This window comes from Pseudocercospora fijiensis, assembly GCF_000340215.1.
Source record: "Pseudocercospora fijiensis CIRAD86 unplaced genomic scaffold MYCFIscaffold_8, whole genome shotgun sequence".
Classification (NCBI taxonomy): domain Eukaryota; kingdom Fungi; phylum Ascomycota; class Dothideomycetes; order Mycosphaerellales; family Mycosphaerellaceae; genus Pseudocercospora; species Pseudocercospora fijiensis.
The window spans coordinates 1,177,350-1,247,277 of NW_006921539.1; the positions used below are offsets into that span (position 1 = coordinate 1,177,350).

Genomic DNA, 69,928 nt, shown 5'->3' on the forward strand with positions numbered 1-69,928 from the left:
ATTGTACTTCGAAGGTCTGTGACACCAGGCGCTCGTTCGGCCGAGGTTGACTTCGTCCGGCTTTGAAACTCTAATACATCTTCAGCCGCGGACCAAAGATAGATCAACCAGCTTCGTCTTTCGCAGGTCAAACACCGTCTGCCAAAGATGGAGACCGCCGCTGAAGTCTGTGATCTCAGGTGCTATAAGTATCCAAATTCTGCAAAACCGATGTCCAAATCAAATTCAGCAACACGAGCGCGCCTTCAATCGCAATGGAGGCGAAGCGATCGGATTGGGGATTGGACTTGCTCCACGAAGTGCGATCTTGGATCTATATCCTAGCTCTCCTAGGGACAATCGTATACTATTGGAGAAGCAGATCTGCCATATTCCCTGTCGTCAATAAATACAGCTGGGACTTCACACGACGGAAAGCACATGCAGCATACATGCAAGATGCTCGAGGACTTATTGCACGAGGCCTGCGTGAGAAGAAAGGACCCATCACTCTCGACACACCTTCTGGGCCTCGAATCGTTCTTCCTTCATCCTTGACAGACTTCGTCAAGAACAACAAAGATCTCAACCACCAGGAACTCGTCTATCACGACTTCTTCGGCAACTATCCCGGATTCGAAGCGAACGCCGTCATGCACAATCCCGATAACGTGGTGATCGATACTATTCGCAAGAAGCTTTCGAACAACGCACGTTTGATTCCGATCATGAGCGAACATATCGGAGAGGGACTGGCAGGTATTTGGGGCGATGCAGAAAGCTGGCACGCTCTTGATTGGGTACCTGATACCATGAAACTTGTGTCGAGAGCTGCCTCTTGTGCATTCGCGGGAGAACATCTTGCTCGGGACGCAGAGTGGCAAAGGCTGACACAGACATATGCTACGAATTTCTTCTCTGCTGCCTTTGAGCTTAAGCGATGGCCACACTGGACAAGGCCGACTCTGCATTGGTTTCTGCCGGGAGCGACGGAATGTCGGAAATTGGTGAAGGATGTCAGCATTGCTACTCAGGCCGAGATCGATCGGAGACGAAAGGAGAAGGACGCTGGCGCAGAAACTGATTATCCCGATGCAATCATCTGGGCTCAAGAGATCGCTGGTGATAAAAAGATCAATCATGGTGCCATCCAACTCGCATTCGCAATGGGTGCTCTATTCACAACATCGGAAGCTTTGCGAGGGGTGTTGATCGATCTCTGCGAGCACCAAGAGCTCATCGAGCCGCTTCGTAAGGAGGTCCGTGAAGCACTATCGACGTCCGGTGTAACACTCGCGGCGCTCGCAAAGATGAACTTGATTGATAGCGTAATGAAGGAGTCCCAGCGACTGGGCCCTCCATCAATCGTCGGACTCGAACGCCAGGCGACAAAAGACGTCTATATGCCAGATGGCACCCGGCTTCCCCGAGGCACAATCCTTGCAGTTGATTCTTCAGACATGTGGAACCCGAGCATAAATCCCGATCCAGATGTGTACGATGGCTACAGATATTACAGGAAGAGAGAAGGCGGCGACAACCAGACATGCTTCGTTTCATCTACGCGAGAGCACAATGTATTTGGTATGGGCAAGCACATCTGTCCTGGGCGATTCCTTGCAGCAGTTGAGATCAAGCTGTGTTTGGCGCATATTTTGCTGAAGTATGATATTCGCCTGCAGAGAGGATGCGAACCCGAGACTATCAAGAATGGACTCTTTCAAATGGTAGATCCGGCGGCGAAGGTGGAGATTCGGAGGACGAGTGGTGGTGAAGCGAAGCTTTTATAATTTTTTTTAGAGATATCAGCGCAGCGGAATAATGCAGCGGTTTGCAGTATCGGCCTGAGTGTGCACCTGAGAGATTGAATGATGAGGTCTTCCAGTCATCCCCGTTTCGTCAAAACCCTGGAGGCCCTTGTAGCTGTGTCCTGGTGTATGCACTGGATCAATTGTAGAGGTCTCATAGATTCGCAGAGTCTTCAGCTAGATTTCTAAGACTTGTCGGTTTGCAAGAACTTCACATGGACAAAATCCACTGCTCTAATTCAAAGCCGCAAATAATGTGAAATCAAACCTCGACACGCGGTCGCTTGGCTAGCCAACAACATATTTCACAGACTAGCAATAGACACTCTTCACTCGCAATGGAGAGCGCTGCTTCGGACAACTGGCCCTCGGAGGGAGACCTGATCATTGCCACCACCGACTCGATCTGCCGCTACTGCCAGCGAAATGGCAAGAAGAAAGAATACACCGCAGGCTATCGACTTCGCGAGCATATACAGAGGGCCCACGCGCAACCCCAAGGCGACTACCCAAACGTCATGGTAGAGTCAAAGATGGTAGGAACGCGACGGAACCGAGCGTGAAGCGACGGCGACTCAACCGGCACTAGAAGAGCAAGCACCTGAAGCGAGAACCGACACCATCAATGAATCCACTATTGGCGGAGTGCACGATTACCTCGACCAACAGCCTCGCCGTCCAGTCTGGGCGCCGCCACCTCCTCCCTCGAATCGTGTATTCGCTCCTCTGTCCTCTGACACATCGCCAGACATTACATGCGCGTGCGGAAAGGTCCACATGTGGCCTGATTGCGGTACTCTCCTCCCCTGCGATTAGGAGCGCATTCGTCGATACTACCTCGCCGATACCTTCGCCTCGACAGTATACGAAGGCGCCAAGAGCTTGGAGAAGCATATGAAAGCGGAGCATCTAGGACTTGGACTTAGTAACAAGTACGAAAAGGTAGCTTAGGAGGAGCCGGAGAAGACTGAGGAGGAGCTGAAGGCGCTGTATAAGGAGTATAAGCGGGCGACGGCAGGGTTGATGGGACTGCCTTAGCCGTAAACGACTCAGGCCTGGCGATGAATCGAAGGTGTTGACGTCGCGAACCGTGTTTCCTATGTCGTAAGAACAATTGGAGCGTCCAATATGTGAATTTTGTCGACCGCTCACATGAACCATACATCACTCTTCTCTGGCGAGATGGCGAAGGTCCTGATGTCGCGAACCGATTCACCTATGTTGCAGGAAGAGTCGGAGCGTCTAATAGATTAGTCTCTATCGGCTGGCTATATACCCTAGTAGCAGCTCTGCTTTTACGCGGCAGCGCTGTTTACTATATCGACTCTACTATATCTAATACGATTAATTAGCCTATAAGTGTCTTCTATAAGCAGTTCGGGGAACTTAAATATATATTAGAACAGCTCGGATTTCGTACCGGCAGGCCTATAGATATTAAATACTAAATATTTAGTATTTAGAGACTTAGAGTGTATGCCTAGGTGTTAGGGTCTATTACGTGCCTAATACCTAAGGCTGCAACTACTGCACTCTATCTTCGGACTTCTATATAGATTAGTCCTTCTTCTAATACATTAGTTACATTAAGTAGTTATAAGCCCCCTACGTTTCTAATGCACATAACACGTTTACTACGTATTCTAATAGTTACTCCGACAGCTGCGTAGCTAGCGCTCGTTACTAAAAATTGCGCTAATACTATTATCGTCGCCGCCGCCCTCGAGGGTTCTAGCAAGTGCTAGTCCGACTCGAGTTATTAGTATTAGCTGTCCGCTATACTAAAACATAGGCGCGCCTATCGGCCGCCCCTTAAGACAAGTCTATAGTCTTATTTCTATATCGCCGTCGCTGTCCGCAATAGCTCCCCCTATAACTTCTAACGCTTATATAAGCAATATTCCTAAGCTAAAGAACAAGGAGAATTATCTAGCATAGGCCTACGCCGCTAAGGGTGCCCTTAAAGGCATATAGGTATAGCGCTATATCTAGGGGACCCGCCTAAAGCCTAAAGTTAAGCTATTATCTACTAAAACATAGGAGCAATTTAAAGACCGATAAGATAAATAGGAGGCAAAGGACTAGTTAGCGCGTACGTAGATATTCGCTAACTGTATATCGGAGATCTAGTAGTCGTTACTTAGACTCGATACCTCTAAGGTAGTATAGGATTATCTATATAAGAAGTACACTAGTAAAGGTAGGTCTACTAAATTTATGCTCTTCTAGGACTATATTACCCTTCGCTACGATAGCAAGGACGTCGAGAAGTTCTATAACGAATATAAGAAGAAGCTCGGTGCCTTAAAGGACACTAAATTAGCTATTAGCTAATATTAGGCTATTTATATGTTTATTATACAGATCTCTCTATTCTACGAGGCTTTTGCGTAGATGCGCTATAAGCAGATGCGCGCCTTAGAATATACTATTAATAATAGCACCCTTAACAACATTATTAGCGCGTTGCTTAATAAGAATATAGCTTAATTGAACTAGGCCTAGTATAATAGATTCTTTAGTCTTTAACGCTAACTATAATAGCAAGGTAGCAATAGCAATAGCAATAGTCGAGGTAACTCGAACCGTAGCGGTCGTAGTAGCCGCGGAAACAATAACAATACTAACGGTCGAGGCCGCGGTAGAAGTAACTAGAATGGTTATTAGTCTAACCGTAAGAAGTGCGCCTATTGTTAGGGATTATACCCTTCTAACCGCTGCTATACTAAGTACCCTTACCTAAAGGAGGAAGACCGACTGCGTCGTAAATAGCAGAAGGCTAAGAAGAAGGGGGTGCAGCAATAGTAGCAGCGTAGACTAACTGCTTAGCAGTAGCCGCTATCTAGTTAGAATAGTGCTTAGGGGCTATATACGGCTAATGCTACCCCGGGGGTGTTATTAGGCCTAAGCGACAATTACGCCTTTACCGCAAACACTATAGTTACTATTAGCGACTAGGTTTCTACGGCTCTTACTACTAGCACTCGTACTACTAATTAGGTTGTCGACTTAGGTACTAGTATATATATAGTTGACGACCCTTTATTGCTTATTAAATATAAAGGCTGTTACATTCCTATTCGGTTTAGTAGCAATACGAAGCACGCTACGATAGTTGGCATAGCTTAGACAGAGGTTGTTAATAAGCGTAGTATAAGCAACATAAAGTTATCTAATATACTATATATACCTAGTCTAGTAGCTAACCTTCTGTCTACTAAGAAGCTTGCCGATAAGGGTTGTTTCTATCGTAATAACAAGCGTATACTGTTTACGATAGTAGAGGGCAATAAGGTTACTATCGCTTAGATATACCGTAAGAATAGTCTCCCCTACCTCTATATACTAACCTCTAGTCTAGATAGTAAGGTAGTTGCCCTTTTGTTAAAGAAGGGGGTGCCTATAGGCACTATAGATAAATAGCATCTGCGATATAGCTATATTTATTACCGCAAGCTACTAAGAATAGAATCTAAGGGTCAAATCGTTATTACTAGTGCTAAGAAGGACTTCCGCAACTGCGTTGCCTGTCGCATAGCTATATTATATAAGGAATACAATCGGCTGCTACGCGTACGACTATCTACGATCTATTACATTGTCTGTGTTAATGTAGTTACTATTACTAATCCTAGTCTGTTGTAGGAGCGCTATTTCATACTATTTATATACGCTAAGTTAGGCTATCGATACGAATATACTAGCACGCTCAAGTTAGGGGCTGTAGTAGCTATTAAGGACTATCGTGTATATATCCGTATACAGACTAGTTACTTAATCCTAATCTACCGCCTCGATAGAGGGAGTAAATACGGCGGAAATTAGCTGTTAAATTAGGCTCGAGACGAGGGTATTATACTACAAGTTACTACACCTCATTCTTCAACTTAGAATAGCCTTGCTAAGGTTAGCAATTATATCGTATATACGACTACGAGAAAGATAATGCTGCAGGCTAACCTTCTAAAGTCTCTATAGCTATATGCTATTGCCTCCGCTATATAGGTCCTTAATATTACGCTAACCGCTAACGGAGGAAGCCTATACACTATTGTCGCTAAGGAGCTTAATTAGTTACGAACATAGCCGCGTCTTTAGCACCTTCGAGCGTATAGCTATACGTTAATTGCCTACGATTATAGTATTGCTCGTAGAAAGAAGATAGACAGCAGAGGTCTTGTTAGCAAGCTAGTTAGCTATACTAAGGGCTCTGTAGACTCTAGAAAGTACATAATCTACCTACCTAATTAACACAAGGTTATCGCTTCTAAGGATATTCAGTTTATTAAGTTAGATAGTAACCTTCTGCTTCTAAATAGCATAGATCTATACACTAATCCTAATAACCCTTCTAAGAGCGAGTTTATTAATATTAAGTCTATTATACCGGCTCTATTCAATTCTACAAGCAACGAGGCTCCGTTACTAGCCGACGCCGCTAGTATAGTCTAGTAGCTTCTAGCCTAGCAAGAAGAGCCTCCGGACGAACCTACTTAGCAAATGCCTAATAAGGTCGCTAGTCCGCTACCGCTCGATAACGACCTTCTAGACGTTTAACTACTAGCTTCAAGTAATAAAGATAGCTTTTAGTTAGCCGAGGAAGAGCTAGCATATAATCTAAACGCTAAGAAGGGCGAGCTAGGCTAGTTGCCTAAGTTTGAGCGACTAGCTGAAGCTGTTAGTAATCGTTCTACGCGTAAGATACGGAGCAACAAGTCGGCTCGTAACCTGTTACGTAGCTATCTAGCTAATTGTAGTATTAAGCGGTTAACTCGACGTATAATAGCTAATATGCCGATAGCCTATATAAAGGGCTTTATAGCTTCCTACTACGTTACTAAACAGTTAGATAGAGACACTATTCCTATTCCGAAGAGCTATAAGGAGGCGACTTAGTCGCTATACTAGCTATAATAGAAGGAGGCCTATAAGGCTGAATATAAGTTACTAATCGACAACTATATATAGGTATATATATCTCAGTTAGAGGTGCTAGAAGGTCGCAAGGTTGTTCGTAGCCGATAGGTGTTTACTATCAAGCGTAACGCTAATAGCAAGGTAAGTCGGTTTAAGGCTCGTTAGGTCGTCCGTAGCTTTATATAGGTTAAAGGACAGGATTATAACGAGACCTATACGGCTATTACTAAGCCTTATACGCTTCGAGCCTTATTTAGTCTAATTGTATACTATAACCTAGAGGCTAAGCAGTACGACATTCTAACTGCCTTCCTTAACGCGCTTATCGGGGATAAGTATAAGATCTACGTCGAGCAGCTATATAGCTTTAAAGACCGTAGTAGCAAGGGCATAGTTTGCCTGCTGCTAAAGGCCCTATATAGTCTAAAGCAGTTACTAATGCTGTAGTATAAAGAGCTTCGGAAGTACTTAAAGAGCCTAGACTTTATTCTAATAATGTCCGACGTCTGTATATTTAAGCACGTTAGCGGCTCGATTATTGTTATCTACGTCGATAATATAATTATTATCGCCTATAGCCTATTAGTACTAGAAGCTATTGCTTAGTTGCTAAAGGAGCGCTTTAATATGCGAGAACTAGGCGACCTTTACTACTATCTCGGTATGCGTATTATCCGCGACCGTAACAAGCGCACTATCTACGTCGTTTAGGACGCCTACTTAAATAAGCTCTACGAGAAGTATAGTATACGTAGCCGTATACGAGAAGTATAGTATGCGTAGCCGTATCGGACTAGCTACTCTAATAGCGCCTCGTTACGTTAAGACATCTATTTAACGCGCACCTAAAGGCTATACAGCTAGTGCCGCCTTTAAGACTTAGTATTAGGAGGGTATTAGTAAAGCCCTCTAGCTAGCAATAATTACTCGGCCGGATGCTTGCTACACTGCCGGCCTATTGTCGCGATTTATTTCTAACCCGACCGAGGAGCATTATACCGCACTTCTTTAGCTAATTAAGTACCTAGTTAGCACCCTTAGCCGTAGTATGCGCTTCTAAGGCAACCTAAACGAAGACGACCTTAAGTTCGCTAGTTACTATAACGCCTTATAGGCTAATAATCTAGTTACTCGTCGCTCTATAGGCGGCTTCTACTTTACTATCGTAGGCGGACCTCTATTATACAAGTCCGGCCGCTAGACGCTCGTTATACTATCGTCAACTAAGGCTAAGTATATTTAGCTTACTATAGGGGCTAAGGAAGCAGTTGCCTTAGCTCGCTCCTTAAAGGAAATTAGTTACAAGGGCTATATTCTTCTAGTTACGCTCTACGAGGACAATTAGTCCGCTATCGCTATTACTAAGTCTACTATTGATAGCCGCACGAAGTATATAGATGCTCGTATCTACTATATTCGAGAGAAGATTGCTAATAGTACTATTGTCGTCTAATAGGTTAGCATATATAATTAGATAGCCGATAGCTTTACTAAGCCGCTTAATAAGACTAAGCATAGCCGCTTTATTAAACAACTAAACCTAGTAGATTGCAAGGCCGCTATTAAGAGCGCTGCAAAGCTAGCTGCTAAATACTAAGAGGAAAGGGCCTTTGTTTGCTTTATCTATATAACCTAAGAGTAGTCTAGTTTGTTTACCTGTTTCTACTTACCTAATACCCCTTGTTTGCTTTGCTAACAGAATAGCTATTGTGTTGTTTATTTCATTCTATAGCGATATGTACGTGCTAAGAGGGTGACTTAGAGTATATGCCTAGGTGTTAGGGTCTATTACGTGCCTAATGCCTAAGGCTGCAACTGCTACACTCTATCTTCGGACTTCTACATAGATTAGTCCTTCTTCTAATATATCAGTTACATTAAGTTAGAGGGTGTATTTAGTGAATATAAATATAACTTTTCGTGTATTTAGGTAAATAGTTAGTATTTAGTCTTCCGCGAAGGTAGATAGATAGATTAATAGCTACCTCTACGTCGTTGTCGCTGTCTATTAATACTGTTGTTATAGATACTGTTATTATAGATACTACTTCTATAGATACTGCTTCTATAGATACTATAATAATAATACTATCGATATATTACTATAAGGCGCCTACTATATAGTACTATATATCTAATAAGTCTTCTATCTTATCTTTATTAATATTACTATTGTCTATTACTAGTAATATAATACTAGCCTTCTACTATTGTTTAGAAGGCTCTATTATACGTACTGTCTTACTATCTAGTTAGCTTCGGTCCTATAGAATAGTACGCCTTGCTATACTAAAGGTACGCTCGCTCTTAGCGGATATAGCGAAGGCAGATAAGATATCGATAGTAAGCCGCGATAATAAAGGCTACGCCTATCGCTAAGCTAGTTATAACTACTATTATAATAGACCTATTCGGACGTCGTTACTACTACTATCTTAGATAATAGGCAATAGGCACGGAGTAGCATAGACGAAGCTATTAAACTCGTCCTTAACCGTATCGATAACCTCCGCGGCTAATTGCTACGACTCGAAGCTAGTAAGGTCTATAACCGGCGACCGCTATAGTAGTAGTTAGTTTTGCTAAGGGCTCGTACCTATCCTTGTATTCTTGCTATAATGCCCTCGCTCTTGCTATTACTAGCTCTAACTAGTTAGTATTCTTTACTCTAGTCTAGCGCTTCTAAAGCTAGGTAAGTCGCTTTAAAGGGTATAGTAAGAGAGCCGCTACGTACGTACCGGATTCGTTAATAAGTTAGTAGTACTTATTAAATAGGTGCTAAGAGACAATAATAGACTTCGTAATAGCAGGTCTATACTTATATAGCTCGAGAGACTTCTCGTAATAGTTAACGAGGTATTCTATAGCTTCTTAGAAGCTATCTAGTATACAGTTATAGCTCTATAGGCGTATTGTAACCTCCTTAAATAGATATAGGAAGTTGCGAGCGTATTTAATTACTATCTAGTTAGCTATAGTTAGCTCTACGTCTTATAGTAAAGGCTCTCGTACGAATAGAAGGTCTAATATTAGCTTAGCTTTAATAGCCTCGTCTATAAGCAAGAGCTAGCTATTCTACCGAGTCTTACTAGGTATCTTTAGTACCGCTGCTATAGTAGCGGCTCTAGCTAAGAACTTGAATATAGCCTATATAATATCGTCTCGGAGGCAGAGTAACAGGTTATATAGCTTCTATATAGTCTCTTACTTAGCAAACGAGGCTATATTAATATTAAGCTATATAGAGACGGAGACATTGTCGTTACTAGTAGTAGCGGCATTGTAAGTAGCTATCTATTGCTTAATAAAGGTACGCTCGTTGTTCTTTGCCTTCTCGAAGGCTATCTTAGCCGACTTTTAAGACTCCGAGAAGCCGGCGTGTCTTCTCGTACTACTAAGTAATGCCTTCGGAGTGTAGAAAGCGCTTAATCTTACGCATTAACGTATTATTAGACGTAACGTTATCGCTTGTAATCCAACCGATATTGTTAACAATATTAAACTGCTTAAAGGCCTTAATAAGAAGCTATATAAGCTCGGCTCTAGTATAGTAGCGTATAATAACGATAGGAAGGTCGAGAAGTACTTATTATAGCTTACTATCTTTATCGACGAATTGGTAGTTAATAGCTTAATAGTACTTATAGCTATACTACGACTTCTAGGTATCTATATAGAGGTAAATATAGCTAATAGCTATAGAGAGGTATTTCACTACTTAATAGCGTATATAATAGAAGAGGCGGAAGACTCGCAAGCGGAGCGAAGTATATAACTATAGGAAGACTCGTAAAGCCTATAGATTAACGGCTAATATAATGTTATAGAAACTAGGTAAAACTAGCTTATTAAAGGCTATACTCTACTCGGAGGCGAAGGTAGCGAGAGCGTTACGATATTGCTATGTTTTAGCTACGTTACGTAGGATTAATAGTACGTATTCCTCTCGAGAAGATGCCTTAGTAAGTACTTAAATAGCTATACTATCGCGAATATCGGCTTGCTTCTATCTCGGCTCCTTGCCTTTATATTTACTAGTATACAAGCTATACCTTCTTATTAAATAATAGTCGGCATTGCTTATTATACTGTACTACAGACCTAAGTCTAGCTCGAAGGCTGTTTTATAGCAATCCTCGAATATATAGTACTATACCTTATATCTATAGTTATCTATATACTCTACCTCCTACGGATAAGGCTCTCTTATATATACTAGTATTTTAGGATCTGCCGCTTTCTATCTTATCTTCTTACTTCTAGGTACCGATAATAGCTTTAGTACTCGTAGTAAAGAAGGTGTCGATTGTTGTACAGATTTAGTCGACTGCGTATTAGTAGGGGGTGTCTCGACTAGTATCGGATTTAGAACCGCTTCGAGGTCGCTATCGCTTTTGTAGCTAGCGCTATCGCTACGCTTACGTTTTCGATGTAGGTCGTTTTCCCGTTACGAAGCCTAGCTGTTTAGCAAATTTTCTTGTGCTTTGTGTCTTAATTTGTATATAGTGCGGAGGTTAACTATAGCGGTGTTAGTAGTCGAGGTATAATTATTAGTATAGATTTGAAAAATTTAAGTTTACTAGAAATGTACGGCCGGAAAGGCCCGATCGCGGACCGCTCTCGGTTATACTATCCGGATACGATTATTAGGCTGCTTAAGCCTTATATAACGCTATAGGACCCTAGATAAGCAGTAATAGTGTATAAAGCAACTAATACCTTCTATATTCTGTCTTCTTTATTTGTAATACTACTACTAATACACTCCTTTACTATCGCTATTGCCGCTAAAGCGTTACGAGCGCGCTACGTAGCGAGCTCTTCCTTTAGCTTATATTCCTTACCGCTATATAGTATATATAGGTTACAACTATATAGGTCCGCGAATCTAAAGTGCCTCGCCTTCTCTTCTACCCTACGAATACGGTCGAGACATGCCTCGCAACGATAGTCCCTCGGATATACTAGTATATAGTTACTACTTTTCCGAATGTGCTCGTCGAAAGCCTCTACCTTCTTTAGATAAATATCGAGCTTAGTATTCTTCGCAATTATCCTATGTTCTATAGCCTTATATCTCTTCCTAATCTCCTAGCGTTGTTCTAGTAGCCGCTCTATTACCTTATGCTAAGTATCTATCTCGGCTCGCTATTCCTTAAGCTACTCTATTGCCTTCGACGTCTTCCTCGGATTCTTACGAAGCCTCTTCGCAATAGGCTCTTTAATTAGTAACGGTTTACGCTCGATAGTAGGCTTAGTCTTAATAATAGGCTTAGTTATTAGCGGCGGTAATATTAGCGGCGGCAATATTAGCGGTAGTAATATTAGCAGCGGCAATATTAGCGACGATATTAGCTTAGGTTTAGACTCCGAGTCTAATAGCTAATTACGAGTTAGTACTACTACTAGAATAACTAGTATTATTACCTATCTACCTCGATTACTTCTACGCGCTTTATATATATTATTATATAAAGAAAGAGCCTAAAATACCGTAAAATTGAAAATCTGTATAGGATCTATATACGCCGACGTATAGCCTGCCTAAATATAAATATACCTACTATTTAGTCTACCTATATTTAAGATTATATTTAATTGAATATAAATATATATTTAAACTGAATATTTACAATTTAATATCTATAGGCAGGCCTGCTTATTATAGCGGATCTGCGACCCTTTATATAACCTATAAGCCCGGAGTGTCTTCTATAAGTAATATATTAGAATCTCACGCATAAAGTAACAGCTCTACTTCTAACTTAGGAGCAGTGCTCGAAGGTTCGGATTACGCCTAAGAAGTCTGCTAGAGAGTTCTTTATATAGGAGGGTACTTTATATCTTACCGATAAGGCGAAAGAGGCGTCTAGTTAAAGGCGATCGTCTTAGCCAAACCCACCTCTATACAATCTCTTGTCTTAACGTCTACATCTAGCACTCTCTATCTTGACTTCGGCTATACTATAATTCTTACGTTTGCTGCTAAGCTCTCGGTCGGAGTAGTAGGATTTGCCGGTCGAGGAAGCTTCGAAGGCACATAGTATAAGGCCCTATACCGATAGTTTCGACACTTAGACTTATTAGGAGCTTATAAAAATTGCCTATTAGGCACCTTGCGTAGTAGGTTTCCGGCCGTTTAGTATATATAAGAAGCCGCGAATAGCGCCGTTTTAGCGCCGGAAAGTAAATAATATAGATAACGGTCTATATAAGGTTACGCAGGCAATTTGGTAGCGTTTTATAGTAGACTGCTTAGTAAGCAACCTCGGTGCCAAGAGGCAGCTAGGGTCGTAGACCTTACTATAATTAGTGCTATAGGTTAGATATCAATTGCTACGCTATACTATAGAAGAATACGACTCGGACGGCTTCTTAACTAACGAGGATATTGTCGCTATCTATAGTAGAATACTAGTAACAACCGCGGCTGTATTAGCCTCCGAAGTAGACTATAATCCACTAGATTTAGCGGTACGCCGAGACGGTGAGACTAAGCGTAAATACTAGCATAGACAGGCTCGTAACAATAGGCTATATAAAGCGCTACGAGAATATCTAAAGGACAAGGAGTAGTTACTAGAAACACACCCTAAAGCTAACTTCTAAGGTGACTTCCGCTTTACTAAGTAATAGGTGTTAGAATTAGCCGATTTGCTAGATATTAGGTCTATTGTATTGCCTTACCGCATACGTTGCGACCCTGTAACAATACTATATATTATATGTAGAAGGCTTAGCAATCCGGGTTATTAAAGGAACCTAAGCCAGACCTTTAGTCGTAGTAAGGGTTAGATTAGTCGTATATTTAATACCGCCTGCACTTAAATAGCAAGGAGGTAAAAGGAGCGATTAGTATAGGACTTCAACCGGCTAAGTAAAGAATACTTATAGCGGATAGCCGTTGCGGTAGCTAGACTAATTGATATAAAGGGTGTCTTTAGTTATATCGATAGCACCTTACGGAAGTGCTATAGGCCGACTTATAACTAGCGGCCGTTCTATAATAGACACAAGCACTTCTATAACCTTAAATATTAAGGCATTGTCCTTCCGGATAGCATAATATTGCTATATAGTCTAGCACCTAGCTCCTACGGTAATATAACGTTAATAATAGAGAGCAAATTTAACGAGATGTAAAAGTCGTATTTCGAGGTACCTAGATAGCTATAACGACCCTTCGAAGAACGGGTATTCTTATATAGTAACTAGGCATATAATGTGGTCGATAGCGTTATAGGAAGCTAGAAGACCGTAAATAGCGAGTTTCGTAATGCTAGCGAGGCTACGGCGGCTAAGGAAATAAGTGCTATACGGCAGTCGGTAGAATAGGGGTTTGCTAAGGTAGTTAATAACTTCGAGTTAATAAAGTACTTCTATAGCCTACGAGTCGAGTTAATGCCGGTCGGAGCTATATATTTAGTCGTAACACTGCTTACTAATTGCCTAACTTGTTATCGTAGAAACAAGATTAGCCGCCTATACAAAACTAGGCCGCCGAGTGTGTATAAGTACCTCGCTAATCTACCGCCGCTACTACTACCTCTAGTAGCTTAACTAGCCGACGGTAACCTTCTACGCTATAGTAGGGATTTTGGAGCGGGTTTCTATATAGGTAAAGAGGCGCTCGATAGCGGTATTTCGTTTAGATATAGTCGTACGGTCGTACTAGAGCATCAGACTAATAAGATTAAGGTTGTTAATATAACAGATATAGATTGAATAATAATAGAAGATAGTAGAACTATTGAAAACAGGTATACCCGTACTAGCGCGTAGTATACCGCAGATAATGCTATACGACCTTAAATACAATAATAACATTACTATTTTTCTAACCTATTACTAGCCCTATAATCTTTAGTATGCGGTGCGTTAAATAATCTAAAAAAGAACGAAAACGACCTATACGTTGTCGCGTAGTAAATCGCAGAAGATTGAAGCCCGCTTACTAAGCGAGTAAAGGTCGGCTTTCCGCCTCACTTCGAGCTATATACTACGATATACACTATATTTTACGCCGCCCTCTTAGCGATCGAAAGCGCGTTCTACGACCGAGTTTAAACCCTGCGATTTGTATAGAAAACAACGGTCTTAGCACTCTCGTACCGAACGAGACTACGATTTCGAAGAGGTAGCTATAAAAGAAGGATACCAACTAAGTAATTACAACATACGATAACAAGATAGACTATAGTTGCTTTACCCTAATACTAATACCGACCTAATATATTAAATTATCTACGAGAATATCTTATCGTCGAGGGTATTAAAGTCTACGAAGCCGTCGCTATCGTCGTCGTTGTCTATCGAGTCCGTTTAACTACCTATAACAATGTTATTAGAAGGAAGCTCTATTTAAGACAATAGTAACGGCCTTAACGGCAACGAAGCAGTTATCGTCGCCTATAGGGCTTAAATACTAGATTAGACAGCATTAAGTTAACGTACTATCTTTAATTTAACCTCTTTTACCGCCGCGCCTATTACGGCGCTTAAATCGCCTCCGGCGCTTACAAATCTAGCAGGACTTAGTGTATTCGGCGCCTCGCTAGCGGCGCTAATAATAGAGACACTTAAAGACTTAAATAGCGACCTAATTCTACGTCTTAAGCTACGGCCTTTAGCTAGTGTCCTTAGTATATTAAATATAGGCGATAGTACCTCTTTAAGTATAGCTCCTTAAGCCTGCGACCCTCTCTAAAGCCGTTTAAACTCGAAGTCTAAGCGACGACGCTTAGTAAGCTAAGTAGTGTTACTATCGGCCGTACTTAGCGTAGATAAGTCGATAACTTCTACTCTCTAGATAGGCGTTATTAGAGCTACCGCTAGAGCCGCCGCTAGAGCCGCCGCTAGAGCCGCCGCTAAAGCCGCCGCTAAAGCCGCCGCTAGAGTCTAGTTATTGCGCTAAGATAGCGTCGATAGCATAGCGTTACGTATGTTCTTAGCAGGGTAGTTAAATGCCCTTAATTCCTTAGTATTTAATACCTTCTTACGCTATACCTTATCTAGTCGAAACAGTGTCTCTATAGCCTAGTTAAGAAGCTAGTCTTAAAGAGTCTCTGCAACAACCACACCGGAAGCCGCTTCTAACGGTCTTCTAGTAACAACTCGGCGCTTAATTATAGCCCGATAAGCCCTTACTAGATTACCGAGTGTTAGCTTACCTGTCGGCTAACTAGTAAGAACAATAGCCTTAAAGCTGTTATTCCACTTACGCACCTTGCTAGTTACTCGTTTATAGGCTGTTATAGTACTAACCTTAGTAAGGGTAAGCTCGCCGTCCGAAGAGACATAGCTATTACTATTAACTCGGATATTGCTATGCTCCTTAGCGATAGAAGCGGCAATAATCTCGTCTTAAGAAGGTCTAGAGTTAACTAAGGTTTGGCTATTAGTTTAACTGTCGGATAGAGCGCTAATTAGTATAGCAACTAGCGCTAGAATTAGCGTAGAAACAGACGCCGTAACTAGCGTAGAAACTGGCTAGATTAGCGTAGAAACTAGCTAGATTAGCGTTGAAACTAGCTAGATTAGCGTTAAAACAGGCCCTTAAGATAGCGTAGAAACAGACTTAATTAGTATAGAAACAGGCCTATTAACTAGACTAGCTACTAAGTAATAAGTTAGACTGTATAGTGCTAGTTAACTATAATAGTTACGGAAGGTAGCAAGTAGTGTATATAGACCTAAGCGAGGGTATAAATCGCTCCGCGAGAAGTCGAAACCTAGATTAAGGAGGGCGGTAATACTAGGTAGGGTATGTATTAGGGTTACTAGAGCCGCTATAATACTTAGAAGGGCTAGTTTGCTAACAAACACGGTAGTCTAGGCATCTATAGTGCTCTTAGAAGCCTAATATATGCCTCTCTCGAAGTACGGACTAGTTCTAATTACAATTACTCTCTACCGAGGTCTCTATAGCTATTCCTATAACGGCTCTTAGAGTAATTATATATAGGCTACTAAACCTATATAACCCTTAGCAGCCGCCTAGCGACCTTTACCTACCTCTTGCTAGACTTACCGTCTTTATATACATATATAAGGAGTGTATAGTAGCTAGCAGGTAATAGCTACTATACTAGAAAACTAAATTTAATAGAAGGCGGAGATAGGGTTTAAGCGATTTAGCTAAGGATTTAGCACACTCCTTTACTTAACTACTAACGGCCTAGCGCAGGGTCTAATTAGCGTATTTTCCTTTATATAAGGGTGCACGGTTAACTGTACGAGCTCGTATAGTTACCTATGCTTTTATTTACTTAATCCTTTACGTACGGATAACTATACGGAGCCTATTCACATATTGAGGCGCTAAGGGGTGCTACTGCCGCGTGCACGGAGCGCAACTGCCCTTCTAAACCTACTGCGCAAGGTGCCTATTATTCTCACGAAGAATGATAATATGATACTTCCGGAGTGCTGCCCCGGAGAGTTTGGACGTGGCAGGCAATGAACAAGGTTCATTATTACCGAGGAAGTGGAGCTCCCTCCCTCCCACCTTGACCTCACCTCTTTCAACAAGCTTGTGTATACCAGTGTACAATACCAAAACGGCTTCAAAATCAGCCAACAGTCCCTCCAAGACATCAACAGCAAGGAATCAGACATCATGGCTACCCAACTCGGTCTCCGCCTCCCACTCGTCAAGGTAAGCAAACCAACCCAGCCCAAGAACCCAACCCCTATCCATCATCACTAATTCCATACCCCAATCTAGCCCGTCGTAGCCCTCGCAGGCTGGACATTCTTCATGGAAGCCTGGATGTACGCAACCCGCATCCCAGCGATAACAAAATACAACGTCAACGTCGACGATCCCACGCAATGCAGCCAGGACATGCAAACCAAAATCCCGCAATCGATCAAGAACATCGCCGACAATTTCAACCATTTGCACGAACAGCCACAAGTCTTTTACGCGGTTGCGCTTTCTTTGACTCTGCTGGGAGACAATCACCCGTATACTGAGTATGCGGCTTGGGGATATGTCGGGGTCAGGATTGTGCATAGTTTGTTTCAGAGCTTGGTTAATAGGATTATGACTCGTTTTCAGCTGTTTGCTACGAGTTCGCTGGTTCTTGCGGGTTTGACTGGGAGGGCTGCTCAGCTTGCTTTTTAGATGGGCTTGGGATGAGGGTGAGGAATGTGAGGTCAGAATGTCAGGGTTGATCACAGTGTATGTATGGAGATAGACAGGCTCAATGATTCTCTCCTCCGAGCGCGATGGTAACTTTGGGGGCTTACGGCCTGCCACGTGATGCATAGAACGCGATCCAGACTACTGAGCACTGAACGGAGAAGATCGTAGCAGCACGCATTCATCAGCAGGCTGTTTTTGCCTGACGCGAGTTTCACCTCAATATATTGGTGTTCATACATGAGAAATGCTATATTCCCATACTGGGCGAAGCTGTGGTCCCATTATCTTCAGTGCTGTGCCCGCGGCTTACGTATGGCCCACATTGACCTTGATGCCGAACTGTCCAACTCTTCTCTTTCCGCTGGCAAAGGCATAGTGTGTATGTGCCTTCTGGAACCCTCTCAGCATGTAACCTGGCTTCTTACTGTTCGCACCTCTTCTCGCCATCTTCTTCGCCGATCTGTTGGCCGTCAGACGCTTGGTTAAACGACCGGCCGCTTCAATCTGAATACTGCTGACTTGGCTCAAGCGCAGACTTTCAAGTATTGATGTTGCATTGTGCTTTGCAGCGTTCTGCATCGTGAAGTCGGTCCAATTGAAGCGCGTAGGCTGCCGCGTGAACTTCGCATTGTTGATCTCTTCAACTTGTTGCGCTGTGGGAAGCGCGACTCTCCACGTTGCGTCTCTAATGACGCGTCGAGGAGTGAATCGTCGGTCTTTCAGTCGCTGTGCCACAAATTGGGATAATATGTCTGCATCCAGGTGTGGCCGCTTGATTTCTACCAGCTGCAAGTCCACACGCTTGCCGTAAATTCGTTCGATAAGACTTGTGAGAGGCGCCTTGATTTCTGGGTCCAAAAGCAGATCTACCTGCCTTTCCCCATTCTTTCCCGATGTCTGATTCTCTCCATCTTTGGTTTGACCTGGTCTTGCCCTGAATCTGGCTCTAGCTTCCTCTGCCTCTTTCTCCGCCGCACCGCAATCCCATAAAAAGGCCCTCACTTGCACCCAGTCACCGTAGTCTTTGATCTTCGGCTTGGACACATAGACTTTGGCTGAACCTTTCCGTCTCAATGCTAGGGCCGTTCGTATTCGTCGTATGTCTTTGCCAGTATTATCGACTCTCTTCGCGGTAATGTAGTTTGCGATGAGCTTTTCCAAATTGGCTGTCGCCGACGCTATTGACTTTATGCCCTGCTTGTTGAATGTGTACATTGATGTCTGCCATTCCATCGCGCCTGTGACAGACTGGCCGATCTTGGTCTGAGGCTCCATGCGGCCTCGCCATAAAGGAGCATTGTCTTTCGTGAGCGCGGGGACCGAGGTTGATGCCAGTTGCCGCTGCCTTAGCACTTTCGCATGTGATGAGAGAGTCCCTCGCGGGACGGACATGACTCTGGGCGGCATCTTGCGAGATGCGACCACAATATGGTCGGTGGTCGACGGTGTTCAGGCGCTCTACTGTAGCTTCCAAGTCTCGCCGCGGGAATGCCAAGACTCGAGGCTGACCTCACCACTCTTCGCTCCAGGCAGCCTCCCTCCCTCACTCCACTGTATCAGGCATGCTGTTTTCCTCGTCACCTGAATTACCGAGAGCGTCTCAGCAGTACGCGTCTCATCACAACTGCCGCAGACTCATTTGCTGATGCCTCGAGGACACAAAAAGTCAGCCAACAAGTTAAGTAAATACTGAAGCAGCAGCCAGGTTCACCTTCGTGGTACTCTTCAACCAGGATAGATCATGCTTCAACAGCGACGTCCACAACCGCGAATCATAATTTTACTCTCTGGGGCATGATCAAATCGAACCCCATTTGAATCTAGTCGAGACACCTCATCGTACTGCCTCAGACATTTTAGTCTTGACGAGCTATGGACGAAACGCAACAATCGCTATCGTTTCTCGACTTGAATGACGATGTCCTTGCAGAGGTGTGCGAAGCAGTCGTTCAGCTGTCAAGATCGGATCCACCGTCTCGATTCACAGAGAACGGCAAGCCCACTCTCCTCCAGGCATTTTCAATGACGTGTCGACGACTGCGACGGATTGCGGCATCCCGCTTATTCTATGGCATCAAGATCGGGCCCCACGGGTGGGATCTAGTCCGAGTCGGTGACTCAATAGGTCCTCTTGGACTATGTCCCTATACCCGAGCATATACAAAGCGTCTGCACTTCGAGCTATTCCCCGAAAACTCACCAACCGGCAGAGACTGCCGTCTCCCCGCAAGAATCGCTGAAATTTTCATCAATCTCAGGAGACTCGAACGGCTCACATTCAGCGTGCCCGAATGTCAAAATACCAGCGCCAGATTTAAGAAGATATTTATGGGCAACAATCTTCAATTGCCAAGTGTGGAGTCCTTGCATCTCCCGAACGGCAGCCATTGGATTATCAATTGTTGTCCGAACCTGACTACCCTTCGGCTTGGGCCCACTGGTAAAGTGCTACTTGGAACGATCATTGAGGACAGCAGCCACATCCTAGTACATCTGCAACATTTCGAAATAGCCGCTCACTGGGACACTGAGCTTCTGAGACCCATCTTGAAAATTATGCCGAATCTGCGCACATTGGCGATGGCAAGAGGCGCTCTCCACTATCGGGAGAGTATTGAAGACATGGTGCCTGTTCTGGCACGTTTCTCAAAAATGAAGACACTTGTGCTTGCCAGTGTGGCCAATCTGAGAGTTGGTTTCAGCGTCCCATATGGCGGGGGAGCTTATAATGGGCACAGTCGAGTTGGTCCACTGGGCAAAGACATACCAGAAGAACGACTGAAAGCCATTCATTTTGTGGCAGATCTGGTCTTCACGGGATGTCCTGATCTACAAGAACTTTGGATTGGGGAGTTCTATAAAGCTATGCGCAGCAAGGCCAAAGAAGGCAACAATGCTCTGATTGAGATATCTGAGGCTAGGCGAGCATGGCCGCCGATAGGATGACATTCCAGAGCAGGATGCGGTATCATTCTTGGCTGCCGCCACGCGCTTCACGAACAAGAATAGCTCTGCTCAATCGATTTTTCATAGGGTAACAGCTACCTCCGCCTCTAGCGGAACGCTGTGAAGCGCCCCTGTCGAAGAGCGATGCCACCAACTCAACCAAAGTCAGTGGCATCATCGCGATGCACGTATGGTCCAATGATCGACCTTCTCTTAAGCAGCCCGGTAGATAGCCGGGACACGACAAACTTTCATAGAGTGAAGGCCGTTCATCCTGAAACTCAGCACTAAGTTGCACTCGTTTCTCTCTCTTCGGCACTCATGATACCTCAAAGCATTCCGACTAGCCCCAACATCCGCCAAACAAGGATTCACGCAAGCAATCACCGCAGTCTCACACTCCCTCTCTCCCTGCGACTCAAACACATGCTTCAGGACTTTCGTCAACATACTCCTTCTCACAGGAATGAAAGCCTTGCCCTCAGCTTTTCCCCGGATACAATCCTTCAAAGCCGACAAGCTCACATTAATCTCTTTCGTCTCCCGCATGCGTTCCGCACCATGTTCTGCAATATCTCTAGCGGCTTCCGAACCAGCGAGGTCGATGAGATAAAGAATGCCCCCGGATTATGGGATGCGAACGCGGAAGATACTGTGAGATCGGGATGAAGCATCACTTTTGAGCGTTGATGCTGTGCGACGGTATACTGCTGCTTCTGCGAGTAGAGCCAACATTTCCTCTTTCGAAGACACCGTATGTTCCGTCCCACCAGCCAGAACCGTATTTCCAAATTCATCCTCCAAAATAGAAAATCTCTTCTGTGCGTTCAGAAGATCATACGCGATATTCCCCGCCAAATCGAAAATCGTAATTCGAACTTCTTGCATCTTTTTGTCGAGCAAAGTTTTCGCCACGAGTTCCTGAATCTGACTGATCGTATACGTCTTTCCCGAACCAGTCTGGCCATAAGCAAAAAGTGTCCCGATCCCGCCATGTTCGGCAAATTTGACCAATGGTGCAACGACTTCAGTGTATATATCTATTCGGTGCTAGACGCCGATCCAAACGCTCTGTCGACCTCGTATTTATAAGACTAGACATTCAAGTCAGTCACATCGATCGCTATCACTCACATGCCCCGGCTTCTCAGCATACCTACCTTCAAAAACGGTCGCCTAGTAGGGTGATGGTACAAATCATGAACATCTAAAATTCGTGCCTCGTCTTCCAACAGTCGTGGAAAAATCGCGGAGGGGAATCCTGTGGCGAGCTCTTCCTCTAGCATTGGTCGAATTCTTACGACTGTTGAAACCTATGAATCAGAATTTGTCGTCGATGCAGGGGTCTGGGAAGTAATTGTGGCTTTTGCGGTGTGTCGGTTGAAATGTGCTGCTGGAGTTGTTGGATGGAAGGTGGTGACTAGATCTCGATATAGCGGGGCATTTTTTAGGTAGAACGCGTCCATTCTTGATAGCATAAGAGATGTTTCTGTCGTGTCTCTAGAATTAAAGTCAGACTTTTTTTCGGGCTGAGAAACTGCTGGGCGGGTTGCTATCAAGAGAAGACATACCTTATCACCGAAATCCTGATGCCTGAAATTGAGAATGATTGCCTGACCAACCACCCCCTGAGGATCTTTCGAACCCCTACAATTGAAGATGAAAAATTCTCGAAATTGAGAATCGCATGTGCGAGAATCTGAGTAAGATTTTGTAATGGCACTACCTATCTGTCTCCAGGTCCAGTCCCGCTGTAGCCCTTGAGATTCTCGCACGGTACATTGTTTCGCTCGATGAAGGAATTGTCCATCCTGTATCCCCAAGCGTTCAAAGTCGCAGATTGCGGATAGTATGGCGGTACGAGTTTGACTGTGCCTTTAACCGGTACAGGCGCAAATTTGCCTTGCGTGACACTAGTGTTGAAAAGACTTATGTAGTTGTCGCAAGCGCTGCCTTTGGAGCCGAAGCTCGGCTGGTTCGTGATATTGACGAATCTGGATTGGTATTAGACAAAAATTGCGTATGAGAGAACACAGGGAGTTACATACACATGCTGTGAGTAGGGAATCTTGGACACGGTCTGGAAGTGCGTGTCGAATTTCGGGCTTGATCCAAGCGCTCTGGTTCCAGGGGCTTTATAGACTGTCAAGTATGTCTTGTCCTTGCTTCCATCGCTTGCATAGGCATTGCAATTAGGATCGAAATTTCCCGGATATGTCTCTCCATACATGACACTGCCGGCGAGCGCAATGGCGTTTGTAGCGGTGATGAGCTGAGGCGCCGAATACACAAAGCTCGAGTAACCGTCATTGATCCGGTCTACAAATGGATATTTCAATGCCGCTCGCTGAAAGTCTGGGATCCTGATCAAAGCGCCCATTCCGACATCGTGATCTAGAAGTCCTTGGAAGACTGCTGGGTACATGTTCTTTGGGAATCCTGGAATCAGCTCTTCGTAGGCCTTGGTTAGGATGCCATACTGGGAAGGTATGACGCTTCTAGCGACGCTGTATGGTATCGGCACTATTGCTGTGGTGCCGTTGATTGTGCCTGTAACCTCGTTTGGGTACGTATTTCGGATTGGATTGGGCTGAGACTCGCTGATGCAGAGTATATTTAGATCACTGGTCTCAGCCGAGGCAAGGCTCGCCAAAAGCGCGATTGAGAGTAGTAGGAGATTCATATTGATTGAAGGAGAGTCGAGTTCGAAATGGTACAGCGTGAGGACTTACTTGCAAGCTTACGGCCTCTTGTGTGCTTCTGTCGTTGTACTGTGTTGTCCTAGTTTGGATGGCATTTGCAGCCGGCGTCGATTGACTTTCCTGGGGTGTTGCTGTCCCATCCGCGATTTTCAGCCACTTCTCTCATTGTACCATCCGCAGCTGAATTGGAGGCAAACAACGCTCGCTCGCGTGTAACTCCACAAAACCGGAGATGTGCTCGGCGCGAGCAGGATCTAGAGTGTGAGGGGAAGACCTTCGAGGCCTTCTACGATGTTTTCCACATGGATCTCTCTACCAATATCGGTTCGAACAGAAGTCGGAACCAGACGGACAGAGTATAATGCCGGCCGCGAGCGGCGTGAAAGCGGTCAGCCGCGTGCATTACCTCGATGGACGCTTCCGGGCTTCGAGAACATGGTTTTACGGCGTTGATGACTGTGCCTCATCCAATCAGGAGATGGGCGAAGAGAATCAGAATGTGTCGAAGACGACGGCGGGAGAAGAGCTGCGGTTAAATGCCTAGAATCGCACAGATGCTTGCTTTGGAGGGTTGTGGGGACATGTCATAGTGCAAGTGGCTGGCTCATGGGTACGGTGGGTGGTGGTGAAACCGTGAAAGGCTGTTCGTCTGTTCGTCTTGTGGTGACTAAGCAATCTGAAACATAAAATCAAGTAAGGCTTCTCATCATCGACAGTGATTGTCCCCCGAGGTCCCCGAGCTAGCGGCGGATCTTTCCGAGCGAATCATATTTCAGTCGCCACGCTTGCAAGCCGCAGTGTTATACAGAGCAGGATGAAGACGCATAAGCATATTGTGGGTCATATATGTACTTTCGAGTCGTAAGAGGAGTTGGAGATAGTGTGATTTGTATATTAGTGTTCCGGTGACTAAGCAATCAGAAATATAATTTTCCAAGACAGCTCATTGTCCCCCGAGGTCCCCGAGCTAGCGGCGGATCTGTCCGAGCGAATCATATTCCCGTCGCGTTGGCAACTGTGAAGCTCGCAATGCTCTCGAGACGTCTAAAATCACGAGAGAAATGTAACCTCCACTTGCCAGCCTACGCCATTGCTAGCCAGCCTTAATGCAGCTTGCACCAACACGACGTCCACGTTGCCTCACATCAACACCCGAGTGTTGTCATCTCACCATTGATGCTCTGCTTGTCGGCAACGAGATCAGAAAGATCACGGTCCATCGAGCAGACGGCGGAACACTGCAAACTATGGAGACTACTGCAGAGTGACGAAGGAAGATCTTCAATTAAAGAGCGTGACACCCTGCAATGGACGGCTTGCTATCATAAATCATATGCTATCTGTTTGCCCTTCCGGTGCATCAAAGGCGAAGGACGCAATCATGATCCACTCCAGCCTTCACTACGGAGAGCCAGCCACTACTGTCCGCACATAAAACATCGGTCCCCACTGGCCTGAACGATAGAGCCACGTCCATTAGAAGAGAACAGCAGCAATCATGAATGTGCACGACATTTCATTCGCCTTGCCTCCACCCCCGGGAGACGAGTCCGCCGTGCAGCTGAATATACGCCATAACGCTGCGACGAAGAGCGCTCCCTGGAAAACGATCACAATTGGAGAACTCGATAACTTGAAGAGCACGATCCAAGCTCATCTGGACACGTGCTCAACTTCGCCTACACGAACATTGCAGCTACAAGATGAAATTCTCGGGCCTGGGCCAGAGACCCTGGAAGGACTGGTCAGCATTATCGAGCAGAAAAGTGTGCTGGTTGGAGGACCGGTCAACTCACTTGACGTGATTGTATACGACCATGACCCGATGCCTGCACCGCTCCCAGATCCCCAGGGCCGACGGAAAGAGAAGAATTCCTGTTGTGCGATGATGTGAGCTGGACAAGGCGCATTTGAGACACACACCGAGTTGTTGACAATTTCTTCACGGCTGTGCAACAAAATCTACAGACAATAGGGATTGCTATAATAAGCCATCTGATGCTCTTGGGTCGTTGATCAAAGACATCCTCTGGAATCGAGTTCCTGCCAATTGTATCTGCACTATCCCGCGGAAGCTGTAATTATCTTTTCGGCCATCGTGACCAGGTTTTCAGCCATGACTTCGACTTCACCGAAAGCTTCAGTCACCGCTTCCTTCTCCCATGCGGAACACCAAGCCGCCTTGAACCTATTGCGAGGTCAGCACGATAGTTGTCAGCACGCATATTCGAGACACGTACCCACACTTCCGCGCCGCTGTGGTATCCCACATATGACAAGCCGCAAACCATTTCTCATCCGCATCCGGGAACTTCGATAACATGAACTCATACACTCCCAGCTGGGGCTTCGTCACTGCACCACCACGGATCTCCTCGCATGGAACGAAGCGATCATTGGGTATCTCAATGCCACCCTCCTCCAAATATTTCTGCACCCTCACCCGATCTCCGGATGTACATGCCCAGACTTCAAAGCCAGCTTGCCTCAACTTTTGCATGCATTCATGCACACCATTCCTCGCTCTAAGTCTCCCATAGCTGCTTGCAATGTATTCTGCATCTTCATCGGAGCAGAAGGCTTTAGGAGATTCTATGCCGGACATGGCCAGAAATCGATAAATGAAAGGCTTCAAAAGCTCCATAAACCTCCCAGAACGTCCCGATGCTCTGAGGAACATGCATTCTCGTTCGGTGTCGGCGAGCCATAGCATGCCTAGGAGACGTGGTGGAATACTATGACTTCTTAGTTTGTTGCCGAGTCGTTCCTCTAGAGCATCGAAAAAAGCATCGTAGCTGACGCAGGTACCGACAATGTCGAAGACTATGTGTTTCCTCTTTTCACTACCCATCATGTTTCCGATTTTTGCTGTCGATCTGAGCAGAGTTTCAGAGACGATCAGGTGATCGTTCCACAACAGGAGTGAAGACTAACATGGTAGTGGTAGTTCCATCAGAGTTGGCCGTCTTGCCCGAGGCCCGGGCCGATGGACGTTGCAAGCATGTATCTGGATGTGGTAGCGATCAATCTATATCGATAAGCATGCGTAGGCGAAGCCGAGAATGCAACGAAGCCTCTCGATATTGAAATGCCAAGTCTTTGTTCTTGATGAATCTACCGGTAGTTTGGCGAACACGGAACCACAATGCCACATCGAACACCGCCCTGTCAACTTCCTGTTTCTGGGGCGACCACTCCATTCTGGCGCACAGAATTGCACGAACTCGACAGTTTCAGATCGACAGAAGAGCTACCAGCTGAATGCGATATCGTAGTCATTGGTGCAGGGTACGCTGGGGTCTCGACGATCCATCATCTACTCAAGCAGGGCGGCACGGCTCCCCAGATCGTATTACTCGAAGCCAGACAAGCTTGTTCTGGAGCTTCAGGGCGCAATGGTGAAATTTCGGGTCATAGTCAGCTGTTGAGAAAGTTGCTAATGGTATGCAATAGGAGGACAAGTCAAACCTGACGTCTACTACAACATCCTTAAATACACCCACAAATACGGAGCAGAGCAAGCCGCCTCATTCGCGAAATTCGAAGCAAGAAATGTCCTAGCAGTCAATGAACTTGTCACGAAAGAGAAAATCGATTGTGATTTCGTGCTAACCAGAGCTTTGGACGTGTATCTCGATGACGAACATTCTAAAGCGACGAAAGAAGCTTTCGATGAACTTTCTACGATAGGTGTCGCGGATCTTGCTGATATTCAGTACACCCAAGGCGAAAAAGCTGAAAAGGTTTGTGATATTTACAAAACATGACTGCTGGGAATTTGCTTCCGGCTGACGATGACCAGATTTCTGGGGTCAAGGGAGTTAAGAGTTGCTATTCTTATACTGCAGGTCATATTTGGCCCTATAAGCTCGTGATGGAACTTCTCAGCAGAGCTGTCAAGAAAGGCGTGAATTTACAAACCCATAAACCCGCCACATCAGTCTCGGAGTCGGAAGAATGAGATTTTGGGGACGGAGTCGAAGCTGTAGGTTGTTTGTCAATACCTGAGCCGATCCGAATGAGGCATCACAAATGAAACTCTGCTTCTCAGCATTACCCACCCTTAGCAAAGGCGCGAAAGTTCCCGTTATAGGGGGACCCCAATGCGCAGGTGGATGGATCAAGTTCCCATACATTGCCATGTTGGTCGGAAGAATCTAATGCCGGAAGCGCCTTGGCCAAAAAAGGTCGCAGCACGCAATCACAAAGCCCAAGAACTTTTAATATCGTCTTGCTGTGCTGAATTTGATTTCGAGATGGCTCGTCCAGCGTCAAATCTTGGGCAAGTCCTTCGAAGGATGCTGTGGGTCTGGATCTCATGGCGGAGCACATGGAAACAGGCTCCCAAAGTCTCTTCTCTTCCTCCTCTTACAGAGGGACTTGCAAGCCACGTCGGTGTTCAAGCCTTCCTGTACGGCGAGCCTGAGCCGGCATGTTTCAGTGACTCCATAGGGTCCTGTCGTACCGCATCGAAGCAGGAACATCGCGCTATCCCGCTCTAAACAAGAGTGCATCGAGGCTCGATGTCAAGTGGCGTTCGCTACATGTTGATCTAGACGTGTTGGTAGAATGACTTCCATCGAGTCTACTGTCCTGTCTTTCCGTAACTCAGAGCATGCCTCTGGAGGCCGTATTCCTGGTGTCCTTACGCTCTTACAACGGATATGCCATGCTCAATCTCCTGACTCTTCACATGCTCTCAACCGATAGGGACCTCTAGGGTACGAAACTAGTCCGTTTAATAATCTTTCAGCCAACGTATAGCACTACGAATACAGCAATAACAACTGTGCATAGGCAGATTGGCGGCATCCTGGCCGGCGGCGTGGATGTGACGTGCCGAATGTCACGCTTCTATGCCACAAGCAGCGACCTGAAAAGCTTGCCATGTTTGGCAGAGGGCACTGCCAAGCTATCCGCAGCTGAATTGGAGGCAAACGCCGCTCACTCCGTGAGCAGTCCACACCCATCTGCAAAACTAGCCCTAGAACTAACACCTATCTGCAAAATGCCTACAGATCGTGTAGGTAGTCATTTTATATAGTTATCTTGGTATCTGCCCGATTCTAGGTTATTCTAACGGTGCTAGAGCGTTCTATAATTGTATATAGTAAGGGTGTTGTTATATAGTAGTATAAAGTCGCTTTTAGGTCGGCTTTATAGCCTACCGAGTCGACCCTTTACCCCCTATTTATAAGACAACTATATATCGTATGCATGTAATTTTTATATTATATAAAAGCCCGGAGTAAGTAGATTAAGACTATATATCGTATATATCTATATAGTGTTAATATAGCTAGTATTTAGTAGATACGTAGAAAGTCGGTATATGCGGCTTTAGCGGGCGTAGTAGGCATAAATCTACTACTTTCTACTTCCTATACTAACACGAGAGATTAGCTCGTTCTAGTAGTGTATCTATATATTAAGAAGCATTAAATAACGTAGTTATAAGGCCTATTAATTATTATCTAACACTTCCGGCAGCTCCGCATCCTCCTCGAGTAATAGATCTAGTACCTAACCTAACTCTATCTCCCCTTCTATCTCGTATAGCTACGACTAAGAGCTAAGACCTATAGACTGTGTATACAACACCTCATTGTCGCTATTAGACTCTTCTTTAACAAGGTCTTCGGCCGTACGTTACCTCTATATCTCCTTAGTAAGCAAGGTAAGGTCCTTTAGCCTTATTCTTAATAGAAATAAGGACCTATAGTGCTACGAGTCTAATAAGTCTTCCTTATTAGATAGCGCTTAGTCGTCTACTTCTATACTAATTAGCGAGTCGTTATTCTCGAAGAAGGACAACTACTAGCTATAGCGACAACTTCTATTAAAAGTAGCTTCTTCTATACTCTTATCCTTTGTAGATAACTAAGCCTAATTGCTATCTTCTAGCAATACTCGTTGGTCTAATAGCAACGTATCTACTAGTCTAAACCGAGCGGCCTTCTTCCGGCGTAGTAGCTTCGAAGGTATAGTAGTAGCGAAGTAAGGATATAGATTACTAATAGACTCGTTGCTACCTATTAAATTAGCTAATTTAAACACTTTCAATAGAGCCTTATCTTCTAAGTTATTAGGCAAATAGCGGCTAGCACTAGCGCTATATTTAACTAGCCTTAACTCGCGCCTCTTAGGTTAGAAGACCTTCTTAATCGGACCTTGTTTGCAACAACTAGTAAGCGGTCCGGTCTTATAGACACTACCTAGAAGCAACGGTAGAAATAGCTTAAGTAGTAACTATAAGGTACGCCTAAGAAGGGGCTTCTTCTTATCCTTATTGCGGCCTCTTCTAGTTACTATAGTGCCGATTGTCTTCCGCTAGCGCTTACAATAGACCTTCTACTACTTCCTTGTCTTCGCCGCCTTGCTATTAACCAACTTCTAAGCCTTCTTAATAGCTAACAACTCGCGGTAAGCTATCCGCGACTAGACCTTATAAGTATAGGCTATTCTAATCTTCTACTATTTGCCGGTATTAGCTTTCCGTACCTTGCGTGCCTTAGCAGCTATCTCTATCTCTAAGAGGTCGTAAAGGGCTTATACTCTAGTATTAGTATAGAATAGCACCGAAGACGTTATGCCTTCGAGAAGACCTTGTATTAGTAACGATAGCGGTCTATACCTGTTTAATCGCTCGTTAAGTACGTTAACCTGTCGCTTTATAGTGCGGATAGTTAAGGCTAGATTAAATAGGCTTATATCTACTAGAGGCGGCAAATCTAGTAGGTGTAAGACCTCGAACAGCTTGCCTATTTCGTAGGCCTCGCAGAGCCTGTCTAGGTCCTATACTAAGAGGTCCGCCTTCTCGTTAATTTTACGCTTTATATAGGCGACTATATACGTACCGTACTCGTCTCGGAGGAAGTCGAGCGCTCGTTAAGCGCTTATAGGGGCAATTCTAGTCTTCCGGAAGGCCGAGCGAATGTTGTCGCTTTTAAAGGTCTTCCGCCGGATAGTGTTAATAGCGTCTATAAACTAAGTTACCCTAAATTCGCCTATGCTAAGCCTAGTATATTATATTACTGCCTAGCGGTAGTAGTGCTTATACTAGTAGACCTAGAATAAGACTATATCTAGTAGCTATAGGAAGTGTAAGGTATATAGTAGAAGGGTAAAGATTAGAATGCGGTGTTTCCAAGCGAAGTTAATAAACTTAAAGAACTCGTAGCTTCTAAAGTTGTCTATTATTAGAAGCCGATATTAGCCTTTATTAGTAGGCCTTATTAACCTCTCGAAGTGCTTAATCTAGTAGAAGGCAAACTCGTCGTTTGTTAGGACTAAGAGGTTATACGTAATTAGTATGTAACTAGGCTCGAGTAAAGCTAGGGTCTTAATGCCTTAGGTAGGGCTTGGCGCTTAGCAGTAGGCTAACTTGCCTGCCTTCCTCCCTCTCTTTCTAGCTCCTTATCGAATACTACCTGTACCTACTACTACCCTATCTACCTACTAATATAACCCTTCTTATATAGTATTCGATCTACCCTTTAAGGGCAGTAGCTAGATAGTTCTTATTTCAAGCTTTTAGCGGTATAGCTACGAACAAGACTAATCTAACTATATTGCGCCCGAAGAACGGGACCTATACCGTATACGTACTATTCTATCGAAACAACCGTACTAATTATTAAGCAAGGCCTTCTATACGGCCTATTACACTAAGTTAAGCATACTAGACCGATATCTACTAATTCCGCTATATCCGTATCTTAGAGGCTAACAATATATTATTAGTGTTACCTCCTATTACAATAGCCGGCTTATTACGAAGCAACAACAACCGTGCTACCGCTAGCAGCGCTAGTAATAACAACGCTAGTAGCATAGTTCCCGCTAAAGTGCCTACTAAAGTGCCTCCTACTAAAGAGCCTACCGGAGAGCCTATTAAAGAAGAACCTACAATTCTAGGTAATAATCTAGAATTACCTGTTAACGACATTCTTAATAACATTGTCAATCGACGATATAGCTAGCTAGCCTTTAGCCCTTAACTAGTAGGGAGACTTTAAGAAGCTACTTAAAATAGACTTACTGCCCTACGTTAAGAACAATAGCTAAAGGATAATCTCCTCGAGATTCGCCGTCTATAGGAAGCCCTAACAACTAATACTAAGCCGATAGTAGGGCCTTCCTTACTACCCGTCCCTATCGAAAAGAAGGATGCTAAGCTTAAGGACTATACCGTATTTAACGGCTCTAGTCGCAAGCAATATAATAATTATATACGCGATTGTAAGCTTAACTAACGAAATGCGCCGAGGGCTCTTCTAGATAACTATTTACTAGTTGTCTACGCTATACAGTACATTAATAGCGATCTAAAGCGTACCTAGGATAACCATTTCGACTCCCTTACTAATCAGACCGCTATTTAGTAGCAAGACTATAAGACTATTATGCTAGACACCCTTAGAAACCCTATACTAAGGCAATAACACGCTTAGGACTAATACCTTCGAGCTAAACAAAAGACTAATTAATCGGCTCGCTTATTTAAGGCCTATTTAAAGACCCTCGAGGACGATTTGCTAGCTAAGACCGACTCTATCTAGATTTCCGAAATACGCCCTAAATTGCGATAGGAACTTATCCTCGAATTAGACCGTCGCCGTATATTCGAACAAGCTAACCTAATACGTATTCAATTCATAGTCGAAGTAGAAATAGCCGAACGAGCTGTTTAGCTTTAGCAACGACTAGAATTAAGGATCCGACTAGCTAGTACTAACCGTAGCAACCGTAGTAGCCGCGGAGGAAACTAAGGTTCCTACTAGGACAATAATGCTAATAATAGGAATAGTAACGATCGTAGAAGAGGCCGTAGCCGGCGGCTATATAGAGGAGGCCGTAATAGGGGCCGTAGAAGGGGCTCGTATCCCTATAGTACTAACCGCTTAACTAATAACAATAGCTACGGCAGTCTACTAACCGGGTTGAAGTGCTTTAATTGTAATAGCACTAGCTATCTACTAGGCTAATGCGACAAACCTAAGGACTAGGCCCGAATTGACCGTACTTCCGCTAAACACCGAAAGCACCTCTTAGCGGCTAACGCTACCCCTATAGGCTAACCTTCGAAAAAAGAGTAAGCGCCGCACTAACTATTAGCCTCGTGCGGCGTAAGACTATCGACATTGTGCTAGCTATAATACGCTCCTACCTTATATAGGATACGAAGGGCACTATCTATTAAACTAAGGTTATACTAGATCTAGGAAATTCAGTTAGTACCCTTATTAGCTATCGCCTAGCTAAGCAATTAGACCTTCGACAACTGCCGAAGACTAACCTACTAACCCTTGCTTAGTTTAATAACGCTCGGCACTTAACCTATAGGGCCTACTATATTCCTATAGCTCTAAAGGACGACCTCGGAAATAAACGCCTACTAGACTTTACTACCTACGCAGTAGATATAGACAACCTATATAGGGGAGCTACTATTGTTATTAGCAACCCTATTCTTAAGTACTACGCTATAGCTATAGACCTAGGCCTCTAGAAGTAGCGATTTAGAATCGCTAGGAAAGAGAACATTAAATACATCGATATTAGCGAGTACCCTAACGATATTAGGGTCCTATTTATTAGCAACCTAATACCTGCCTTAGCTAATCCGACTGCCGACCTGCTCGGTAGTAATAACGATAAACCTATGCTCCCTAATAATCCTAATTAGCTTGCTCGTATACTAGAGCCTATCCGAGAGACCTATATTAATGTGTTTAAATACTACCTAGCATCGACATTGCCTATATTCAAGGAGACGGATTATAAGATTAATATTATAGAGGGCAAGGAGGTTCCTTTTAGCCCCCTCTATAACCTTAGTAAGCGAGAGCTTGCTATATTGCGTAAGTACCTAGAGGAAAACCTAGCTAATAGTCGAATTCGGTATAGTAACAGCCCTGCTAGTAAAGGACGGAAACTAATACTACTACTACTACTTGTAGTAATAGTATAGGCTACCGAGGGTAATATAACCTATAGCAATATAGGCAGCTATATTTAGCAAGATAGGATAACGAGACTGTCGCTTAGGCTAATAACTAGAGCCCTGCAATATAGGCATTATAGAAGTGTGATATAAACAATGTACTATACGAGGTTGATAATCTGTCTACTCTATAGAAGGAGGCCTCTTATATAGGCTCAAAACTAGCCTATAGGTATAGGGCCGGTTACTAGCTAATATCCCTCCCTTTCTTCGTATCTAACTAGACACGTTTCATATTATACGCGCTTAAAACAAACATATATGCATCCTTAGCGCTCTTAGCTAAGGCTATTCTTAGAACTCCGCAATAATACCCCCGGGGTAGCATTAATCCTAGATACTATAATTATGCAAAAACAACTTCCTAAGCAATACTATATAGACTTACTATTGCTTTAACGCGCCGTAATCCTTACTAGCAATAACCTTATCTGCTAGTCGGCTCTCGAAATCTCCTCCGTATACGTTAAAGCTATTAGCACCGAAGTACTATCCCTTATAGAAAGCTTAATTAACGAGGAGGTTAGTAGCCTTTTCCGTCGCAGCTTTCTCCTAATCGTATAGATATTCCTTAAGTCCTTCGTTATTAAGCTAGAGGATCTGTTTAACTTCGTTCTAAACAACGTAACTTAACTAAGGAATCCTACTAACTAGGGCGTCGGAGATGTAGCCGAGGCCTTCGACTAAGATAGCCGTAGGGAAAGCGAATAGTACGAAGGAGTTAGAGGCTAGGAGGGCGGTTAGATTGCGGTGCGCTTTAGCAACCTAAGAGACTATTAAGTTCTCGTAGCCCTTAACCTTAGTACCGTTAATAACGCGAGAGTAGCCTAGGTTAATTAATATACGGTTGCTCTTAGTCTTTAGATTACTATATAGTAGGTATAGCATCTAAATAGAGACCTCGTACTCCTTTAGAGGGTTAAGGATCTACTCCGCTTTACGCCCCTTACTATTAGGCTAACTATCGAATATATAGTCGAGGTCGTCGTCGGTAAGGTGCTTATTAGTAAGCTTGCCGATCTTGCTTAGTAGGACTAGGCTACGAGCCTTAAGCTTCTTAACCTAGTTTGTAAAGACCTCGGGCTAATATATGCCTTCGATAATAGTAGAGTAGCTAGTCTTATCCTTAGACATAAGGCAGACCTTAATACGTAGGTAACTAGTACCCTCGCTAGCTGCGAGCTTAACTATATCTTATCCGAGACGAGTAGACTCCTTAGAAGGACAGTTTTCGTAAGTACCGCTAACCTTAAAGAACTTAGTAGGCTTAGGGACGGAGATAAGCTCGTATATATAATTAGGTCGAAGGGCGACAGCTAAGAGCTATAGGGCAGGGTGCTAGCGGACGATTTAGTTACTTATACTATAAGTTTAAAGGGCATTGCGGCCTTCTTGCTTAGACTTAGGCATTGTACGTATATGCTAGAGGTACATTTCAAACTCCTCCTATATTAGATCGATAAGAAAAGGAAGATATACTCCGCGAGGCTCTTATAACTAACTAAAGACTTAAGGGAAGATAGCGTTGCTAGTCTAGCGAAAGTAGTCGAAGGAAGTGCCTTAGCTAAGGATGCCGGTAACGAACTTGCTCTAGCGATCTGTCGGCGTAAGGGCGCGAGTAACAGTACTAGTAGGGTTAAACGCGTAGAGTCCTAGAGATGTCGGGGCGGCAATAGGGTGTCTAGGAAACTAGTCCGTATAGGCCTAATTAGCCTTAAGGGCAGCGAAGGCATCTTAATTAGCGACATTACGTCTAATCTTTAATAGGCGGCTAATAAGGACACTCGTCTTAGTACTAGCATAGAGACTATAGACCTTAGCAGCCTTTTTAATATAGTTAGCATATATAGTAAACCGCTCTTTACCTAGCTTACTAAGGTCGTCGAGCTGTTAATAGATAGATAGGGCGGTAGGAGCTTTACCTATATCGGCTTTAGGAACTATATCGATCTCAGTAATAAGGTACGTAATAGAGTCGCCCTTATAAGAACTACAGATATTCTTAGTTAATAGAATCGGCGAGAGGCCTCTATCTCTACGCTCGCTAAAGGAGCCTTCGGAGGAGACATCTTCTAGTAGTATATCTAGTATATTAATATCCGAGTTACTATAGTTAGTACTATAGTTAGTACTATAGTCGGTACTAGAAGGAGTACTATACTTCTTAGTAGCCTTACGGAGGGCCTAGCGAGTATACAATGCCTTCTTACGCGCTACTTCGGCCTTAGCGCGCTCGTCTTAAACTTCTTAAGGGACCTTACGGTTACAGGTCGAGCGACGATCTTTAGCCTACATTTCTATAGCGAGCGTAAGACTAGCAGCCGTATCGGCCTCGGTTTCTAGGCGAAGAGCCTTACGTTTAAGGATATTAACGATAGGAGCCTCTTAACCTTTAATAATAAAGCCTATACTATTAATACGATAGCCCTTCTCTTTTAGTAGATCCTTAGTTGTCTATACGTTAAGATCGACCTAGACAATCGCATTGTAGTGCTTCTTCTAGTAGGCTATCGTAAAGTCGTTAAGCGTAAAGGACAAGTTAAGTAACTGCTTACCTACCTTCTTGCTAGCGGTAGATATACGATAGATTATAGTACGGGAAAGATGCTCGGCGCCTTAACGACGGACCTTATACTTGTTAACGAACGAAGAGACCTACTTAGTATACTCTTGTCTACCGTAGGCGAAGTTAACAAGGCTCTTAGAAAGACTACTTAGTCCTCCCTAATGTTCGAAGGCCTAGTCGAGGGTCTTAAAGCGTAAACGAATCTAGGTGCCGGCTGTCTCGAGGCTATAGACGATAGGAAAGGCTTGTTCGATATCTATATCGTTAAGAACCTCGCGCTTAAAGATACGCTTACCGATAGACTAACGCAAGTTGTTTATACTATATATAACTAAGATAGTAGCCTTCTTAATGTTCCTATTAATAACGCGTAGTAGGGTACGAGCGTTCTAGATCTTCTCTTAAGGGTCTTTAAAGGCAGTAACGATCTAGAAGCAGTGCTCGAGGCTAGTTGCAGCAGCTAAGGCGCTATCGGAGGGGGCTTCGATCGGGACTAGTACGCCTAGGTTTAGGGCTAGTAGGTTGCTACTACTACTAGCGCCTAGCGGATTTAGGGCGCCGGAAGACATCTTAGTCGACCGGAGCGGAAAGGAGTTAGTAACGAGCTTACAAAAACGTTCGTAGCTTGTTAATAATAATTAAAGGGTTTAGATAGAAGAGGGGGGGGGTAGGCGGTAGTAAGTTAGTTAGTATTCGAGTAGAAGAAAGAGCTTAGAAGGCTCGCCTTAAATAGGGTACGAAGGTAGCGTAGTCCGTATATTCCGGTAAAGTAAACGGATAACGATTACATATAGACCCTAAAAAGTAAAGCTATATACGAGACTCTTTTGTTAGTAGGGCGGCTAAAGTTTAACAATCGATCTAGCTAATTGCTAGTAGCGACTACGTGCCTTTTATTAACCTCTAGCTTTCGTAGATTCCTGCGCACTCGAAATGTAACTAGTTAGTTCGAGTACCTAGTAGTAATCTATAGTAGTAAGACTAGCGGGACTAATAATACCCCCGAGGTAGTACTAGCTTTTCTCTAGAGATACTCGGCAACTAGAAGCAAATCGCCTAGGCCTAGCGTAGCTTATATTAGCCTATAGCACTATCGTTATAGATATAGCATTACCTTTCACAGTAGCAGGCATATAAACGTAGCCTATGCGTTCTTCTTTCTTCTAGACACTAAGCTTAGCGGCCTAAGGTCCCTATTCCTAGAGGCTATAGGCCTAGGTTGCTACGTCTATCTAAGAGCTAGGAAGGGAGAGGGATCCTCCCTTTCTTAGTGCCCTACGTAACTAATACTAATTAGGGCAGGAACAATCTTCTCTAGCGGAGTATCTTATTATCGTTACTACCTAAGGGCGGTTGCTAGAGACTAGGAAACTAGAGGGAAGTAGTCCTAGAAGGGCGGGAAGTTAGGTTCGGCTAGCTTCCGAATACTATCCCTAGGGTATTATTCGGAAGTTATACCCTGTATAGTTCTTTTCTAAGGAAACACAAAAAGAGTAAAGCTATAGCAACATTAATCGAAGGTAAAAGACAAAAGAGTAAAACAATAGATAAGGTAAAAGCAAAGAAGGGCAACAACTAAGAGCATTAACATCCGTAGGAACTAGGAATAGGCAGTAAGGACTAAAGCTAAAGGGTAGCGCTATATTAATAGCGCGGAGAATAGTTGATAGAGGTAAGGAAAGCAACGTAGTAGAGGTAGGAAAGGATATACGATTATTTAGTCTCGGGGTCGTCTAGCTATAATTCTAGGCGGTCTTTATCGCTAGACTAGTTAGGTTCCTCGGAGTTAGAGTTAGATAGCTAGAAGTCTAGTTTACTATTAGAATCGGAATTAATATCGGAAACGCTCTATATATAGTTAATCTATATATAACCCTCCCTCTGTTCTTAAGTTATTCCTAATAGCTTACTAAGACGAATCTAGGGATAGGCGTAGTTCTTAGGCAGAATAGGATCTATAATAGCGGCAGGATCCTCCTCCCGATAGGTATCTAAGGACGGTAGAGGGTCTGTAGAGGCACTAACTTCCTCCTCGGTCGGCGGAGGGCGGGCAGGTTTACGTAACTTAACGATCTTCTTTAGATTAGCCCGAGGGTAAGAGTGCTTTAAGGTAGCACTATCTAGCTCCTAAAGAAGGTATACGGAACCCGAGTAAAGGACCTCCTTTACTCTATAAGGACCCTTCTACTTAAAGGCTAGCTTATAGGAGTAACTATACTCTAGTTCGGACCGGTATAGAAGGACTATATCGCTAATCTTTAGAGGTTCCTAATTAACAGCATTATAGTTATTAAAATACTACTTAGCCTCTTCCCGAAGCCGACGTTGTCGAGCAAGACCCTCTTAAGAAGTCGTAGTTATATCCTTAAGAGCCTTAGCCCGTAGGGTAAGAAGGTCTACCCTAGTACGAATAGACCCCTAATCGTAAACGCCGTACGTACGATAGGACAATTTAATAGGAAGAACGGCGTCCCTCCTAATTATAAGTTCCGCTAGTATAAGTCTAGTCGTATCGATAATAGTAGTTCGGTCCGCCTAGAGAAGGGCTAGGATACGGATAGAAATAGGAACTAATCTATCGCTACTATTAGTTATTTTAAACAGGGCATTAATTAACGACCGATAGCCGCGCTTAATAATAGCATTCGACTAGGGATAGTATAGGGAGATACGAACGTTCTTCGCCCTATACAAAACAAGTAGCGCTTAAACCTCCTTAGCTATATTGTTCGTAGCGTTATCTAAGATAACCTCGTAAGGTGTTCCCTAGCGGCAAAACAGATCCTTAAACAGGAAGGTAGCTATATTACGGGCATTAATAGTACCGCAACCTTTACGGAAATAATAGGCCTCCGGCTATTAAGAAAGACCCTCTCGAATAATATATAGGCTATTATTGCGGCTAAGATAGACCCTATCGCTATACTACCGCTCCCTAACTAACTAGGTAGTAGGGATACGTAGCTCTCCTAGACGCCGGTAGCTGTTCCTAAAGTTGCACTTAGGACAGCTCTTATAGTAGTGGGAGATATTAGCCTATACGCCGTCCTACTAGTAGCGTCGACGAAGGATATCGAAGGTGCCCTCCGCCGCCCGGTAGCCGAGCTTATCGTAAACAAAGCGAAGGATTTCTTATCGGGCTACTAGATTGTTAATAATACGCTAGAGCGGTGCATTAATTATAGCCTATCGCTAAAGGATGCGATCTTTAATAAGGAACCTCCGGGAATAGCGAATAATACGACGGTATTAACTCCTTAATAGACTAGGAGCTCTCTTCGTATAGATAAGGAAGTAGGCGATATTATAGGAGTCGTCGGAGTAGACTATTACGAAGGAACAAGGTAGTCGGCTAGGTTAATGTATTCTCTATCTCTCTAGGTCCCTATTAGAAGGTATATATACCTCGTACGCCTACGGAAGGTATGCCTTATAGGCTAGCTTATAGCTGCCGTAACAATACCCCCGTCTAAACAGAACAAAGGCGACATACTAGGTCGCTTATATAAGCATTGTATCGCTATGTCCTTCTTGTCTCCGTACGTTGTCTCCGTACGAGTCGTCGCGGCTATACTACTACGGCGATATCCGCAGTCTCGGAAGTCGTTGTTTAGTAACGGAAGCGCTGTCCGTTATAGCGCTAACGGCTATTCGGACGGCTATTCTAGCGCTAACGGCTATTCTAGCGTATGTAATAGGGGGTCTTCCTCGCGCGTAGAAGACGCTTATCTATCCTCTTAGGCTTAGTCGTATCGCATCCTTTAGGCTAGTATCGCCGCTTAGGCTCGTATAGCTCGTGCGGCTCGTTAGGCTCGTACGGCTCGTTAAGCTCGTACTGCTCTTTAAGCCCGTTAGGCTGTCTAGGCTCTTTAGGCTATCTAGTCGTCGCGCGCTCGCTAGTCGCGTTCTTAAGTATATTAGGCTCTTTAGGCTCGTACTAGTCTTTAGGCCCGTTAGGCTGTCTAGTCGTCGCGCGCTCGCTAGTTGCGTTCTTAAGTGTATCTAGCTCGTTAGGCTCGTACGGCTCGTTAAGCTCGTACGGCTCGTACGGCTCGTACGGCTCGTTAGGCTCGTACGGCTCGTTAAGCTCGTACTGCTCTTTAAGCCCGTTAGACTGTCTAGGCTCTTTAGGCTGTCTAGTCGTCGCGCGCTCGCTAGTCGCGTTCTTAAGTGTATTAGGCTCTTTAGGCTCGTACTAGTCTTTAGGCCCGTTAGGCTGTCTAGTCGTCGCGCGCTCGCTAGTCGCGTTCTTAAGTGTATCTAGCTCGTTAGGCTCGTACGGCTCGTTAAGCTCGTTAGGCTCGTACGGCTCGTTAGGCTTACTAGGCTCTTTAAGCTCGTACTACTCTTTAAGCTCGTTCTCGTACGGCTCGTTAGGCTCGTACGGCTCGTTAGGCTACTTAGGCCCGTATAGCTGCTTAGGCTTATACTATCGGTTAGGCTCGTACGGGTCGTTAAGGTCGTCTAGCTAGTACGGCTACTCGAGTTTATATATCTAGTACTTATCTAACTCTTCGACCTACTCGATCTATAGTAGCTAGTCTCGCTGTTATAGCGCTTTAGGTACCTGCGCTTTAGGTCTCTATTATAGCACTATACGTCGCTATTATAGCGCTTTAAGTAGCGCCGGATAGTATGTATCTTGTTCTTGTAGCTATTCCGCTATTCCGCCGTATTTTGCTATTATCCGGCTTAGAGATAGTCGCGTACGGTAAGGGCTATTTAGGCGTCTTTCTCGGCGGCGTACTATAGGCTGCTTGTTCCGGGGTATATGTTTCGCGGCGTACGCGGGAAGGGCGGTTCTCGTTATTGTTATTGTTTTTATACGGAAGTTCTTGTATTCGGAGGGCTGTTTTTTATATATCGTTCGTCTCGCGTATTCGGTACGCTTAACGAATCGAAAGGTTCTTAACCTAGTAGTACTACTAATTGTTACGAAGGAACAAGGTAGTCGGCTAGGTTAATATATTCTCTATCTCTCTAGGTCCCTATCGGAAGGTATGTATACCTCGTACGCCTACGGAAGGTATGCCTTATAGGCTAGCTTGCAGCTGCCGTAATATAGACCCTATTAAGGATATTATCCCTACCTAGTTCGCCCGCCTTAGTATCGTCCTAGTCCTCGCCGTTAGTAGTAGGGTCTTCGTTAGGCTAGTTACTAGGTTAGTCGTCGGCAGTAGGCCTAGTAATTACCGGTATAGCATTAATATAGAAGGTAGTAAAGAAGGTACGGTTAATAACCGCGTCGATATCCTCTTCTTCTATTATCTCGGCGATGTCCTCTTCTATAGCAGGCCTTCTAGAAAGGCTATCCGGTCTAGTATGCTTCTTACTAGGAATATAGAAGACGTCGAAATTAAACAAATAGATCTAGGCAACCTACCGAGCTATCGTAGAGTTAGGCAGGTCGGAGGCTATACGGTTAAGTTAATAGACTAGCGTCTAAGTGTCGACTTCTAGGCGAAAGAATACTCTAAAGAGCTAAGGTCGGAACTTCTTAAGAGCCTTATAGATACTAAGGTACTCTCGCTTGCTAGTATCGTATCGGGCCTCGATAGGTTTCTATAGACCGGACTCGTACCGGATAGGGTAACGTAAGGAGGGCTCCTTACGATTATACTATATTAGTATCTCGCTATAGCCTTCCCCGCTCGAGTCGATAGTAATAATTAGTAGACCTACGCCTTCCGAGTAGTTAATAGAGGTAAGCGTAGGCGCGCTAACAAGTGCCTTAGTAACCTTGTCCTTAGCGGCTTAGTAAACGGAGGTCTATTTAAACTCTGTATCCTTCTTAAGCAAGGCGTATAGAGGCTTGTATACTAACGCAAAGTTTTCGACCTAGATACGGAAGTAGGAGACTACTCTAAGCTAGATCCGGACATCTTTCTAATAGGTAGGGTCGGGCTAGGACACAATCTTTAGGACCCGTATATTGTTAGGATAGCGGCCGTTCTTATTAGTTACAAACCCGACAATGTTTATTCGCTTGTATAGGAGCTAGAGCTTCTCCCTATATACCGTTAGGTTAGCTCGCTCTAGGTCGCAGAGGATACTATCGAGGTTCTAAATATATTCGAGAAAGAACCTACGGATGCTAGGCTCTACTTCTTTATTATCGTACCTAGTTTTAGGGCCCTTAATACCGATGTCGTTAAGGAAAGGCATCGCTATATAGGAGATATAGGCCGCGAGGACTTAGTTTATAATGCGAACGAACTAGGCTACTAAGTTAGTCGCCCCTTAGGGAAGGGTAGTTTGTCGGTATAGTCTAAGAGGCGTTTCGAAACTAGTTAGGTCTCTACTATTAGGGTAGAGAGGTATCTAGTCGTAGCCCGAGAACATATTAACTAGCGAGGCTACTATATAGTTAGCAAAGGCTTCTAAGAACCTATTAGTCTCCGGAGGGAGGTTAGTATCTCTAATCGTAACTACGTTAAACTTTTATATAGCGTTAATTAGACGGTACTTCTTTAGTTCCCTAGGAGCTGTCTTCTTCTAAACTAGGAAGTATAGGTTGCGATACGAGGCATAGGAAGGCTCTAAGGTGCTAGCCTTTATACGCTGCCGTATTATGTTCTTAACTATACCTCTTAGGCTTAGGTTTAGCTTAAACCCTAGGTAAGCCTAAGGCTTATACTCGATCGTTCGGATCCTCTATAGAGGGGCAACCTCCGGGTTAATCCTACCTAGATACGTAAAGTTATATACTAATACGGCTTCGCGGTTATATAGAAGCTCGTATAGCAAATCTAGTTCAAGATCCGAAAGCTCGATACTAGGTTTAATGTTCGCTAGTCTCTCCGGCGTTAGCCTCGATCCCCTAGGAATAGCGGAGAACTTTTTAGTAATATACCTCTAGTCGTATAGACTATCCCTAGGTGTTAATATCGCTTCGCGGTTAAGGCACTTCTATCGCTAGTTAGGATTTCCGCTAGGATTAGACCTATCGGTTATATATACGCTGCCCTTTACGGGCTTAATCTTATTAGCTACCCTCTTATATAGGGTATATATACTAACCGCTCGTAATACCCGAGCTCTCTCTCTTTAACGTTAGGCCCGGAGATTAGTATAATAGAACAGCGCGTAAACTTTATCGGAAGTCTCCTTAAGTCGGTAGGTATATAGCTAGTAATCCTAATTTATAATTCTAGCGAAAACGTTAGATTCCTAATAATACCCCCGGGGTAGTATTAGCCCGGCGCTCTAATTAGTTAGTTCGGATTCGGGCTCGGGTAGATCCGCTTCCGGCGGCGATGCCTACGATAGCATTATTACCGAGATTCGTATACTAGGTTGTCGTTGCCGGGTTGTTATACTCGCTATCGCTTCGAGTATTCGCCTCCTTAGTATAGAGCCTAGAAACTTGCCTTAACGTACGGAGCGGCGCACCTCTAGATATAACCTATTTAAGCTATACTAACTTATAGCGCAGATTGCCGGTCTTATAACCGCGCTATAGCGTTTCCCGAAGAGCGCTTAGAAGTAGCAAGGATATCCTCGTAGGACTTGTAGCTAGTGTTTCCGATATAACTAGTAAATACGACTCGGTTACCCTTCTAGTTAGCGATAGTTCCTTCCTAGGAGCTATCGTCGCAGTTACGCTAGACATCCCGGGTTATACGAGACTATAGACGACCTAGAATAATTAGCGTGTTCGGGTTAGCGGCAATCTAGAAGGTAAAGGAAAAGCATATGCCGAAAGCGTCTACTATAACATTATAGTAGGCACCTACTAGCGCAACCTCCCTATTTACTCCCTATATACTAAGGGAAATATCTCTGTTTATTAGTAGTCGGAGCTGTTTAGCCTAGCGCTTACTTATAATAAGTAACTCTAAACTATTATTAAGCATTGCTAGCAACTGCTAACTATAGCTTCTGATAGTAACTTAAATATAGATAGTAGGAACAACGGCAAAGGAACGGGTAACTGCGGAAAGGTCTATATTATTAGGGATAGAGTAAAGTTCCTTAGGTTGAGGAGGTCCTACTCGACCGATTTGTTAGCTAGTAAATCGGACAGCCTTAATAGAAACTAAAACCGAAGCAGAGTCGGTATTATTATTATCCCCTCGGCCTATCTCCTTAATCCCCTCTTCGTTAGCATTATCGATAGTCTCCTAGCTCTCGTAGGTTACTAATTCGCCTTCTACTAACTCCTAGGCCCCTAAAAATTTAGAAAGGAACTATAAGGAAGAGACGTCGATATAGTCCTCTCGCCCCTATTTACGTCGGAGGGCTATAAGGTCTTTTATAAAGGTAGCATCGTTAGGAATCCGGCTCTAGAATAGGTTAGTAGGCAAACCGTATACTAGAAGCTCTCCTATAGATACGTTAGACTTAAGGTCTAGGAACTATAAAGCCTAGAAGAGAGTATTTGCCTTTATATCGTAAGAGTTAGTAGGCCCGGCGCTATACTTCTTTATATACCTATTAAAGCGAAAGCTCTTTAGGTCGGCTAACTTTCGTTTATAGGCCGGCGGGTTAGCTAGGCCTAGGGTACTACTAAGGTCGGTAGTAGCATCCTCTATATTAACATCTAGAGTTTCTAGTACCTCCGGAGTAGCTATACTAGCTCGGGTTGCACGGTCTTTAGCTATCTAGAGTGTCTTAGTCTTAGCGACTAATTCTCGCTATTTCTTAGCCTTATTAGCTACCTGCTTCTTAAGTATCCTAGTAGGGGCTGCCGTACTAGGGCGGGTAGGGTTCTACGGGCTCTTACCCTTGCCCTAGGACTAGGTTTAGGACGACTAAGTTTAGGACCTTATAGTAGCGTAGACATCTACACTATTCTTAGTAACCGCGTAAACATTAGTAACTGCGTCCGGGTCCTAAGATACAAAGTTGACTTTAATAGGCTTAGTAGTACTATTACTACTCCGCTCCTTAACCTGTTTTGCCCTAACCTTCTAAGTTTCTCGTTTAGTAATAGCGGCGAGGGTACTATTCCTAGTATCCTTAAACTCGATCTTGCTACTATACTTCTTCTCTAGAAGACTCCTAAGTTAAGGCAGCTTCGGAGCTCTACGATCCTACTCGAAGTTAATCTTATCGCCGATATCGGTATAGTAGAACCGACTATTTACTTACATAACGAGCTTCCTCTTAAGAAGCTCCTTCTAGATAGGGCAGTCTAATTAAATATGTTTGAAACCGCCGTATATCTAGCACTTACTATCTAAGTTAGAATAGATCTTCCGTATAGCGTAGACGTTAACTAAAGGGGCCTTAGGGTAGTTAGGATCGGAGACCTAGTAGACTAGTAGTATATCCTTTAGTATACTAGTATTAAGGACCTCCCTAACTCGCTATAGTGCTTTCGTATTAAGGTTAAGCTAGGCTAGGGATTCAGCTAAGTCCGCAACGTCCTAAGAATACTTAGTAATAGTAGGAGTTACGGTACTAGGACTACTTTGCGATTTAGGAAGAAACTTAGGCCCTCTAGTTCCCGAGGTATCGTTCCTTACCTAGGCTAGGTTATTCCGGTCCTCGCCGTAAATGAACTTCTTTACGTTAGCGGAGCTGTTAATGTCGTCCTTAATAGCCTCTAGGACCTCTTTATACTTCCTAAAGGTCTTAGGATTAGCTTCGCTAAGCTTATAGCGACGGAAGATATACTTAGCCGTAGACTATAGTAACCCTTTAAGAAGTAGCCTCGTTCTCTAAGAATTCTCGAGGTCCTACTAGTCGATACCGTCCGCTAACTTAATAAACTCGCGGACGTACTCCTTTAGGTCGTTATCTTCGGTACGCCTCTCTATATAGAGGTTCTTAAGCTACGTACGACTGCCTTTAATACGACGGCTATCGCGATCCCGATACTCCCTTATAAAGGCCTGCTTAAAGACCTCCTAGTCGGCATTAGACTTGTCGTCCTTTTCTAGGTAGCTAACTAGGGTTCTAAGGGTTCGGTAAAGCTTAGTAATAGTAGTCCTCGTAAGGGACCGGACCTTATACTAGTCCGACTCCTCTTCGAGTCCGTACTCGGCTAAGTTGTCCTTAAAGCGTTCTACGTACGCCGTAGCGTTCCACCCTTCGAATAAAGGGTTCCTACTACTTCCTAGCTCTAGCGGGCGACGCCTGTTCTAACGGAGAAGGTTAGTTTGCCCTTAAATTATCTTTATAACGACATTGTAGAGAGCCTCGGGCGTAGAAGACTCGATAGCCCCTAGGTCGACGGCGCTTATAATAACTAGTCGTCGCCTGATTTCTTCGTTAATAGAGTCCGGTAGGTTATTAGATTCCGAAGATTCCGCTAATTCGTAATACTCGCTTTCGCTAGAGCTTATTCGATTGTTATAAAGTAGTTAAAATAAAGTGCTATAAGAAAGTGTTTTTAGTATATATTGTAGGTTTAGTTTGTTTCGATATTGCTATACGAGAAAATAGTATGCTAGGCTGTTTTCCTCTAATATTACCCCTAGGGTAGTATTAGAGTTTGGCCTCCTAGGGGTCGCCTAGACACCCCTAGGAGCTTTAATTTAGTAAATTTAGACAAAAGCCGCTCGGAGGAAGGAACTGTAATCTCTATTTATACCTAGATCCTAGAAACTAGCTACTTTACTAACTATCGTTATCTCCTTTAGCTAGGCGGGGGGGCGGGGACCTTTTTTTTTCTAGTAGAAGGCTAAACACTATCCGAACGAGGCAGCGAATCCCGAAACAATCTACCCGGTTAATAGGGGAACTATCTAGGCATCCGACCTGTAATCTAGAAATTGCTATCGTATAGATAGTCTTAGTAAACTAAGCAAGGCCGATAGGTAATTAGTCTATCTTCTCCTTAGGCGGGGCTTATCTCGAGCAAGCGGTACTAAATAGGTCTTCGACCCGGAGCCGAGTCCTTAGAAGCTAGCTATAGTTATAGACTAGGCCCTAAGCTGTAACAGTCCTAAGGGTTTGTAGCTTTTCGGGGTTAAAGCGATGCCCTCGTTAAGAGGTTTCTCTACTTATCGTAACGCCCCCTTAAGATACTTTAGTATCGTCCGTATCGTAGGCTCTTATCGTGCCCTCGCTTCGGTTATAGCTATTCGTGCCTAGAGACTACCTTCAACATACCCGAACCTATTAGATATAAAGAGATAGCCCTACCTTCGGCTCTAATAAAGGACGGAAACTAATACTACTACTACTACTTATAGTAATAGTATAGGCTACCGAGGGTAATATAACCTATAGCAATATAGGTAGCTATGTTTAGCAAGATAGGATAACGAGACTGTCGCTTAGGCTAATAACTAGAGCCCTATAATATAGGCATTATAGAAGTGTAATATAAATAATATACTATACGAGGTTAATAATCTGTCTACTCTGTAGAAGGAGGCCTCTTATATAGGCTCAAAACTAGCCTATAGGTATGGGGCCGGTTACTAGCTAATACTAGTATACCTATCCTGTTCGTACTAAAGAAGGATAGTAGCCTACGCCTATATGTCGACTATTGTAGGCTTAACGCTATTACTATTAAAGACCGCTATCTACTCCCCTTTATTAATAAGACCCTCGATCGCCTTTCTAAGGCTTACTACTATACTATACTAGACATTAAGGATGCGTACTATCGTATCCGCATTCGTAAGGGTAACGAATAGAAAACAGCCTTCCGTACTTGCTATAGCTATTTCGAATACTTAGTTATGCTATTTGGCCTAGCTAATGCCCCTGCAACATTCTAGTCCTATATTAATCGAGCCCTTTTAGGCCTATTAGACTATCTCTATATAGTTTACCTAGATGACATCCTAGTTTATATATACTTACCTAACATTGCGGAGCACTAGGCTATAGTCCGTAAGGTCCTCGACCGCCTACGAGCCTATAGACTGTATTACAAACCTTCTAAATGCACCTTTGCTACTAAGGAGGTGTCCTTCCTTAGCTTCCTCGTATTAACTAAGGGTATTAAGGCTAATCCTAATCGGATTAAAACTATTACTAAATAGCCTGTTCCTATGTTAATTAAGGAACTATAGTCGTTCCTCGGCTTCGCTAATTTCTATCGTCGCTTTATTAAGGGCTATTTACGGTATATAATGCCCCTAACTAAGCTTACTAAAACTAAGGCTAACCTAACTAGAGAGTTCAAATAGACTAACAGAGTATAAGCCGCTTTTAACGGCCTAAAGCAACGCTTTACTAATGTCCCCTTATTGCACTATTTCGTGCTAAGCAAGCAGATCCGAATTGAGACTAACGCTTTACAGTTCGCTGTATCGGCTATTATATTATAGCAATTAGATAATAACTATTACTAGCACCCGATTGCCTTCTTTTTACGAAAGATAATCGATATAGAACGTCGATATAAGACCTACGAGCAAGAGCTCTTAGCAATCGTAGAAGCCTTTAAGTATTAGCGCTACTATCTCGATAGTGCTTAGTACACAATTTAGGTCTATATAGACTATAACAACCTACGTAGTATTACTAAGGTTACAAGGGTTATAGGTCGATAGGCTAGATAGGCCGTCTACCTCGCCGGGTTTAATTTTAATATATTATATCGGCTAGGCGTAAGTAACCCTGCTAATAGCCTATCGAGGCGACCTAATTACGACAGCGAGACTTAGTATATCAATTCATTGTTTCTAACCCTATAGCATAAGATTACTATAGCCCGTATTATTAATAAGCAAGCGTAGGATAAGCGGACTTCCGGACCCTACGGCGGTAACAAATACTATAGCGGAGTTGTCGTTCTTCTAGTATACGTTAAGAAGGACGTAGATCGCTCGAGCTATAATAACTCGATTAAAGATATTGCTATCTATAGCGACAGCACTATAGAAGAGGTTGTAGTAGTTCCGGCTGCTAGTGCTATTAGATATATATAATACATACCTCGTTCGATAGCACGGGTGCTATTAAATAACCTTGCAAATAGGGATAGTTAATCGTTTATAGATAAGCTGTTACGTGCTTAGCAGAGGGACGCCTTTGCTATCGAGCGTATTAATAAGCTTGTAAGTAGGCGGGCGACTCGATCTAGTAAGAGTAATAATAATTAGTCGATCGACGACAAAGGTTACTTAAAGTTTAAGGGCAGATACTATATCCCCGCTAAACAATCGATTAGATAAGAGCTTTTAAAGAGGCACTATAATAGTAAACTCGCTAGTCACTATAGTATAGAGAGGTCGTACGAGTTACTATCGCGTACATACTACTAGCCAAATAGTAAGCGGCATATAAAGGAGTATATACAGACCTATACAGTATGCTAGCGAGTTAAAGTACTAAAGCACTTACTATTTAGCGAGTTGTCTTTACTCCCTGTTCTAAAGAAGCCTTTTATAGAGCTTATAATAGACTTTATTATAGGTCTTCCCCCTACTAAGCGAAGAGGAAGCAAAGACGTCTTTAACGCTATACTAGTTATTGTAGACCGATTTACTAAGGGTGCTCGCTATATTCCTACTCGCAAGGATTAGACTACTATTAATATAGTAGAGGCGCTATAGACTAATATCTTCTATACCTATTAGGGAACCCCTAAGGGGATAGTCTCCGATAGGGGCTCGATATTTATATCGTACTATTAGAGCGAAATATGCCTATAGCTAAGACTAAAGCATCGGCTATTAATAGCCTTCTATCTATAGACTAACGGTCAAACAGAGAGACAGAATGCTACCCTATAGTAGTACCTACGTAGCTATATTAATAAGAACCCCGAGGATTAGGTTAACCTCCTATAGCCTATAGAATTCGTATACAACAATAGTATACATTTATTAACTAAGATCTCGCCCTATATAGCTATAATAGGCTAGAATGCTGCTATGCTACAAGACCTACTATCGCTTAAGGCCGAGCGTAAGAAAAGGGAAGCGCGTTAAGTACCCGAAACACTAGCGGCTATTAAGAGGGTTTAGAAGATACGAGAAATCTACGCTAAGATAGCCGAGAAGTTAACAAAGGCTTAAGAGTACTAAAAGACCTACTACGATAAGCGCTATATACTAATAACCTTTAAACAAGGCGACATAGTTATACTTAGTATAAAGAACCTCCGCATCCGTAAACACCTATTACCTAATAGCAAAACAAGGCCTAAGCTCGCACTAAGATATATTAGCCTATTCCGTATTCGAGAGGCTAAGGGCATATAGGCCTATTAGTTGTAGCTCCTACCTTATTATACTATCTATAACACCTTCTATGTATCCCTCCTTAAGCCGTACTACCTACGCGAAGGGGATAAAGCCCCTACAGAACACGAAGACATACTAGCGGATAGTAAGGAGCTGTAGTCTATAGAACGTATCCTATAGCATCGTACTAGGTAAGGCAAGAAGGAGTACCTGCTAAGATAGCAAGGCTATTTACCTAAATAGGACTCGTAGGAAGCTAAAGACTCTTTTAAAGATATAACTAAGTTATTAGATAAGTATTAGACTAGTGTAAAGGACAAGAAGAAGGCTAAGAGGCTATAATATTACTATTAGGGCCTAGGAACAATGCTACCCCCGGGGTGCTATTAAGCTAACTAATTAGAGGCAAGCAATTGTTAGCAAAGGATAACAAGACTATACTACGATAACGGATGCGCACCGAGCGTTAACAAACGCGCTATAACTATTAACTAATCGACTACTCTTTCGAGGATTCTACCTCTTTACTAATGCGCCCTATAGGTCCCCCTTTTATTCTTTATTCTATCGAGGCCTCGAGACCTAAGCGTTCGATAAGGGCGATGCGCGCGCGCGTACGAATAACGGTAAGGAAGATAATAGCGTCGCGCTACGAGCTAGCGAAGGACGGCGCGGCCGGCGCGGCTATATTAGTAATAGTATTGCGGAGTATATTGCTATTTAAGAAAGGAAGGATATAGCTATATTAGTAATAGTATTACCGAGTTGTTATTAGTTAAAGAAGGAAGTCGGGAACAAGGTAAAGTTAGCGCTAAGACGACTAGCGCCGCTATTATTAACATTACTTGCTATTATCGCTACGCCTGCAGATATAACCTTACCTATACTACGAGCCTAAGGCACCTTTAATTAAACTTTAATTAAAAAGCTTTAAGCCTGTTAAAGGTTTAATTAAAACTTTAAGGCCAAGTTAGAACTTTAACTAAGTTAAAAGATTAAGCGACTAATAGACTAACTAAGGGCAAAACTATAGAGCTAAGCTAGCTAGGGTCGATCTTGCGGACAATAGGTTACTCCTCGATCTTTCCGACCCTTTAAGCGAGGCGAACCTCTACTACTACACTTACAATAGCCTTTACCTATAGAAACTAGAAGAACTAAGTTTTTTGAAAAGATATAATTAGTTAACACTTAAAGGCTGCCAAACCTAACTAATTTAGGCTAGTAAAACCACGATAGTAAATAACGGCCCTCGTAATAATAAGAACAACCCTCGGAAGCGGACAAACCCTCGGAGCGGACATTTCTAGGTCTATTAGAGTAGACGTAAAGAACTCGTACAATATTACTTAGAACGGAGGCAGGGCTACAATACCTCGTACGTCTACCTATTATAGTAGGGAAGACGCGCTCGTATTGTAATTAGTCGAAGGCCCTTAATTCCTATAGATATATATTACTTTATAGTTTATTATATATAGGGATAGCGTAGTTAGAGTTAGACATTGTATTAGAAGGTAAGGTTTAATATAGTTATATAATTAGGTAGTTAAGTGTTTAATTTAGCGCAGACTAAGCGGCTTATTAGACCTACTAAGTTAGCGGTAATAGAGGTTGAGACTAGAACAAAGACCGGCTACGAGGGCGCGGCCTTTAGAAGGGAAGCGTATATTAGGACTAAAGAGGTTATACGTAATTAGTATATAACCGGGCTCGAGTAAAGCTAGGGTCTTAATGCCTTAGGCAGGGCTTAGCGCTTAGCAGTAGGCCAACTTGCCTGCCTTCCTCCCTCTCCTCCTAGCTCCTTATCGAATACTACCTATACCTACTACTACCCTATCTACCTACTAACATAACCCTTCTTACATCGTTTAAATAGCTACTATCTATTATACTAACAAGATAGTATACTAGCAACTTGTTACTAGTAAACTAGTATTTAAGAAGGACCTTGCCTTATACTAGCAGCATTAGCTTAATAAAGGCTCCGTAGGCATTTACTGCTTCTACCGAGGTTATATGCTTCCTATTAGTATTAGTTGCCGCCTATAACCGCCTCTTTAGATCTATTGTAACTACCTATTCGGCGCCTCTAATACTAATCCGGAAACCTGTCTTATCTATATTCTAGCAGTTCTTAAGGCTAATCTTATAGACCTGTATTAACTCGTATAGCTTGTTAAACTACGAGCCGATAAACTAAGGGTCGTATACTTCCTTCCTTACTAACTCGATAGGCTTCCTTTTAATCTCTTTAATATTATACTTCTTTATCTACCTCTTATGCTACTTACTACTTAATAGTGTGTTAGGGCCAAAGAGGCTATACGTAATTAGTATGTAACTAGGCCAAGTAAAGCTAGGGTCTCGATGCCTTAGGTAGGGCTTAGCGCTTAGCGTTAGGCTAACTCTCCTACCTTCCTCCCTCTCCTCCTAGATCCTTATCGAATACTATACTAATTTACTACTACCCTATCTACCTACTAATATAACCCTTCTTATATAGTATTCGATCTACCCTTTAAGGGCAGTAGCTAGATAGTCCTTATTTCAAGCTTTTAGCGGTATAGCTATAATAACTAATCTAACTATATTGCGCCCGAAGAACGGGACCTATACGTACTATTCTATCGAAACAACCGTACTAATTATTAAGCAAGGCCTTCTATACGGCCTATTATACCGAGTTAATCGCACTAAGCCGATATCTACTAATTCCGCTATATCCGTATCTTAGGGGCTAATAATACATTATTAGTATCGCCCCTTATAATAGCCGGTTTATTACGAAACAACAACCGTGCTGCCGCTAGTAGCGCTAGCAACGATAACGCTAGTAGTATAGTACCTACTAAAGTGCCTACTAAAGTGCCCCCTACTAAGGTGCCTACTAAAGAGCCTACTACTAGGCCTACCGAAGAATCTATAGTTCTAGGTAACGACCTAGAGTTGCCTGTTAACGATATACTTAATAATATTGTTAATCGACGATATAGCTAACCAGCCTTTAGGCCCTAGCTAGTAGCGAGACTTTAAAGAGCTACCTAAAACAGGCTCGCTACTCTACGTTAGGAACAATAGCTAAAGGACAACCTCCTCGAAATTCGCCGCCTTTAGGAGGCCTTAACAACTAATACTAAGCCGATAGCAGGGCCTTCCTTACTATTAGTCCTAGTCTAGAAGAAGGATGCTAAACTTAAGGACTATACTATGTTTAATAGCTCTAGTCGGAAGCAATACAATAACTATATTCGTAACTATAAGCTTAACTAGCGCAATGCACCGAGAGCGCTGCTAGATAACTATTCCTTAGTTGTCTATGCTATGTAGTACATTAATAGCGACCTAAAGCGCACGTAGGATAACTATTTCGACTCCCTTAACGATTAGACCGCTGTTTAGTAGAAAACCTATAAGACCATTATACTAGACACCCTTAGAAACCCTATACTAAGGCAACAATACGCCTAAGACTAATACCTACGTACTAAACAAAAGGCCGACTAAACCTCTCGATCCTTCGAGGCTTATCTAAAGACCCTTAAGGACGATTTGCTACCTAAAACCGACTCTATCTAGATATCTGAGATACGACCTAAACTAAGATAGGAACTAGTCCTTAAATTAGACCGCCGCCGTATATTTAAATAGGCTAACCTTATACGCATTTAGTTTATAGTTGAAGTCGAAACTACAGAGCGTATAGTGCAGCTATAGTAACGGTTAGAATCCAAGATACGACTATCTACCTATCGTAGCCGAGGAGGCAACAATTAAGGTTTATATTAGAACAATACTAGTGCTAACAATAGAGGTAGCAACAACAACGACCGTAGGAGAAGCCGTAGCCGACGGCTATATAGAGGAGGCCGTAATAGGGGCCGTAGAAGGGGCTCGTATCCCTATAGTACTAATCGCTCGGCTAATAATAGCGGTAATAGCTATAGCAATCCCCTAACCGGACTAAAGTGCTTTAATTGTAATAGTACTAGCTATCTACTAGGCTAATGCGACAAACCTAAGGACTAGGCCCGAATCGACCGTACTGCCGCTAAGCACCGAAAGCACCTTTTAGTAGCTAACGCTACCCCTATAGGCTAACCTTCTTATTAGTCGAAAAAAGAGTAAGCGCCGCACTAACTATTAGCCTCGTACGGCGTAAGACTATCGATATTATACTAGCTATAATACGCTCCTACCTTGTATAGGATACGAAGGGCACTACCTATTAAACTAAGGTTATGCTAGATCTAGGAAATTCAGTTAGTACCCTTATTAGCTATCGCCTAGCTAAGCAATTAGACCTTCGACAATTGCCTAGGACTAACCTGCCAACCCTTGCTTAGTTTAATAACGCTCGGCACTTAACCTATAGGGCCTACTATGTTCCTATAGCCCTAAAGGACGACCTCGGAAATGAACGCCTACTAGACTTTACTGCCTACGTAGTAGATATAGACAACCTATATAGGGGAGCTACTATTGTTATTAGCAACCCTATTCTTAAGCACTATGCTATAGTTATAGACTTAGGCAGTCAACAATAGCGATTTAGAATCGCTAGGAGAGAGGACATTAAATACATCGATATTAGCGAGTGTCCTAATAATATTAGGGTCCTATTTATTAGCAACCTAATACTAGCCTCTGCCTTAGCTAATCTAACTGCCGACCTACTCGGTAGCGATAACGATAAGCCTATACCCCCCGATAGTATAGACCCTAATTAGCTTGCTCGTATACTAGAGCCTATTCGAGAGACCTATATTAATATATTTAAACACTACTTAGCATCGATATTGCCTATATTTAAAGAGACGGATTATAAGATTAATATTATAGAGGGCAAAGAGGTTCCTTTTAGTCCCCTCTATAACCTTAGTAAACGAGAGCTTGCTATATTACGTAAGTATCTAGAGGAAAACCTAGCTAATAGTCGCATTCGATATAGTAACAGCCCTGCTAGTGCACCAATCCTGTTTGTTCTAAAGAAGGATAGTAGCCTACGGTTATACGTTAATTACCGTAGACTTAATGCTATTACTATTAAAGACCGCTATCTACTTCCGCTTATTAATAAGACCCTCGATCGCCTTTCTAGGGCTTACTTCTATACTATACTAGACATTAAGGATGCGTACTATCGTATCTGTATTCGCAAGGGCGATAAATAGAAGACGGCCTTTCGCACTCGTTATAGCTATTTCGAGTACTTAGTTATACTATTTAGGCTAGCTAATGCCCCTACTATATTCTAGTCCTATATCAATTAGGCCCTTTCGGGCCTATTAGATTACCTCTATATAGTTTACCTAGATAACATCCTAGTTTATATACACTCTCCTAATATTGCGGAATACTAGGCTATAGTCCGTAAGGTACTCGATCGCCTAAGGGCCTATAGCTTATATTGCAAACCTTCTAAATGCACCTTTGCTACTAAAGAGGTATCCTTCCTTAGCTTCCTCGTATTAACCGAGGGTATTAAGGCTAATCCTAATCGGATTAAGACTATTACTAAGTAGCTAGCACCTACTAGTATTAAGGAGCTTTAATCGTTCCTCGGCTTTGCTAATTTCTACCGTCGCTTTATTAAGGGCTATTTACGGTATGTAATGCCCCTAACTAAGCTTACTAAGACTAAGGCAAACCCTTTTAGAGAGTTTAGGTAGACTAACAAAACACAAGCCGCTTTTAACGGTCTAAAGAAGCGATTTACTAAAGTCCCCTTGTTATACTATTTCGTACTAAGCAAATAGATTCGAATTAAGACTAACGCTTTATAGTTCGCTATATTAGCTATTATGTTATAGTAGGCTAATAACACCTACTAGCACCCGATTACCTTCTTCTCGAGGAAGATAATTAATGCTAAACGTCGCTACGAGACCTACGAGCAAGAGCTCCTAGCTATTGTCGAGGCCTTTAAGTATTAGAGGCACTACCTCGATAGGGCTTAATATACAATACAGGTCTATATAGACTATAACAACCTCCGTAGAATTACGAAGGTTACTAGGGTTATAGGTCGATAGGCTAGATAGGCCGTCTACCTCGCTAGGTTTGATTTTAATATATTATATCGGCTAGGCGTAAGCAACCCTACTAATAGCCTATCGAGGCGACCCGATTACGATAACGGGACTTAGCAATCTATTAATTTATTGTTTCTAACCCTGCAGCATAAGATTGCTATAGCCCGTATTATTAATAAGTACGCGCAGGATAAGCGGCTTACCGGACTCTGCGACAGCTTAAAGCATATTAATACTCTTGCTATATTAATAGTACGTATTAAGGCAAGGGCTAAGGACACAGATAGGAGAAGTTATAATAACTCCCTAGTCGATATCGCTATATATAGTAATAGCGATTAAAGCACTAATATAGTTAATCCGGCTACTAGTACTATTAGATGCATACAATACGTACCTCGTTTAATAGCGAGGGTACTATTAAATAACCTTACGAATAGGGATAGTTAATCGTTTATAGATAAGCTATTACAGGCTTAGTAGAGGGACGCCTTTGCTACTAAACGTATCGATAAGCTTGTAAGTAGGCGAAAGACTTAATCTAGTAAGAGTAACAATTAGTCGATCGATAACAAAGGTTATTTAAAGTTTAAGGGCAGATACTATATCCCCGCTAAACATTCGATCCGACAAGAACTTCTTAAGCGATACTATAATAGTAAGCTTGCCGGTTACTATAGTATAGAGAGGTCGCACGAGCTACTATCGCGTATATACTACTAGCTAAATAGTAAGCGGGATATAAAGGACTACGTAAATACGTATGCCGTATATTAACGAGTTAAAGCGCCGAAGCACTTGCTATTCGGCGAGTTGTCTTTACTCCCTATTCTAAAGAAGCTATTTATAGAGCTTATAATAGACTTTATTATAGGACTTCCGCCTACTAAGCGCAGGGGGGAAGTGTATAATGCTATCCTTATTATAGTAGATCGATTTACTAAGGGCGCTCGATATATCCCGGCGCGTAAGGATTGGACTGCTATTAATATAGTAGAGGCGCTATAGACTAACATCTTCTATACCTATTAGGGAACCCCTAAAGGGATAGTCTCTAACCGAGGCTCGACATTTATATCGCACTATTAGAGCGAAATATGCCTACAGCTAAGACTAAAGCATCGGCTATTAATAGCCTTCTATCTATAGACTAACGGTTAAACAGAGAGGCAGAATGCTACCCTATAGCAGTACCTACGTAGTTACATTAATGAGAACCCCGAAGACTAGGTTAACCTCCTATAACTAGCTAAATTCGTATATAATAACAGTGTCTACTTATCTACTAAGGTCTCCCCTTATTTTGCTATAATAGGCTAGAACGCTGCCTTACTATAAGATCTATTTACCTCGCTCGAGGCCGAGCGTAAGGAAAGGGAAGCGCGTTAAGTACCCGAAACACTAGCGGCTATTAAGAGGGTTTAGAAGATACGAGAAATCTATACTAAGATAGCCGAGAAGTTGACAAAGGCTTAAGAGTACTAAAAGACCTATTACGATAAGTACTATACGCTAATAACCTTTAAATAAGGTAACATAGTTATGCTTAGTATAAAGAATCTCCGCATCCGTAAACACCTATCTCCTAATAGCAAAACAAGGCCTAAGCTCGCACTAAGATATATTAGCCTATTCCGCATTCGAGAAGTTAAGGGCTCTTCCGTATAGGCCTATTAGTTATAGCTTCCACTATACTACACTATTTATAACACCTTCTATATCTCCCTCCTTAAACTATACTACTACCGCGGAGACCCTAATAAAGAAGCCCCTACTAAACATAAAGAAATACTAGCCGACGGTGAAGAGCTATAGTCTATAGAACGTATCCTATAGCACCGGACTAGGAAAGGCAAGAAGGAGTACCTGTTAAGATAGTAAGGCTATTTACCTAAATAGGACTCGTAGGAAGCTAAAGCCTCTTTTAAAGACATAACTAAGTTGTTAGATAAGTATTAGACTAGTATAAAGAACAAGAAGAAGGCTAAAAGCTCGTAATGTTATTAAGGCTTAGGATTAATGCTACCCCTAGGGTACTATTAGCTAACTAATTAGCTATAAGCAATTGTTAGCAATAAGAGACAATAAGACTATACTACTATAGTAAACGCGCACTAAGTATTAACAAACGCGCTATAACTATTAACTAATCGCCTGCTCTTTTAAGGGATCTACCCCTTTACTAGCGTACGCAACAAGGCCCTCCTCTTAGTATTTAAGTCCCCCTCTTGTTCCTTTCTTCTAACGAGGCCTCGAGGCCTAAGCGATCGGCGGAGGCGTATGCGTAGCGGATAGTGCCGGCGGTATATTAGAAGAAACGGCGCGCGCCTATATTAGTAACGGTATTGCCGAGTTATTGTTAGTTAAAGAAGGAAACTAAAAGCAAGGTAAAGTTAGCGCTAAGACGGCTAGTACCGCTATTATTAATATTACTTGCTATTATTACTGCGCCTATAGATACAACCTTACCCGCACTACGAGCCTAAGGCACTAAGGGGTTAATTAAAACTTTGATTAAAACTTTAAGCCGCCTAAAAGATTAAGCGACTAATAGACTAACTAACTAAGAGCAAAACTATAGAGCTAAGCTAGCCGGGGTCGATCTTGCGGACAATAGGTTACTCCTCGATCTATCTAACCCTTTAAGCGAGGCGAACCTCTACTACTACACTTATAATAGCCTTTACCTATAGAAACTAGACGAGCTATGTTTTTTTTAAAAAGATAAGATAAGATTAATACTTAAAGGCTGCTAAACCTAACTAATTAGGGCTAGTAAAACTACGATAGTAAATAATAGCCCTCGTAATAATAAGAATAATAACCCTCGGAAGCGGACAAACCCTCGGAAGCGGACATTGCTAGGTCTTTTAAGAGTAGACGCAAAGAACTCGGTACGATATTACTTAGAACGGGGGTAGGGCTGCAATACCTTATACGTCTATCTATTATAGTAGGGAAGACGCGCTCGTATTATAATTAGTCGAAGGCCCTCAATTCTTATAGATATATATTACTTTATAGTTTATTATATATAGAGATAGCGCAGTTAGAGTTGTATATTGTATTGTTTAGAGGTAAGGTTCGACATAGTTATATAATTAGGTAGTTAAGTATTTAATTTAGCGCGGGCTAAGCAGCTTATTAGACTTGCTAAGTTAGCGGCAATAGAGGTCGAGATTAGAACATAGGTAGGCTACGAGGGCGCGGCCTTTAGAAGGGAAGCATGTGTTAGGGCTAAAGAGGCTATACGTAATTAGTATGTAACTAGGCCGAGTAAAGCTAGGGTCTCGATGCCTTAGGTAGGGCTTAGCGCTTAGCGTTAGGCTAACTCTCCTGCCTTCCTCCCTCTCCTCCTAGATCCTTATCGAATACTATACTAATTTACTACTACCCTATCTACCTGCTAATATAACCCTTCTTATATAGTACTAGTATTTTACCTTCCGGAAGTAACCGCTTTAATATTAACTTAGCTATAGCGCGAATAAGTAACGTTAGTAGCGATAGGTCTATTAATTCTCGAGATCTATAGTACTCGACAAGGGCGATAGATTAGGCTTCGGAGAGGCGAGAATGCGACGATTTATAGTCGGTACGGCTTATATTACTATTATATCGTCGATATAATCGATAATAGATATCGTTATAGTAGTGTTCGTTACACTATCGTCGTAGGTTAACTAGGCGGTAGTGTATGTGTTCAAACTCGCGAATTGCCGCTATCTAAGCAGCTACTCGAGTATCTTTAGTAAGGTTTGTAGCCGTAGATTTATAGACGGCCTTTTATATATATTTCTTCGACTTCCGCTTTCCTAATAGCATTGTAATAGTATTAAATAATTAAATAAAATGGTCTATATATGCTATTGCAGATAGGTGTTGGTTGCCAAGGCTATTTTGCAGATGGGTGTGGACCGCTTACGAAGTAAGCGGCGTGTGACTCCACCAAGCCGCGGATAATACTCATACGATTGAGGCTGATCGACTCTTGCTGGTGGCACGGGCCAAGCTTGGCGCTTGCTTGTCGTCGACCTCGCGCCTCCTTTCACCATTATTTCAGTCCTCCGTCTCCCAATGCCATTCACAGTTCAAAGTCCATTGCATATTATCAGCATATGCTGTCGAGCGGCGCTATCACGATGCGGTCCGAACACGTAACAAATGCATAGCTTGTGGATGGACATTCGGGAGAAAAGAGCTCGGGCTGTGGTGAACACAATGCAGCCTTGTGGGACAACTGCAATCGTTCTTTGTCAAGGCTCTGTCAGATTCTACCGACCTCCAATTGGATACGCATGTTGCCATGCGGATAGTATGGCTGCTGCGCGCTATCGCAGAGGACAAACATGGAAGGGCCAAGTACGCATTCGAGCCTTCAACATAAGTACTTGATATCGTGCTCGGGAAAGCGATGTTCCCGGAGAGCTGGTAGGGGATGCAAAGCCATCCGCGGATCACATCCAAAGTCTGCGAGTCACTCGACGTCTCGTCTTCGATGGAAGCCTCTGGAAACCTCCCCTGAATGGCCCAATTCCTGCTTGCGAGAAGCTCAATTATATGCCGGCTATTGAATATCCTGGAGACAGGGATCGCTATCATCGTGCGATGTGGACTCGTGGCCCAATTCTTCGAGTCTTTGGGCCGCTTTGGGCTGTCTCCTTTCAGTAGCTCTGTAGATGCCTCAGGTTGGCGAAGCCAAGGCTCCCGAGGGTTTGACTGGAGACAAACTTTGGGCGCTGAAAAAATGATTTTGAGGCTAGGTCTGTGCGTGCATGTGAGACGCATGCGCAAAGGCGCCATCATTGTCTTCACTTGTGTGGGGCTTCCTTCACTTTCTGCAGCCGCCGTTTGCTGTCACTTTTTCCTTTAAAATACAATCAGAGATCATCATTTCTCTAACTTGAGAACTACAAGCACCTTCAAAGGATTTCGCTCCCCACCAGGTAATTCAAAAACACCTACAATAAAGGCTCGACGACTATACTGGCCTCTACTAGACTTCCCCCATATCTCGCGCCCGAGGCACATCGGCTATTCGTCATGGAACCGCTTACGACCGATTTGACCCTCGAGTCCTTATTCAGTGAGCAGGTTACCCTCACAGAACTGATCGGAGACAATTTGTCGGCGGCAGAAGAAGTAAGTCGAATCTGCTACATTCTCGAGAGATTACAAGATTTAACACGAGTAGGTCAAGAAGTGCCGGTTCCTCGAGGGCATACCGGGCGAAATACGGAATCGCATCTATGAATATGCCCTGACTGGCAACAATGGCGAAGCAACATTGCAATTTGGTGTCCTAGTGCCGCCGACATTGCCACCAAGAGAACAGAGGCGAGAGAAGAAGGCTGCGAAGCTCATGCGACTTCAGCAGCACAATGAGACGCTCTCAAGATTGAAGTCCGAACACCGAAGTCGCCAAATTGACTTTGACGAGGAAAAGGCACGTATCGAGGAACTGGAAGAAGACATCCGAGAGATCGATCGGGAGTCGCGGTACAAAACGGACAAGACGCGGGCTCTAGACGGCATGCGAATACGTCTAGCTAGCCTCGAGGGCAATGTGAGCCGTATCACTAGCACGATCGAGATCAAAGACCGTAGTAGAAAGAGCTTGCTGCATCCCGAAGAAGCCTCGACTCATATTAAGGGACCATCCTCCATCTACATCGAGGACGAGAATGTCAAAAAGGCAGTCCATTCTTTCCGCGACATCGACAATATGTTTGCACTCTCCCGCACCTGCAAACAGATGCACCAAGAATGCTCGGCGCTGGTCTACGAATACAACAAGATCAGATTTGTTATGAGAAACGTAGTGAAGGGCAGCTTCTTCGACGAGAACTTCTTCGACCAGGATCTGAAGCACATTGTCCAGCAGCAAACCAAATACAACAAGCTGAATAGGGTGATCATCGACCTGGGTGGCCTTGAATCGTCTTTAGGGGGGACGCGTACACTCAAGGCGCATATGCGAAAAAACCAGGAGAGCCTCCGGAAGCTGCACAAGTCTTGCAAATCACTCACATTGCAGTATGAAAGCGAGATTCGGCAAGTTGGCCTCAGGTCGAAGCATAAATTGGCCTTTAAGCTTCTTCTGGATCATCCCGAGTCGGTCCTCTCCCAGTTCAACGAGACGCTGACGTCGTTGACGATGCTAGGGTGGGATGATGTCAGGTCCATGAGGGAATGTCTGTTGACTGTGTTCTGGCCTGCATGGGCTCTGCGCAATGCCTCCAAGATTTGGTAGGCGAAGATACTGCAGCTATAGTACTGGAAACTGGCTGCAGTGCGCCTGAAGCCTACGAGAGGAACGTCGAATTCACTATTTGAGAGGTGTATAGATGAGCAGCCCTTCCGCTTGCACATGCACGAGCGTTAAAATTTCGCGGGGACCCACCATCACCCGCTTCACCATTTTCCTGTAAGCCATCCCATCTCTCCACTCCCACACTCGTAGCGACTGTGCAGTCGTCTGCAACCATGGCTTCTAACAGCGCGGAGACGTCGCTATTGGACACGCCCATACCGTCAATCGACATAGCTGCACTTCGCATTCATCAGGATGAGGCACTGGCTGAAGAGACAACCAATCCTGCTCTGCCCAACGCCGCGAACATGAGAGACGCAGTAAGTCGACACTCTTTGTGTCATGTCCAAAGAGATACTAATCGAGTTCAGGCCAAGCCGTGCTTATTTCTCGACAAGATCCCGGGCGAAATCCGCAATCGTATCTACGAGTTTGCTCTGGTTGGCGAAGACGGCGAAGCTGTGCTGAAGTACTGCATCCTGAATCCCACGTCCCCAGCGTTCACCGAGGAAGAACATCAAGAAGCAAAGAGGGAAAAACTGCGAGCGATTACTCACTCCGTCCAAATCGCGACAAGACAGCTCGAGGGAAATCGGGCCGAGCTTGAAGTAATCGACTGGCGAATTGAGACTCTGGAGGAAACTCTTGAGGCGTATACTGAGGAGTCTGTTACCAGGTCTGATGCAACATATGATTTGCGTTCGCTGCGCTCCCGTCGCTCGGATGCCGGTCGAGCGATGAGCCGTTTGAGGTCGTCCATCGCCGACGACGAGCGACTGAAACAGCGAATACTTTCTGGCGAGGTCCGTGTCGAGCCAGAACTGCCGAGACTGAACGCTCACGAAATCCCACTGGCAGTGGATGATGGACAGATAAAGCAGAAGCGAGAAGCTTTCCGGGACGAGAACAACATTTTTGCCCTGGCTCGTACCTGCAAGCAGATCCATGAGGAGTGCTCTGGTCTGGTCTATGAGTACAACAAAATCAAGTTTGTCACCATGCCATTCTCAAGCAGAAAGTCGTCGACCGACTTGCAGCTTAAGCACATTGTGGCACGTCAGAGCGAATCGGGAGAATTACAGCAAGGTCTGATTATTGACGTCGGGTACGTACATTGATTGAGTAGGGCCAAATAAAGCCTCACCAGTCAACATCTGCTAACTCGACTTCATCTCAGCGAAGTTCGCGAAACAGCCGATCGAGAACTTGAACTTTTCATCGACGCGAACCAGCACAGCCTTCGAACGCTTCGAAAGTCATCCAAGTCTCTGGCATTACATTTCCAACTTCAAGATGTGAGATGGAATCAACACCAATCCCGACTCTATCACGAACCGGTGGTGTGTCGGCTTTCTATAGACAGCCCGGAATCCGTGGTCTCTCAGGTCGATGCACTGCTGGCGGCCGAGTCTCAGCGACTGCATGCTGAACGTCTCGCGTTCATCAAGACCAAATTGGTCAAGACCTTCTGGCCGCTGTGGGCTGTTCGCAATTTTCTGTGAGGGATTATACTGGAGAGAGAAGAGGGAAAATGTCATACATCGCGAAAACTGGGAGTGAGCAGCTTCTGCGCTGTGTTTGATTTGAAGGCATCATCAATTATAATGGCTCGGAGGAGGAGGAGTAGGAAAGTAGGGAGGAGATGCTTCGATCCTGGCGCGACATATTAGCATCAAGGCTTTCTAGAGCGATCAGTCAGAGCTTGCGCGAGGGCTGCACGGCTGGTAAACATGGATCCTGTACGTTTGGTTGAAAGCACAATTCAGGCAGCACGGTGTCAGAAGCCGGTGGCAATACGATCCAGAATGAATTCAGAGGAATATGCTTGCGAATGTCTCTGCGCTGGTCTTACGGTAGTTTTGGCGTGAAGCAGAGTGACCACGTTGTCTCATTCTCACACGAGCTGGCTGCGTTTGCTCTTCACCCGTCATGCAGTCTAAGCTTCTGCACGGACTTCAAGAGGTGAGTTTTGCCACGCTAAATTCGAGCTATGGAAAAACAAAACTTGAGGGTACCACAGTCACCACTTATTTCCTCTGCTCCACTCCATTCATACACGCCGCGCTCTCGATACGCGCCACTCCATTAAAGTTCACCATCGCACGCGACCCCCCCCCCCCCCCCCCCCCACGATGCAGAACTCCGAGCCATGCTTCTTCCTTGAGAAGATCCCCGGAGAGATGCGTAACCGGATCTATGATTATGCGCTGTCGGGCGAGAATGGCGAGATGACACTGCATTCCAGCGACATGATTGCACCGTTGCGGCGTTTCAGAGGAGGCAAACAAGAAAGCAAGGTAATGCATGAGTTGCGGCTGCTCGAGCAGTACGTCGATGCCACTGAGCCCGTCGTGGAAGAACAGCAGTCCAGCATCGACCAGAAGGAGGGATGTGTCGTGGTGTTGGAGAGCGAGCTCCAGCGACTTCGTCGAGCAGGACGAGCGCAGACCGACGAGAGTCGAGGGCTGGGGGAGCTTGGAGAGGAGATTCCGAACCTCGAAAACGAAGTCGACCAGATGTTGACCTATATTCGCGTGGCGAAGCGCGGGAGCCGCGTGATTCGGTCTGATTACTTGCTTCGCAGCAAAGAGGGCGAAGCGCCCGTCTTCCGCGATATGCAGAATCTGTTTTCACTTTCGCGTACCTGCAAGCAGATTCGAGAAGAGTGCTCCGGGCTCGTGTACGAGTTCAACAAGGTCAAATTCATTGTCGGGACAGAGGAGAATCGCACCGAGGATGACCGGAAGGAAGTCCTGGACAAGCATTTTGAGTACATCTTGGAGCGCCAACTCAAGCTTGGAGAGCTGAAGATGGGCTTGATCATCGATTTTGGATTCGTTCCACGATTGGGTGCCGCGCCGGGGCTCTTCAGGTTCAACGCGACGATTCGAGAGTATCAGAGTCATCTTCGCAAGCTTAGGAAGGCTTGTCCGTTGATGGAAATTCACTTCTTTACCGATCAGGGATCGCAGCAACTTGGCGTGGAGAAGCACGTTGCTTGGAAGATCGTGCTCGACGGCCCGGAGTCTGTGGTCGCACAATTCGATGCTCAGCTGGCGGGTGAGTTGCAATGGCTACCTCAGCCTGATGGAGAGAGTACCAAGGAAGTATTGGTGAAGGTGTTCTGGCCACTGTGGGCAGTTCAAAATCTTCTGTAAGAGCAAGTGTGTGGATGAAAGCGGCGGATAGGATTACGAGAAGGAGACTGCGAACCGATCTCTGAGATTGAATGCTACAACCACGGAGATTGGAAGCTGTGCTGTTGACTCTTGTACGCGGTGGCTTTTGGGGGGGGGGGGGGGGGGGGGGGAGGGTGCGGTCTTGGATTATTTGGGAACGATGATGCAGTCATGTGACGTGATGTCACGCCGCAGCGAGCCGACAATAGGCTGTTTTATAGCGTCTGAGAAGGTTTGCGATGCATCTGGAAAGGCTGTCAGCGAGTAAAGTTCAGGCTACGTGGAGCAATCAAGTTCGTTCTCAGCCTCTCCGAATACTTATCGTCAGCTTCTCACAACGTCAGCAAAATTTCATTGAGCTCTCACCGATTACGAGAACATCAGTCTGCACGTGTCATTGCCACTGAAGTGTTGTCCCGCGGCTCTCAGCGGTATCAGGCAGTCTATGTGACGAGAGCGACAACCTTTGGCATAGATATGAGATCTCAGCCGTTGTATGCTGTCAAACCTCCGGACCATCCAGCCTCCACCTTTCCAGCACCAACAACCCAGATCAACTCCACCTCGAATCTTTCATGTCCATGACCAACCCTAGTCACCAAATGGTCCCCGAGACTTTGGTAATAGATTGCGATGAAGTGGAGGGCAAAGCAGATATCTGGGTCTGATCAAAGTCCATGGCTGGTTTGGGGAAGGTAGTGCCATCTGTGCAGAGAGCGTGAGCTGTGTTCGATGGCAAAGAGGGCAAGGAGTTTGGTGGTGCCAGAGTCATACGGGTGTCATGGGTGTTTGATAATTGTAGTCATGGCCCGCAAGCAACCGTGCTGCAGTACCATCTTCTCTTTTGCTATCAATGACGACGTCAACTAGTATTAGTCGTCTCCACGCTCACCACACCTGAAGGACTTGCGTCAGCAGAGGCCTTCTCGCCCCCAGCCAATTGTGCCCGAAGGGCCGGCTTCTTGCTGAGCGGCGTCTCAGCTCCACCTGCAGTCGCGTTACCCTCGACGCTGATCGCAGCAGCCTTTCTCTTCTGCCCATTCTTCTGCTTGCCCTTCCCATTTGACGTCGTCTCTTTGACGACAGGCGGGGGCTTCTCTCCACCGTATACCACATCTATCACGCCTTTATACCCCGTCCTCTTCAGCTTGGCCGTGACCACGACACTCCTCGCCTCTTTGCTCATACCCTCATGTCCTCGTTCCTGGCTCAAGCCCCAGACTGCGGCCAAATTAATGGCGTCCCAGGGTCCTCGACAGCCAATCGCACCAGCTTTGGTCTCAGAGCATATGATCAAGCCTCGTCCTCTGCTCTTTGAGATCAGCTGTGTCGCATTGCTGATCACGTTCCTTCTCGCTTGCGCATCGCCAAGCAGACCTTGTGAATAGTTGATCTCTATCCTCTTGCCAGATCGCAGGGCTTCGCCAAGCATTTTGTGCTTGAAAAAGAAGCCAAATCTTTGTGTCAGATCGAGAGAAATGATGTCGCAGTCCAAAGAGCTGCAGGCGAGCTGCAGTGTGCGCTCATCGATTGGCCGTAGAGCCAGTATATCGTATTCCTGCGCCAAAGCTGCCAGACGCGATCCAGGAAGAGTTTCGGTGAGGGTGAGGGTTACGCGTCGGAGGACTGTTAGCTTGGGCGGAATTTCGCTGGATGGAAGCGGATTTGGGATGGGGCTGGTCTGGAAAATGTCAGTGACAATGCTCCATGTTAATCATATGTGCTCCATACCAGATTCTTGGGTAGTTGGCCAGTAATGGAGTGATTTAGAGCTACAACATTATAGCCCAGCTCGTGAAGGAATGCCAGTGTTCTCGGTAGATTTTGATCTTCGGCTGACCAAGGGACATTAAGGTCGTAGAACATGTTTGCGGTGCCAAGCTGTCGTCCACTTCTTGCGCATTGCTAGGCGTCGGCGTCGGAAAATGGTGATATCAGTCGCGAAGGCATGAAAGTCATCAGTTGAAGAGTGACCGAATTTGATGCTTGGAGCTGGAAGCGCTCCGATTGGCTGAGATCCAGGACGCGCTAGCTCATGCGTCTCGACCCAAGCTCGGCTCACCTCGGAGGCTTCTCGGTGCTACTGGCGGAGGTGAGCCGAGCTTTTAGTCAGGTGAGGTGACAAACTCCAACAGTCCAACTTCAGTTTTCAATTTTCCTCCACATCGCGACAACACTGGCCACAATGCAATGCTCCCGGCGACCAGGCAGTGGGCCAATGAGGCAGCGCCGCGAAGCTGCCAGTCATGGCAGGTCGAGAGATAGTTCACGTTCAGCCGAAGCATATCAGCGACAAGGCTATGCAGCAGAGAACTTCTGGTTGGACGCCCTCTACCTCTCGCATATGCGCGCTTCGACCGGTGAGCGAAGGGCGGAAATCTGCTTGAGCTAGCCTTGGGACTCGGGATCTGGTGCGGCTGAACGTTCACCGGTATTGTACGACATCGAATTGCATGTCGCTCTACAAGAAGAGATTGTGTCACTTCGCAATCTTAAAAAAGGCTTTGGAGGCCGTCATCCGTTCTTCACAGATATTTGCCCGCGCAGAAATGAACATCTGCCGCTCACCGGAGTCCTCTACACAGAAAGATATATATTTCGAATGTTCTTGGGCCCTGCTGCAAGACCTTTTGGCTCTTGAAAAGTCGCAGCGCTCTCGTACAACTTGCCATCGTGCCCTCAGCAGACCAGAATCATTGCTATATCAACGAATTCCACATGCTGCCTTCAGCACGACACTCATACCGGGCACTTTGGACATCAGGCAGGACAAAAGTCACGTGTCTGATTTGTGCCTCAGGTTGGTGCCAAGCCACGCCGCCAGCATCAACTACTCCGCCTCCTGCAAGAAACCAATTCATCGTCCGTTCGCGCACTGCTCTCAGCAGCAATCCGATGCTGAAGACCCACTGCACACTGAGCAGTATACATACGCTATCCCAGCAGAGGAAAGGACTGCTTGCCTCAGGTACCGAGACGTCTGTCTTTTGACCAATGAGGTCGATCGCCTCTCTGAAAAGTTATCGATGTTGCACACTGCTCTGCCCATGGAAATCTAGCGATGTTGAAAGCACAGGTAGGCCAAAGAGAGATCTCGCCTGCTTTGGGGCTGCGAGAGACTCATATAGAGCGACGGAACGAGATGGCGCTCCTTCTTTCATGCTTTCTTGCAAATCCAAAACCTCCCACATGTTTCCTGCGGTTTTGTGCTGAACATGTCTTCTGATCCTTCTCGCAATCAAGATTCATCTTACTACTTAACAAGCACAGGACGCCACACTCGATCGGCCTCACGCAGAGACTCGCAGCATACTCAGTCGACCTCTCCGCTCCGATCAATCGCATCCTCTCCCTCTTCGCAAAGCTACCATCTTTCGTCGTACTCCGGCACCACTCCAAGCAGCCCAATTGATTTGTGAGTGTCATCAAAGTCTTGAGTGCTCTGTCCTAACAGCTTGTTAGAGCGGACAGCTTCAACGACTCCGGTTTCGCTGACTACAGCCCTGGATACGACTCTGCTGAGCTCGAGGACTTAATCAAGGGGATACACGAGGACGCGGAGCGAATATCTGGAAGTTATTGTAATGGCAACTACCTCTCTGTGCCCCTGCGGCCTGACGTCGCGAGCACCTCAACCCAGAGTACGTCGGTTGTCAATGTTAGGAGGAACCTAGCTAACTGATCCAGGATCCACCCAATGGCAAGAGGGCTATATTGAACGGAATCCGTTGAGCGAATCAGCTGTATATCAGGGATTGATGCAAGACATCGATACACCTCCCGTCACAGACAGACTCCTTCGAGTGGATGGAGATCCCTCGTTCCATTATCGTCCACTTGCACCCATGCCTCGCGGAACTAATACCAATTCTCGTCAACCTTTTGGGAGCGTAGACAACACACGGCCCGTGGCCAACGAACGATGCCAGAGACTGCAAATTTCTCGCTACTCTGTGCCTCGGCGACCTCGAAACCAGGGGCTGTATGAGTGTCTGACCTGTGGTCAGACTTTAGGCAGAGAGAGCGACCTCGATCGGCACATCACCACTATGCATGGTAATACCTACTACCGGTGTGAAGGGCTCAACTGTCTACACCAGTGTCGGCGCCGGGATAGGATGGTTGCCCACATCCGGAACATGCATGGAAGCAATCCATGTCGGTATCGTGAGATGCATAGGGATTCCTAAGGGATGATGCAGTGGAGGCAACCTGCCGTCGAAGGCGTA

The 69,928-nt window shown here is 44.3% G+C and overlaps 12 protein-coding genes across 12 annotated transcripts; 7 read left to right on the forward strand and 5 right to left on the reverse strand.

Annotated features, from left to right (window-relative positions):
• Positions 1-254: 254 nt before the first annotated feature.
• On the forward strand, positions 255-1,769 carry MYCFIDRAFT_34318 (uncharacterized protein; the record flags this gene model as incomplete). Its single annotated transcript, XM_007931431.1, has 1 exon — positions 255-1,769. One exon carries the CDS (start codon positions 255-257, stop codon positions 1,767-1,769), a length of 1,515 nt encoding a protein of 504 aa, XP_007929622.1.
• A 15,488-nt stretch (positions 1,770-17,257) lies between these two features.
• On the forward strand, positions 17,258-17,932 carry MYCFIDRAFT_70724 (uncharacterized protein). Its single transcript, XM_007931607.1, has 2 exons — positions 17,258-17,361; positions 17,431-17,932. The coding sequence occupies exons 1-2, from the start codon at positions 17,323-17,325 to the stop codon at positions 17,830-17,832; spliced, it is 441 nt and encodes a 146-aa protein (XP_007929798.1). The 5' UTR covers positions 17,258-17,322; the 3' UTR covers positions 17,833-17,932.
• Positions 17,933-18,032: 100 nt separating this feature from the next.
• MYCFIDRAFT_212177 (uncharacterized protein) lies at positions 18,033-19,212 on the reverse strand. Its single transcript, XM_007931829.1, has one exon. The coding sequence runs from the start codon at positions 19,126-19,128 to the stop codon at positions 18,160-18,162; it is 969 nt and encodes a 322-aa protein (XP_007930020.1). The 5' UTR covers positions 19,129-19,212; the 3' UTR covers positions 18,033-18,159.
• A 513-nt stretch (positions 19,213-19,725) lies between these two features.
• On the forward strand, positions 19,726-20,799 carry MYCFIDRAFT_177883 (uncharacterized protein; the record flags this gene model as incomplete). The annotated part of the gene is made up of 1 exon (XM_007931830.1): positions 19,726-20,799. One exon carries the CDS (start codon positions 19,726-19,728, stop codon positions 20,797-20,799), a length of 1,074 nt encoding a protein of 357 aa, XP_007930021.1.
• A 22-nt stretch (positions 20,800-20,821) lies between these two features.
• Positions 20,822-22,085, reverse strand: MYCFIDRAFT_177884 (uncharacterized protein; the record flags this gene model as incomplete). The annotated part of the gene is made up of 10 exons (XM_007931831.1): positions 20,822-20,867; positions 20,917-20,953; positions 20,988-21,011; positions 21,049-21,086; positions 21,119-21,330; positions 21,360-21,515; positions 21,553-21,849; positions 21,879-21,893; positions 21,934-21,955; positions 21,994-22,085. The coding sequence occupies 10 exons, from the start codon at positions 22,083-22,085 to the stop codon at positions 20,822-20,824; spliced, it is 939 nt and encodes a 312-aa protein (XP_007930022.1).
• A 455-nt stretch (positions 22,086-22,540) lies between these two features.
• On the reverse strand, positions 22,541-23,476 carry MYCFIDRAFT_100513 (uncharacterized protein; the record flags this gene model as incomplete). The annotated part of the gene is made up of 2 exons (XM_007931832.1): positions 22,541-22,793; positions 22,848-23,476. Coding segments are annotated over 2 exons (882 nt in total), but the record flags the coding sequence as incomplete, so codon positions are not given.
• A 33-nt stretch (positions 23,477-23,509) lies between these two features.
• MYCFIDRAFT_177886 (uncharacterized protein) lies at positions 23,510-25,517 on the forward strand (the record flags this gene model as incomplete). Its single annotated transcript, XM_007931833.1, has 16 exons — positions 23,510-23,572; positions 23,603-23,735; positions 23,768-24,032; positions 24,071-24,116; positions 24,142-24,164; positions 24,196-24,216; positions 24,246-24,298; positions 24,331-24,383; positions 24,423-24,564; positions 24,603-24,765; positions 24,795-24,856; positions 24,897-24,943; positions 24,969-25,005; positions 25,046-25,378; positions 25,406-25,451; positions 25,493-25,517. 16 exons carry the CDS (start codon positions 23,510-23,512, stop codon positions 25,515-25,517), a joined length of 1,512 nt encoding a protein of 503 aa, XP_007930024.1.
• A 45-nt stretch (positions 25,518-25,562) lies between these two features.
• MYCFIDRAFT_34313 (uncharacterized protein) lies at positions 25,563-26,352 on the reverse strand (the record flags this gene model as incomplete). The annotated part of the gene is made up of 2 exons (XM_007931430.1): positions 25,563-25,689; positions 25,742-26,352. The coding sequence occupies 2 exons, from the start codon at positions 26,350-26,352 to the stop codon at positions 25,563-25,565; spliced, it is 738 nt and encodes a 245-aa protein (XP_007929621.1).
• A 294-nt stretch (positions 26,353-26,646) lies between these two features.
• On the forward strand, positions 26,647-27,462 carry MYCFIDRAFT_34106 (uncharacterized protein; the record flags this gene model as incomplete). The annotated part of the gene is made up of 3 exons (XM_007931423.1): positions 26,647-26,899; positions 26,955-27,244; positions 27,304-27,462. The coding sequence occupies 3 exons, from the start codon at positions 26,647-26,649 to the stop codon at positions 27,460-27,462; spliced, it is 702 nt and encodes a 233-aa protein (XP_007929614.1).
• Positions 27,463-60,954: 33,492 nt separating this feature from the next.
• On the forward strand, positions 60,955-64,022 carry MYCFIDRAFT_199077 (uncharacterized protein; the record flags this gene model as incomplete). The annotated part of the gene is made up of 6 exons (XM_007931834.1): positions 60,955-60,974; positions 61,208-61,349; positions 61,402-62,456; positions 62,708-62,840; positions 62,892-63,625; positions 63,698-64,022. 6 exons carry the CDS (start codon positions 60,955-60,957, stop codon positions 64,020-64,022), a joined length of 2,409 nt encoding a protein of 802 aa, XP_007930025.1.
• A 630-nt stretch (positions 64,023-64,652) lies between these two features.
• MYCFIDRAFT_79637 (uncharacterized protein) lies at positions 64,653-66,284 on the forward strand (the record flags this gene model as incomplete). Its single annotated transcript, XM_007931835.1, has 2 exons — positions 64,653-65,580; positions 66,028-66,284. The coding sequence occupies 2 exons, from the start codon at positions 64,653-64,655 to the stop codon at positions 66,282-66,284; spliced, it is 1,185 nt and encodes a 394-aa protein (XP_007930026.1).
• Positions 66,285-66,741: 457 nt separating this feature from the next.
• MYCFIDRAFT_6015 (uncharacterized protein) lies at positions 66,742-67,565 on the reverse strand (the record flags this gene model as incomplete). Its single annotated transcript, XM_007931392.1, has 2 exons — positions 66,742-67,380; positions 67,431-67,565. Coding segments are annotated over 2 exons (774 nt in total), but the record flags the coding sequence as incomplete, so codon positions are not given.
• Positions 67,566-69,928: the final 2,363 nt, after the last annotated feature.

Bases quoted from the DNA above. Each gene is read 5' to 3' on its own strand.
- MYCFIDRAFT_212177 (XM_007931829.1), bottom strand. From the start codon at position 19,128: ATGGAGCCTCAGACCAAGATCGGCCAGTCTGTCACAGGCGCGATGGAA.
- MYCFIDRAFT_70724 (XM_007931607.1), top strand. From the start codon at position 17,323: ATGGCTACCCAACTCGGTCTCCGCCTCCCACTCGTCAAG. The intron at 17,362-17,430 runs GTAAGCAAACCA...ACCCCAATCTAG, and splicing joins TCCGCCTCCCACTCGTCAAG to CCCGTCGTAGCCCTCGCAGG.